The sequence below is a fragment of the Gracilinanus agilis genome, chromosome 5 (genome assembly GCF_016433145.1).
Source record: "Gracilinanus agilis isolate LMUSP501 chromosome 5, AgileGrace, whole genome shotgun sequence".
Taxonomy (NCBI): Eukaryota; Metazoa; Chordata; class Mammalia; order Didelphimorphia; family Didelphidae; genus Gracilinanus; species Gracilinanus agilis.
The window spans coordinates 228,900,682-228,959,155 of NC_058134.1; the positions used below are offsets into that span (position 1 = coordinate 228,900,682).

The 58,474-nt window shown below is 38.5% G+C and overlaps 2 protein-coding genes across 2 annotated transcripts in view; both read left to right on the forward strand.

The window, feature by feature from the left end:
- Positions 1-19,253, forward strand: part of LOC123249137 (sodium-coupled monocarboxylate transporter 1-like) — a 54,680-nt gene extending 35,427 nt beyond the window's left edge. The window contains 8 exon segments of the mRNA XM_044678124.1: positions 1,773-1,797; positions 2,747-2,913; positions 5,473-5,540; positions 8,123-8,209; positions 12,968-13,182; positions 14,194-14,297; positions 16,692-16,771; positions 18,769-19,253. Of these exon segments, the coding sequence (XP_044534059.1) occupies positions 1,773-1,797; positions 2,747-2,913; positions 5,473-5,540; positions 8,123-8,209; positions 12,968-13,182; positions 14,194-14,297; positions 16,692-16,771; positions 18,769-18,894 (872 nt within the window). The 3' untranslated portion in view covers positions 18,895-19,253.
- Positions 19,254-27,675: 8,422 nt separating this feature from the next.
- LOC123248654 (sodium-coupled monocarboxylate transporter 1-like) lies at positions 27,676-57,918 on the forward strand. The gene is made up of 15 exons (XM_044677497.1): positions 27,676-28,026; positions 29,584-29,649; positions 31,176-31,227; positions 34,365-34,432; positions 35,872-36,026; positions 37,565-37,705; positions 42,588-42,717; positions 45,382-45,470; positions 48,482-48,588; positions 51,074-51,141; positions 52,153-52,239; positions 53,200-53,411; positions 54,561-54,664; positions 55,848-55,927; positions 57,814-57,918. Exons 1-15 carry the CDS (start codon positions 27,676-27,678, stop codon positions 57,916-57,918), a joined length of 1,815 nt encoding a protein of 604 aa, XP_044533432.1.
- Positions 57,919-58,474: the final 556 nt, after the last annotated feature.

The window sequence follows — 58,474 nt, forward strand, 5'->3', positions numbered from 1 at the left end:
AGGAAGAACTGGGTTCAAATTCTATCTTCAAATTCTACCTATATAAATATGGGCTAGTCATAACTTCTTTAATCCCAAGGCAACTCTGAGAGTGTAAGATATAGAAACATTGCAATCTGGATTCTGAAAGGGAGCTCTTTTTCCCACAAAATCTCTAACTATTGAAATATAATTAGACCAGTATCTCTATAAGTCTGATAAGATTAATTGCCTATTTCCCAATTTAATTGTGATGCAACAAAGGATTTTGTGTCCTAACCTGTGGTGCTGATTCCTCTATTTTGGGAACTTGATTTTTAAGAACCAATCTCTTTAGTGAATGATATTTAATCCTTCTGTTTATAGCCTGTTTGAATGGGGAGAGAGAGAAAACAAATCAGTGGGACATAGATTCAAGTTCCAAGTGTGACACAAACTGGTTAGCTAAACCCAGGGCAAATGACTTCACCTATCAGTGTACCTAAGCAAATCTCTAAGGCTATAAGATTCAGAATGATTGCTGCTTTGTATTAATAAGAGGATAGCTAGTTGGTGCCATAGTGGATAGAGCACTGGGCTTAGAATCAGGAAGACTCATCTTTCTGAGTTCAAATCCAGCCTCAGACACTTATTGACTGTGTGATCCTAGGCAAGTCATTTAATCCTGTTTGCCTCAGTTTCCTCATCTGTAAAATGATTTGGAGAAGGAAATTGGGGAACCACTCTAGTATCTTTGCTAAGAAAACTCCAAATGGGGTCAGGAATGGTCTGATTTGATTAAAATAGCTGAACAAGAATTGATAGAGGGAATATTCATACCGAGTTCCCTATACCTAAGCAACAGATACACTTTCCCTTTCCTTTCCTTTCCCCCAGACACTGTAGTATATTTTAATAGCCTGTAATAGACCTTTCATTGGATATTAGAGATAGAAAGACATACACACACACACACACACACATATATATATACATACATACATGTATGGATATATGTATATATCTAAGTATATACTTATCTCTTGCCCAGGGTCACACAGCTGGGAAGTATCTGAGGCCAAATTTGAACCTAGGACCTCCCGTCTCTAGGCCTGGCTCTCAATCCACTGAGCTACCCAGCTGCCCCTCAGGTCTATAACTTGATAGATGGATAGATAGGTAGATGGATGGATAGATAGGTAGAAAGGAAGAAAGAGAGAGAGAGAGAGAAAGTGAGAAAGAAAAAGAGAGAAACAAAGTGTTGACTGGAAAAAAACACAGAACTATTAAAATAGTCAGTAAAACCACTCTTTAATTAAGGAAAGAGGTACAGGGCTGAGTTAGGCCTCTACACAGAGCTATGTGTCACAAACCTATTTCAGAGTCCAGGATTGAACTCTGGATGCTCTGGGCCCTGACCCCTGGGAGTGCTACCATGCTAGATGACAACTCGGAAGAGCCATTGAAGTTGGGAAGCTAAACTACCTTTCTTGGAAACATGGGGACTAAGGATAAGAGGGATAGTTCATTGGCTTTATAATGGTAATATTATAAATATTATAATATATAAATAAATATATAATAAATATATCTTATATATTTACATATATAATATATAAATACATAATAAATAACTATAATAAATACATATATAATAAAATATAAATAAATAAAGGAAAATGAGGAGTTCCAGAAAGGAATAATAGTGAGGGGTTGATGCCTTGCTATGGATATAAAAGGGAAAGATCCAGCCAAGGGCTGGGCCAACTTGATAAAGGACCCTGGCCTAAGGAGAGAAACCATTGGGGCAAAAGAGATACTTAACATTTTATGGGATTAGCCATCCCCACTTAAACTCCTTGAAGACCGTTGTTAGTTTGAGACTGGTGAAGTTGGACTTTCCCTCAGGGAAGAACCATCACTCACAAGATCAAACCAGGGACTTTCACCTTCTAGCTTCTAGCTTACTAAACAGGGGTTCATCAAATCTTTCTAGGCTACACGTTTGGGAACTTCTAGATTCCATGTTGACAAAAGAGAGAAACAAAGAAAGAAAGAAAAGAAAGAAAAATTTGACTTCAGCCTTGGCAAATCATCCTTCTGAATTTTGAAGGCAGCATAGTGCAGTAGAAGTCCTAGATTTGAATTCAAAGATTTAAGGAATCTTAGGCCAATCACTTATTAACTATCTCATCTGGAGCAGGTCATCTCTTTTACCTGGGTCTCAGTTTCCTCCTTTATTAAGTGAGGGATTTGTACTAAGGATACCTCCAGTTTAAAATTGGATCCTATGACCTTCCAAGAAGAGCACGTGGGTAACATTAGCAGGGATACAGGAGAACGAAAGCCCCTTAAGGGCAGGCACTGACCTTCATTTTTATTTTTGCATCCCCAGCACCTAAAACAGGTTTTGATATATAATAACCACCTAATGAATGTTGATTGGATTGTCAGTTGAATTGAACTAAGTTCAACTGGACAGTGTAGATAGCTACGGAATTAGAAAGAGTGGAAACTTACTGACTCTGGAGTGAGAGGGCTTAGGTTCAAATCCTTCTGAAATTCACTCTCTGTATGACTTTGGATAAGTCATTTAGCTTCCTTGAATTTCAGTGGCTTCATCTGTAAAATGAGATGGTTGCATTAGATAGATGGTTTCTGGAGTTCCTTCCAGCTCTAGATCAAGGATCCTGTGAATTCACTGGAATATTGATGGTAATTACCAATTCCCCCCCCCCAATATCTTCTTTCCAATTATTAAGTATTCATTATGTTTCTTAAAACATAGTAAACAATGTTTAAATTTATTTAAAAAATAAAAGATTTTCCTTTCTTTCTCCAGCACAGTGTCATCCAGCATCAATGCCTTAGCTGCAGTAACAGTGGAAGATCTTGTCAAACCTCACTTCCGGTCACTTTCAGAAAAGACTCTGTCTTGGTTTTCAAAAGGAACAAGTGAGTGTCTATTGAATATTTTTCATTTTCCAAAATAACATCCCAGGGACAAATGTTTGCAAAATCAAGAACTCTTTATTGTCAGAGACTTGACTCAGTTTAGTATGAATGAACATTTTTATGCTCACATGAGATTCTAGATTCATTCATTCATTTGTTTGTTTTTAAACCCTTCCCTTTCCTCTTGGAATCAATACTGTGTATTGGTTCCAAGGCAGAAGAGTGGTAAGGACTAGGCAATGGGGGTCAAGTGACTTGCCCAGGGTCACACAGCTGGGAAGCGTCTGAGGCCAGATTTGAACCTAGGACCTCCCGTCTCTAGGCCTGGTTCTCAGTCCCCTGAGCCACCCAGCTGCCCCCAAGAGTCTAGATTTAGATTGGGATTTAAATCCTAAATTAGATTAGATTTAGATTCATAATAGATCTTAGACCATCAGAGAATCATGGAATCTCAGAGTTGGAAGCAGCCTTATTTGCTACCTAGTCCAACCTGTGTCTTAACTAGCATCCCCTCTATATCATACCCATCAAGTAGTCATCTTGTCGTTGCTTGAAGACATTCAATGTTGGCAGTGGGAGAAGCAGGAAAGAAGATGGTAACCACTGCCTTCTTAGGCAGACATTTGACCTTTTGGGAAGCTCTCTTAGTCAGGAAGAACTGAGGTCAAATCTACACTTACCAGCAGGATGATCCTGGATAAGTCACTTAACCCTATGTGGTTCATTTTCCTTATCTATAAAATGAGCTGGGGAAGGGAATAACAAACCACTCTAATACATTTGCCAAGAAAACCCCATATGACATCATGAAGAGTCAGACAGGACTGAAATAAATGAACAACAAAAACATCATTAGGGAGTTTTTCCTTAGGTCAAGCTTGTATTAGCCTCCTAGCAACTTCCACTCATTGGTCTTACTTCTATCCTTTGGGAACTAGAGAACAATTTAATCTCTTTTACAGATATAAGATAACAGCAGAGTTATCTCATCCACCCTTCATCCCCACCCAAGTCCTCTTTTCTCCAGGCTAAATATTTCTAGTATCCCTCATTTACAGATGAAAAACTGGAGACTCAGTGAGGTTAAGGGTCAAACAGTTGTCAGAAAATGGTTTGAATCCAGATCTCTGGACACAAAATCCAGTGCTGTTGTCATGACCTCATGACATCTGGACACAAATGAGTCTAACTGAAGATAAGAAAGGAGAGCTCTAGGAAAATTTGAGGAAGAGCTTTGAATCCTGCTTCACACACTTAGAGTAGTAGTTGAGTGACCCTGAGCTAGTCACCTGATCGCTTTTGGTTTCTTTCTTTGTAAAATGGGCATTATAACATCTCTAGAACCTACCTCACTGAGTTATGGTGAAGAAGCTAGTGTATGCAAAGCATGTCGCAAATCTTAAAGTATTATCTACATCACCAACTATCAGCGAAACAGAAAAATTTGACAAATATCACTTTGTTTGACATCTTGATAATTATCACCAAGTCACCCCACTACCATGGTTCCATGATTTTTTTTTTAAAAGAAAGTAGATTTGAAGAAAGCACTATTCATTACCACCGTACACTATTTCCTCATTAATTTCTTTGTTTTTTTCACCTTTGAAATTGTTGTTTTTGAGGGTGAGTGATATTCTGGAGATATAAATTTAGAATTGGAAGAGGTCTTAATGATGTCCTAGCCCAACTCACTTACTTGATAGATAGGGAAATGGAGATGGAGGGAAGGAGAGTGATTTCTATGCACAAGGTAGAGATGGAATATTCAGGAAAGTTGGAGTTTGAACCTAGATCTTCTAATCTCAGACCATCAGTCTTTCAAGGATACCCTGTTACCTCCAGTGAGCTTTTCTAAACTAAACCTTTTGACTCAGAAAATTCAGACTTCTAGTATTTGGGAATTTGATTATATTGAACGTCCGTTTGGCACAGAGACTAGCCAGAAAAGCCCGAGTTCAAAGTCCCACTCTGACACACTGTCTGCATGCCTCTGGACAAATCACTTAATCAGATCCCTCAGTATTCTGGGCAATTCTCTTAGACTGTCAGCTGCAGAGACAGTATTGATCTGCATTGGTAGAGGGAGTTTCTTCATCTGGGAGTTCCCTATACCAATAAGATCACAAGCCCTGTTCTACTTCCTCTCTCTATTCAATTACACAGAGTAGTTCAGAATAGAAATACTCTATTGTTGGTAAACTGGAATAGAGATGTGTTTTCCTCTAAATACAAATGTTTGTGGAGGATTAGATTTATAATACAATGGATGTTCGGTTTATGATCCCATAGTTAATTCCAAGTATTCTTTTCTCCATATAATCTAGTGTTTCAACTAATCCTTAAGCACAACACTCGGGTATTATTTATCAACTTTGCATCTTGCTTTTTTTGGTAGAAAAACATATCCCATTTTCCCTCTTTCTTTGTTTTTGATAAGTCTGGCTATTTTTCAGCCCAATCTAATCTGCTTGTCTAAAAAGCCATGATGAGTATATTGCATTGAGAATGTTAACCATCATTATCAGTCTGAAGTTGACTTTCTATCTGCTCCTTTAGGCGTGCTGTATGGAGCCCTGTGCATTGGAATGGCAGCCCTGGCATCGCTCATGGGAGCCTTGTTACAGGTAAGCTTGCGAAACTAATCAGTGGCCAGAAGTCACCAATGGGTTCACTTTTCATCTAAATGATACTTCAGGTACACTCTCTGCTTCTGTGTCCACCTTTTACTCAACTCTCATTGGTGGCTCCAAGAAGCTGTAGCATGTAGAATGGCCATACCTGGTAAAACCGTATTGGCACATTATGGGCTAAACGACATTGAAGGTAACCAACAAGCCTCAAATCTGTTGGTGAGTTAGGAGGGATGTCTACCCCAAGCAAGTGAAGATTTTCCAGCAGAATAGGTGGATAAGAAAAATCTGTTTCCAATGGCCATGAAGGAGGCAATGGAGCGCTTAGAGCTCCGGCAGACATTGAAGATGGCAAGGTCATCCGCAGCATCTCGGGCCATCACCAGTCATCCTGACTTTTGCCTTGTCACTGGACTTCCATGACTCTAGAAGAGAGAGTGAGGCTGATGTCTTTGGGCAGCATTACCTCACTTAAGTCTAATTCCGTGAAAGTCAAGACATCGTGTCAATGGTCCTCTTTGAAAATGAAGAATGAACAACTTCAGATATTCTAGCTTTTGCCCACTTGCCACTGGAAAACATTTCCATGACTGGGAAGCCTCCTTCTGATCATTCATTGAAAAGAGGGTGGTGAGGATAAACTGAATCTTGGAATGACTTTATGAGTTATAGTTCCTGTTGGTCATTACATCATCCAGCATCTGTGATGAACAGAAAGTTCCTAGCTAGCACCATGTCTTTCTGCATGTGTATGTATATGGTATACTCATACACACATATGTACCGAGATGTACATTTGTCTGCATATACACATGGATCTATGTTTCCATATGGCTACAGACATACAGATGAGTATATTTGGCATCTAGCCTTCTAGTTCTCGCTCTCTCTTTTTCTCTCTCTCTCCCCCTCCCTTCTTTCCTCCCTCCATCTATCTGTCTTTTCTTTCTGTTTCTGTCTCTTTCTGTTTCTTTGTTAAATGTGAGTTTTACTGTTTTCTTTTCTCCATTTCTGACACTTAGTATGCTTTGCCTCTTTTCTTAGCAGCATATTCCATATGCCATAACCCCCTCCTAAGACAATCATCACTCTTAGGTCCTACCCATATATTTTGGATATGCTAATTCCCTTTCAAATTTAAGTCTGCTAGTCTGTATCATTGAATCTAAGAGTTGCAAGAATCTTGGAAGTCATTGCAGTTCAACCCATACAAGGACGCTCTCTATAATCTAACTGAGAAATAGTTATTTGTCATCTTGAAGACTTCAATGGCTATAATTTCACTACTATTTCATTTTTGGAAAACTCCAATTAATAAGAAATCTTAGGGGCAGCTGGGTAGCTCAGTGGATTGGAAGCCAGGCCTAGCGATGGGAGGTCCTGGGTTCAAATATCGCCTCAAACCTTTCCTAGCTATGTGACAAGTCACACCCCCCTTGCCTAGTCCTTACCACTCTTCTGCCTTGGAAGCAATATGGATTCTAAGGTGGAAGGTAAGGGTTTTAGGGGGGAAAAAAAGAAATCTTTCCTTATGTTGATTCTAAGTCTACCTTGTATTCCATGGCTTCCATTCTTCATCAAATTATACCTTCTTATGCCCCCTGAAACCTTATGCTAAGTATTTTAGATCACAGACTTAGAAATGGAAAGGACCCTAGAGATCACCTAGGCCAGGGGTCGGCAACATATGGCTCTCGAGCCATATCTGGCTCTTTCGAGGACCAGATATGGCTCTTTCTGCAGGAGCCATAAAGTCCATTTTTTTTCAGGCGCTGTTACAGGAGCGGCACTGTGAGCACTGTACGGCTCTCACGAAATTTCATTTTAAAAAATGTGGCATTTATGGCTCTCATGGCCAAAAAGGTTGCTGACCCCTGACCTAGGGACTATGCTTTCATTCCAGGAATGAGAATATTGAGATTCAGAGTGTTTATAAGACTTGCCCCAGGTCACATAGGCAAGAAGTGGCAAAGTAAAGAGTTGAACCCATATTGTGATGGCCCAAATAGAATCAAAGAATTTTGGAGCTAGAAAGTATTTTTATGGTTCATCCTAGTCTGCTCTCCTCATTTTATTAAACTGAGGAGCAGAAAGGCTAAGTTCCTAGCCTAGAATCACAAAACTAAAGCAGTGGCTTCTAGCCTTATTTCCTTCCACTAGATCCCATTAAGAAATCCACACCTATGCGTTTTTTTTTTCTGGTGAGGGCAGGGGTAGAGTAGGATAGGGGTGTGTAGCTCATTCATTACCCAGGTACAATCTGGCTCTGGTAGTAGTATTACTGAACTGATTACTTCCTATCTACCTTTTTCCTCTACTGTAATCCACATAAACAGCCTCTCTTGTCCTGTTACATTAGATGTCCTTCTGGTGACTCCACTACAAAAGATTTGGATTTTTCTATCAGACTCATTCATAATACTCCACCAAACCTCTTTTGCATTTCAGGAAAGCCAACTTGTGTTTTTGATTACTGTTGTTGGTCTTTATTCCATTTTTTCCTCTCCAAAGTGAGAAACTAACTTTTTTGTGTGTGTCCCTCACAGCTAAAACGTGACATTTTCTTCTCTTCTTAGGCAGCACTAAGTATCTTTGGCATGATTGGTGGGCCACTTTTGGGCTTGTTTTCTCTGGGCATCTTGGTCCCCTTTGCCAACTCAATTGTAAGTATGATTATGAAGACAACATACTTCCCCAAAGTGAATGAATGAATGAATGAATGAATGAAAAAAGATTTATTTAGCACTTATGATATGCTGGGTATGATGCTAAGCACTGATGAAAGAAATATAAAGAGCAAGAGAGACATTCTTCCCTCAAGATTACTCTTTATTAGGAGAAAGTATATTTCAGTTAGTGGTGCCAGGAAGGGAGGTTTGGTGTGGTGAGTCAATGGGATGGTGGGTTGATGTAGGGGACGGTCCACTGACTTTTCCAGAAGTAATAGTGCTATGGATTCTGTGCCCAGAATGCAAGTAGAAATGGGTGAGGAAGGCAGTAGATGAGGCACTAGGAGGTAGGCAGATGGCAAGACAGTCTAGGAGGATACTGTGATGGAATGTGGAGAGTATAGAATCATATCAATCTGGAGCTAGAAGGGACTTCATGGACCATCTAGTCTAATCCCCTTATTTTTCATGTGAGGAAACTGAGGTCCAAAGAGTGTAAGTGATTTGCACAAGGTTAAACACAATAAATAACAGAGTCAGAAGTTTAGAGCAGCTAAGTAGTATACTGAATAGAGTACTGGTCTTGGAATCAGGAAGATTCCTCTTCAATTCATATCGTGCCTAAGACAATTCTCACCTCCGAGATCCTGTGCAAGTCACTTCACCCTGATTGCCTCAGTTTCCTCATATGTAAAATGAGCTGGAGAAGGAAATGGCAAACTACTCTAGTATCTCTGCCAAGAAACCCCAAATAAGATCACATAAAGTTAGACAGGATTGAAATAACTGAACAACAACCTCTGACTGTAGAGTCATTTCTCTTTCCACTATCCCAAGCTGCCTTCTTAAGACAAAGCACTGACAGGGGGCAACTAGGTGACTCAGTGGATTGAAAGCCATGTCTAGAGACAGGAGGTCCTGCTTTCAAATCTGATCTCAGATATTTCCTAGCTATGGGACTCTGGGCAAGTCACTTAACCCCAATTGCTTAGCCCAGTGATGGGCAAACTATGGCCTGTGGGCCAGATACAGCACCCTGAAATGTTCTATGCTGCTACTCGACATTATTCCTAATCTGATGAATACAATGGGTAGGATACAATACAATGAAACTTTGAAAGAGTTGCCTTAGAAACAGACTGACAGATGAGCATTTCCTTTCTTTTGGCCCCCTCTGTAAAAAGTTTGCCCATCACTGGCTTAGCCCTTGTCACTCTTCTGCCTTAGATCCAATATACAGTACTGATTCTAAGAAAGAAGGTAAAAGTTTAAAAAAATAGTACAACTCCATGAGAGTTCATGTTAGTGGCTTTTCTTTATTTACTTTTTTAGTAGTTTACAGTGCTCTGCTTGGTCTGGCTAGGATCACAGGACCACAGAGTTAGATCTAGAAGAGCCCTAAGAGATCATCTAGTGCAACTTCTTCATTTTATGGATGAGGAAACTGAGGCTCAGCTCCAAGAATCTTAAAGTCATAGATTTAGAGTTGGAAAGGATATCAGAGTTCCTCTAGCTCAACCTCCTTGTCTTATAGATGAGGAAGTTGAGACCAAGAGAAGCTAAGTGATTTGTCCAATTTCACAACTTTACACAGGTAGTTTGTGGAAGAGGCAAAATTCGAACCCAGGTCCTCTGACTATAAACCCAGTCTCCTTACTATATATAATACTACTCTGCTATATACTATGTTACAGCTAGGTCTCAGAGTCACTGCCTCATCTACTCAATTTTCCCCTCTTTTTTTATCTTTCATCTACTGATCAGTGGTTCCCAAACTTTTTTGGCCTACTGCCCCCTTTCTAGAAAAAATATTACTTAGCCCCCTGGAAATTAATTTTTTAAAAATTTTAATAGCAATTAATAGGAAAGAGAAATGCACCTGTGGCCATCACAACTCCCCTGGATTGCTGCAGCACCCACCAGGGGGCAGTAGTGCCCACTTTGGGAATCACTGTACTAGATGAACTTAGAAATGCTTGCTTAAAGCATTGAACCATTAGATTTGACAAATTAAGCTCTCAGTTTGGATAACAAACAAACTTTGTTTACTCATTCTCAGCCTTCTTCATTTTCAGTTCATGGATCATGGCCAATGACTTTATAACTTGAAAAAATGTTTTTAAGTAGAAACATTGACTTTGGAGTTGAGGAAGATAGTTCGGAGATATGAGGTGACTTTGTTGTTCAGTCACTTCAGTTGTATCTGATTCTTTATGATCCCATTTGGGGTTTTCTTGGTAAAAATGTTGGAGTGGTTGGCCATTTTCTTCTCCAGTTCATTTTACAAATAAGTAAACAGAAGCAAAGAGGGCTAAGTGACTTATCCAGGGTGTAATCTATAGAAATAGTCAGCCATTTTCTGTAGTTGCAAAAAGCAGTTTGCCTCTTTAGAACTCAGAACCTGGCAAAGAAGCCCTGGGCATGTGCCAATCTGGCATTTGGGAAAGGAATATAAATTGGGGTGCAAAGACCCATCAAGCCCACTTCTACTTCTTCTTTGGGTTGGGAGGCAGGAGGTTATCTGTAGTCCGAGCCCCAGAAGGAGGGAGATTGATATAGGCAGGCAGGCAGAGTTTAAACTACATTAAATTACATTGCTAACTATAACAATAATCTTAGTATCAATAAAGCTGAGCTCAATTATTAAATAAGATCATCACATAAACCAACAAGAATCAAATCAACAACAGACTCTGAGCCAGCGGAGACTCTCAAAGTCCCCCTGAGCTTTGCACCAACAGAATCCATACCAGCTTCTGAGCCAGGGGAGACTCTCAAAGTCCCCTGGCCTCAGCTCCTTAGGACAACTTTATATTTAGATAATAGCATAACTTATAATGCTTATTGATAGGCAAGATTAAATAAGGTTCACCTACTACTCTCTCTCCCATCTCCCAGTTTACCTTCCAAGTTAACCTTTCTAGCCTCTAGTAGTATTATTCAAGAGTTGATAAACTTACCTCATTGAAGTCAACATCCTTTAAAGATAATCAGAACATGGTAACTAGCCTCGCTGATCCAATTACATCTAGATCAAGCTGGTGCTAGTCCAATTATTATTGTTAGGGTCCCAGGAAGTCCAGATCTACTTCCTAGTTACCTCTAAACCAAGGGACATCTTGGAGCTGTTACTAAGGCACTCAAGTCTGTCTTAGAATTCTGACACTTTCAGTAAAGCTTTGCCAGGCTGCTGTGGGAAACAAACCTCTGCTCCCCATATCTTAGCCAAATAACAGTGCTTCTCTGAATTTCTAAATAATAGGACCTCAGCTCCTCGTGTGTCCCCATAACAGGGGTCACACAGCTAGTAAGTGCTTGAAGTCAGATTTGATAGGTCTTTTTGACTCTAGACCCATGCTTCATCCACTGCAGCACCTAGCTGCTTCTATGAACTGACTAGGGTATGTGGCAATGAGAAGGGAGAAGAGGTAGAGATGGGAGACCTTCCAAAGGAGAAATGGACAAGATTTGGTGACAGATTGTGTTGTGGGGTTATAAACAGATGTTATGGGATACAATGGTGAACCCCTGGGTTTGGGAAGGATACCTTTGCAAGAATGCAAGACTCTGAAATTTAGCTTAAAAGTAAAAAGAGAGATTTATTAGTAAAATAGGATTATTGGCCAGCAAGAAGGCATGAGTGGAACAACCCTGGGGGTTGCTCCCAGAATGCTTCAGTTCAGGGTTTTTTATACCCTTTACAACCAGTACAACAGTGAGTATGTGAGGTTATGTCACAGTGTGGATATGGCTCTAGAGTAGTAAGCACTTAGGTATTCGGTGGGGTGTGGGGTCTGCCTGGAGACCCTATGGTTTAGGAAAGATGGATGCCTGAGATGCAGTCCGATGGTATCAAGATGTAGCCTGGAGGTGCATCTCTTTGTCCATCTCAACCTCCAAGGATGATAATAATCTCAGGGTCTTATAGACTCTATCAGATGTTCTTGGCTTAGAGTCACAAGGACAGAAGGGAGCAAGGGAATTTCCCTGCGTACAGTTTGCCTGAGTTAAGGGGTATAGTGTCCATGCCATCCCTGTACAATGTCCATGCCATCTCCCTACCATGCCCATGCCAATTGAATGTAATGATATACAGGGAAGATCATAGGATCATAAATCTAGATGCAAAAAGGACTAAAGAGAGGATCTAATGCACTGTCTTCATTTAACAGATGAAGATATTGAGGCTGATCTAGTTTAAGTGACTTTCTCAATCTCAAGGTGCAGAATAAGACATACATTTGTTAGCCATAGCTAAAGTGGGAATTTGTTTTCCTGATTATGTATATTTGTTACAAAAGCTTTACTTTTCCTTTTAGTTGGGAGTTGGGGGAAGGGGAGAAAAACTAGATTTCTGATTTTAAAAAATTTTGAAACTTTTTTAAACTGTAAAAAGTTGACTTTCTCCAGATGATACAGATAGTAATGGGATTTAAGTAATTCATTAAAAGTTATTGATTTTATTAATTAAACATTTATTAATTTGATTAATTGTTAATTTATTTAAGATAAATTAAACAGTCAGAATCCAAATCCTGGACTCTTTCCACTTATACCACTATAAAATAAATAAGGATTTGCTAACTATTTACTACGTATGACTTAGCATGTTGTAAGAGCTCAATAGATGTTTGAATGCTTTATATGTGTTAGGAATTCAGGGGAAAAGTTTGCATTATTATTCTACCCATTCCTTTTTCCTTCCAAAAAAAAAATGACTGTTTTCTTCACAAAAGCACTTCTGCTTTTCAGGGGGCATTTGTAGGACTCACTGCTGGATTTGTCATTTCCCTTTGGGTTGGAATTGGAGCTCAACTTTATCCTCCCCTTCCAGAGAGGACTTTACCTTTGAGCCTTGTTACTGATGGTTGTAACACTACCAGCTTAGATCAGCAGGGGAACTGGACAATGGCTACCACGGAAATGCCATTTTCTACGAGTGCTTTTCAAATTCACAATGTTGAAAGGTATTGAAATAAGTTTTTTGTTTTTTAAAACTCTTGCCTTTTATCTTAAAATCAATTCTAAGTATTGGTTCCAAGGCCAAAGAGCAGTAAGGGCTAGGCAATTGGGGTTAAGTAATTTGCCTAGGGTCAAACAGCTTGGAAATCTCTGAGATTAGATTTGAATCCAGATCTCCCATCTCTGGCATGGCTCTCTATACAGGGAGCCACCTAGCTGCCCCTGAAATAAGTTTTACAATCATATTTTTTAAAATTAAGTAAGAGGAGGGGCAGCTGGGTAGCTCAGTGGATTGAGAGCCAGGCCTAGAGACGGAAGGTCCTAGGTTTAAATGTGGCCTCAGATACTTCCCAGCTGTGTGACCCTGGGCAAGTCACTTGACCCCCATTGCCTACCCTTACCACTCTTCCACCTATAAGTCAATACACAGAAGTTAAGGGTTTTAAATTAAAAAAAAAAAATTAAGTAAGAGGCGAAGACTCCAAAGACTGTTACTTACCTCTTTGCCTTGGGGATCACTTCAGGTTGGTGATACCACATACTTCCATAGATCTGTGAAATCACAAATGTATGAACCTCTCTCAAAAATGCATAACCCACTTCTACAGCATGACTAATATGGGAAAATATTTTGCATGATTGTACATGCATAACCTGTATCAAATTGCTTAACATTTCAGGGAAGGGGAGGAGAGGGAGGATGGGAAAGAATCTGGAACCCCAAATTTTAGAAAGAATATTAAAAAATGAATATAAAATTTCTTACTAAAAAAAAAAACAACAAACAATGCAGATCTCAATTCATTTATGTCTACTCATTCTATTTGACTTTCCTTTATGTCTTCCCACAAAATGTATATAGAAGGTGCCATTGTAGCATGGTGATCCTTCTAGTTCTCTGCACAATTGATGAGTTCTTTGTGCATTTGAATGGAACATATTGACTACCTATTGTTTTTTATATGAATAATCTTACAAATTAATCTTATAATGAAGCTTTTCCCTCCTCTTTCTAGAACTCCCCTAATGGATAACTGGTATTCCTTATCATATCTGTACTTCAGCACCGTTGGAACACTGGTCACTCTATTTGTGGGAATAATTGTTAGCCTCCTAACAGGTACTTGTTTCTTCATTGCTATTCTTTTATTTATTTATTTGTTTAAAAACTCTTACCTTATGTCTTAAAATCAATACTAGGTATGGGTTCCCAGATAGAAGAGCAGTAATGGGTGGGCAATGGGGGTAAATGACTTGTCCCAAGATCACATAGCTCAGAAGTGTCTGAAGCCACAATTGAACCCAGGACTTCCCATCTCTAAGCCTGGCTCTCAATCCACTGAGCCATCTACCTGTCCCCAACATTGCTAATTATCTTTAGATAAACTTTACATAGTAATTTATGGTCATTTGTATCTGTTATTCTATATTATGTCAACACACTATCTTCCCAAGTGTCTGACACCACCAAATTGAGTGAAAGACACTAGAAACTGAGGCAGAAGCAAAGGGAATTTAAATGTATTCTTCTCTGCAGAACTAGGCTGCATGCAGGCATGCATGCATGATTGCTGGAACACTTCTCCTTAGGAGAGAAGCCCATTAGATACACAAATTAGCCAGCTTTTGTTGTTTAAAAGGTGAGGAAGAGAAAAAGAAAAAAAACAAAGGTTATTGTTTGAGGAACAGGTGTAACAGCAAATTATTGACTAGGGTCAAACAGCTAGGAAATCTCTGAGGCCAAATTTGAACCCAGATCTCCCATCTCTGGCATGGCTCTCTATACACTGAGCCACCTAGCTGCTCCTGAAATAAGTAACTCCTTGGAGTGACTTTTGGGGTCTCCTGGAGACAGGCTGATACCATCTTACTGGGAACTCTCTGGAGCTCTTCCTAGTGAGATCCAGAAAGATTATTGTATCAGGAAAGGTTTCTAGGATTGTTCTCTATCCTATTGGTGCAATTAGGGCAGGATTCAGTTGGTAGGTCTCTGTTTCTCAAGCTTAGCTTATACTCCCAAAGGATTATTGTTATGTATCAGAAACCCTTGGAAAAATGGATGCTTGAGCAAATCCAACCAATTATCATAGTATTCCTTTCACTTTCTCAATTTCTCAAAGTACAGTTCTGGTACTGGAACCTGAGAATTATTTACTCCAATTTGAAAGTAGGAACCTTGAGTGATTTATTATTTTTTTTATTATTTATTTTGTAACCCTCACCTTCCATCCTAGAATTGATACTTTGTTTTGGTTCCAGGGCAGAAGAGTGGTAAGGGCTAGGCAATGGAGGTTGAGTTGTTGTGGGGGTGGGGGTGGGGGTTGAGGTGAGCTCCTGGGATTCAAGAAAGGTACCTTTTGCAAGAATGTAAAACTCAGGGGCAGCTGGGTAGCTCAGTGGATTGAGAGTCAGGCCTAGAGGTGGGAGGTCCTAGGTTCAAATTCAGCCTCAGACACTTCCCAGCTGTGTGACCCTGGGCAAGCCACTTGACCCCCATTGCCTACCCTTACCACTCTCCACCTAGGAGCCAATACAGAAAAGTTAAGAGGTTAAAAAAAAAAAAGAATGCAAGACTCTGAAATTTAGCTTAATAAAAGAGAGATTTATTAATTTAGAAAGTAATGTTGAATCTGGCCAGGAGGATAGCATAGGTGGAAGCCTGCCTCCTGGGTGGAACAGCATGGATGAAAGGGTGCTCCCAGAATCCATCAATTCTGGGGATTATAAACTTTTTACAACAGTGAGAACATGATGTTGTGTCATGGTGTGGATGTAATTCTGGAGTAACATTCCGTGGGGTTGGGTGGGGTTCAGTCATCTGACCCGGGTCTGCCTGAAGACCCTCCTAGTTTAGGGGACTGATGGATGTGTGAGATACAGGCTGATGGTATCTAGGTGTAGCCTGGAGGTGCATCTCTATGTGCATCTCAAATCTAAAGGAGGATCCAAGGATGATAATTCTCTCAGGATCTTATAGAAGTTATCTTGGGTTCTTGGGTTAGGAGTCACAAGGACAGAAGGGAACAAAGGAATTTCCCTGCTTACAGTTTGCCTGGGTTTTGAGAGTACGATGCCCATGCCAGAGTGACTTGCCCAGGGTCACATAGCTAGGAAGTATCTTAGGTCAAATCCATTGAGCCACCCAGCTACCCCTGAGTGATTTTTTTAAACAATAAGCATTTATTAAGTTCTCACTATATAGGGGACATAAAGCTGAGGTGCTGGGGATAGAGAGACAGAAATGATTTCTTATTATGTTTTCCATCTATCTACTTTCCAAGGACTCAGTTTCCCTTTCTTGGACACTTTTCCTAAGAAAGCAAGTTGGAAACTAAGAGAAAGGAAGAAGAGGATTTTAGTAGAGATCATGGTTTCCTAGGGGGTTAGATTAAGGATGGATAACATTTATTTTCTCCTGATAAATCTGAAAAGGATTTTAGATTGGAGAAATTTTTATTTCTGAATGTCCTCAGTTCACCTAAAAAAGGTTTGAATATGCTTCTATGTTTTTCAGGAGGAAGAAAACAGTGTGTAGATGACAGATTCCTACTGACAAAAGAAGACTTTTTATCCAACTTTGACTTTTTAAAGAGGGTAGGTTTTTTTCCTTAAATAAGTAAGATCATTCCTATACTTTTATAGTAGGAAAATATTTCCTTATTTTCCTCTTTCCCTCCAAGCCCAAACATAGTAGAAAAAAGAGACAATTAATGATATTACTAATGATGGAGATGACCCTGGGAAGTCAAAGCATCTGTGAATAGAATGGGAGTTCTGGCAGGTTCTATCAAATGGGTCACCTCTATCTAATTTTATCAAGGTTTAGCACTAGATGTTTGACTACCAGATTCCCCTGCCCCATTTATGAAATCACATATTAAGAGTTGAGGAGAAGTATTTTATCATGGTTGGGAGAGAGTCGATCTTGAGCCAGGAAAACCTGAGTTCAAATTCTACCTCTAACACCACTGACTGTGATTTGGGGCAAGACATAGCCTCTCAGTACCCCAGGCAATTCCCTGACTCTGCATTGCAGAGTGGTTATAGGTCTACACTGGCTGAAAGAATCTCTCCATTAGAAGTTCTCCATACCAAAGAAATAATAAAATCACAGATCCACATTCTCTCTGTCTCTGTCTGTCTGTCTCTCTGTTTCTGGCTCTCTCTCTGTCTCTCTGACTCTCCCCCTATATATAGCATGTCTCAAAAGTCTAAGTGCAGTTTTAAGAAACTGCACTTAGACTTTTGGGTCTCCCGATATATTTGCATGCAGGCGTGTGTGTGTGTGTGTGTGTGTGTGTGTATACATATATATATAATATGTAGATAATATGACATAGATATATGTATACCTATATGAATTGGGGTATATATACATACATATACACATACTTATAGATCTTTTAAAATGATTGATTTTTGTATTGTATAAATTGCTTTCCTGGTTCTGCTCACTTTACTCAGCGTCGGTCTGTATGAGGTTTCCTAGGTTTCTCTGAAACATCTCTTTCTTCATTTCTTAGAGTATAATAACATTCTGTTACCTTCATGTACCACAATATGTTCAGCCATTTCCCAGTTGATGGGTTCCCCACTTCATTTCTAGCTTTTGTCATCACAAAAAGAGATGCTATATTTTTCTACAAATAGGACCTTTTCTTCCCCAAATAATTTTTATCAGTTGGTATTCCCCCCACCAAAAACCCTTTTCCAATAGATGTAGACACATGCAAATATTAATGAATATATAAACACATATGCATGTGTGTGGACATACATGTGTTTGAGGAAGGATTATAAGTGGAGGAAGTTATAGGCAATATTTGTTGACAAAGATTCTTTTTGAACTTATGAAAGTTAATAATACATGTTTGTTCTGAATTATTCCTTCATTAGAATAGGAAACCAATAATAATAACTAGAATTTATATAGTACTTTAAAGTCTGACAAATGCTTCACAAATATTATCTCATTCTATTTGCTTTTATATTTTATTTATTGATCTCATTTAAAAAATTTTAAAAACAACTACCCTGAAAGGTTTATATGTTATTATTCCCATTTTGTAGATGAAGAAACTGAGGTAGATAAGAGTTATGAGTCTTGCTTAGGGTTACACAGCCAGGAAGTGTCTGAGGCTAGATTTGAACTCAGATCTTCCTAAGTCTAGGTCCAACATCTTAATCCACTGTGTAACCTAAAGAATTAAAAAAAATTTTTTTAATTAATTATTTGCAATTATATGTATATGGTCCATCCTCCTTCATTCCTTCATTAAAATCTAATTATCTTGGTTTATGATGGCAGGGAGTTGATGCCGGGACCATGAAAGCTATATTAGTGGAGGCCAAGCTCTGGCAAACCCTTCCCTGGGTGGAAAGGCTTTGAGCAGGGCCACTGATGCATCACGGAAAGGTTGACCATTAGGTGGAAGTGTTTGTCAGCTACAGCTCTTGGGGAATGCCTATTAAGACAAAGAGGGGAGTGATTCCCACTAATAGAGGGAGAACCTTGACTGAAGAAGCTTCTACCCATTTTTGAAGTATTGATGTATTGACATAATTATTGATGTATTAACTTTTCTGTTTAGGAGAAGCTAATTTTAAACCACGAACCTTATGCAATGGAAGATGGTGGCACTTTTAACCCTGCCTACAACCACATTGAAATGACCTTCACAGAAGGGAATGGAAAGACCTATCGGCCACATTTCTGAGGCAGCTCTCAGCCTGGATGAACTTGAATGCCTTGATGTTTTTTACATTTTTTTCTAAGATGATTGCATTGTCTTTAGACTTTGTTTTAGAATACCTCTGACATTTTTGTACCTTCTGTTGACTGGATAAACCTAACCAAGTCACTGTACCCAGTGCTCTAAATAACTCTCTATAAGACTGTAAGGTACAAAGAAGATGCTGACCTGCATTGGGAGAGAGTTTCCTCACTTGGGAGTTCCCTATGCCAATGAAATCACAGGCCAGTCTTTATCCCTATCCCTATATCTATACACTTTCGGATCCACTTTGACTAATGTGGCAGCACTTCTGGGCTTTTGATCATGTCTCATCCTAGTATTGGTCCTCCTGGTCCTGGTTCTTGCTAGAAGTAAGACTTTGCTTTATTTGGCCTTGGTGCTAACAACTCCATCTCTTTCCCTCCCATCCATCCAATCCTCCATGAAAAACAAACCAACAAAATCATATATTGTATACCCTCTATTCTGGATTTGACATCCCAGGAAAACATCTGTAATCCAAAATGGACCACATCCTAGATATTGGATCATTCCATTTCATCGACAGTGAAAACCCAATTGAGAACCATGAAAGTTAAGACCAAGGTATATTATTGTTTTGATAACTGGAAAATGTTTTTCTTTTCTTGAATAATTATTCCTTTAGTTTAATAATTTAATCATGGTGTAAAAACATCAAAATTGTTCTTACATGATACCCTTCTACTTCTTCTATACAAAAAGCTCAAAGGTAATTCATTACTTATTTTGCCTTTTTTTCCAGTCTAATAATCTGGTATCAAGATTTCATTGTAAACTTTATTCTTGTAATACTTACGACATATGCTATTTGAGAAACGTGGTTTTAAAAAAATTACTGTGTTTAAATATCTGAAAGCTGGGCTTGGCTTTGTCACAGTGGGGTCAACTGCAAATATTGACTTGGAAAACCACAAATGAACATTATCTGTGTTGTATTGTATTTTTATTTATTTTGTTAAACATTTCCCAATTGTATTTTAATCTAATTGACAAGACTGAGCCATTTTGTCCTTGGCTTCCAGCTACCTGATAATTTTGTTATCAGTAGATAAAGAGCTAAACTAGGAATAAGATAGTCTTTGGTTCTAGCCTTGCCTTTCTGACTCACCTTGACTTTTTGAGCCCTGGGCAAGTCCCCGATGCTCTCATTGCCTCTGGAAGCTCTCTAAGCCTGTGAATGGCTTACCAACTTGCATTGGTAAAGGGAATTATATCACTGGGAGTTCTCTATACTAATGAAATTATAGGAATAATAAAAAACAAAAATAATAACTATTTAGGTGGCTTTTAAAAATTTAAAAATAAGAAAATGATTTCCCATTTGCTTCTTGTCGCTGATATTTAATAATATATTAAATAAAGAGTAATAATATATTGCAATAGTATGTTGAAATGTTCCTAGCTTAAAATTAAAAAAAAAAGGGAGAGAAAGAGGATCATTTTCAGCAAACAGTGTGAATATTTATACATTCATTCAGTGAGCATTTATCAAGTGCTTACTATGATCCAGGCACTATTCTAGGTACAGAGAAAAGAAAGGAAGCAGCCTCTACCCTGAAGGAATTACATTCTGTTGTGTAGCATTTATCTAAACTAGTTTATATTCATATGCCTCAGGTACTTATGGAATTCTAGTATTCATGCTTTAAAAAGGCATCTTGGTGTGTTGGGAAAAATACTAGTTTCCAAATCAGAAGTCATGGGTTCCAATTCTAGTTCTGCTCGTTTCTAAGGATGTGACCCTGGGATGGTCGCATACTCTGAGCTCCCAGTCTTCTCATCTGTAAAATGAGGAAAACAATATCACCCTACCTACCTCACAGGGTTCTTGTGAGGAGAAATGGAATTACCCATCTTACTGTTGGCCCCCTTATCTGAACTATCTGAATGGAGGGTTAAAATGACTGAAATATGGAAAGCTAAAGGCTCTAATTCCACCCCACCCCCCATTTCTAGTAAAGGTAGCTTTGATCACATCAGGAAGATCAAAGGCTCCTGTTGGGCTCTTGGAAGGAGCCTTGAGATAAAGGCAGGCTCTAAGAAGCAGAGGGCTATAATCCTGGCCAATTCTCCTTCCCCTCTAAGTCTGGTGCAAGTGGGGAAAAGCTGAAGTCATGGCTATATTCTGTGCCATCAGTTGTAATCAATAGGCTAATATCATCTATCTAAATGTGAGACTCTTTGACAGACCCTGAGAACACAAAAGCCTTTAATTATTTGAGGTCAACCTAAGCTTCATTCAAACATTTATAGAGTGATAGCCAGCATTTAGATAGTAATTCAAGGTTTGCAAAGTCTTTACAATGCTTTAATTCATTTGCTTCTCACAACCCTGGGAAGTGGGTGCTAGAATGATCCTCCTTTGATAGATGAGGAAACTGAGACACCAAGTGATCAGTCCAGGGTCACACAGCTAATAAGTATCTGAGACAGGATTTGAACTCGAGTCCTCCTGACTTCCAGGTCCCACATAAATATTTATGCCAGTAGATGCTGTGGAGAAACCATGGAAAAAACCCAAGTAGGCTGTGGATAGTGAATAGAGTGCTTGGTCTGGAGTCAGGAAGATTTATGTTTCAATCCTATTTCTAATGCTTGCTTAGCTTCTAGGAACCTCAGTTTCCTCATCTGAAAACCAGGGAGAATAACACATGTAGTCAAAGATGGGCTCAGAATGGCTTGGGGAACAGGAAGAGAAGACACTGATAATATATAATACAGCAGACTAGGCATAACTATGCCTGCACACATCCCATGCAGGGACACAAGATGATGTATGTAAACCTCTTTGTAAGCCATTAAGGGCTTCATGCAAATGTCATTCTGTATGACTTTGGGGACATCACTTTGGTGCTAATGCAAGTCAGGCTTTAAACTTGTCTACCTCTCAAGATTAATGTGACCGCAAAGGAAAGAACCCAGCCTGTATCCTGTCTCTTTGGCAGAAGGGGGGCATTCAGTAAAATCCACCCAAGATTGCTTTAAATTCCCACTATAAATGAGAAGCTGTGCTTGTGGCGTAATCACTAGAGACCTGGCTTGGCTATGTTACATTTTGGAGTAGTTAAGTTTGACATTATTCTGTGCTATTATCTTCATCTTCAAGTGGGAATTGGAGTAATATTTCAATGACTTCATGGCCTCATTTATATCAATGTTCCCTCCACCAAAAGATTCCATCCATGCTTGCTCTTTCCGGGCAACTCTTTCTCCGTGCTCTCCCATCCGTTCTTGACGGAGGGACCACCCAATGATCTAAGGGACTTTCTTTCGTTTTGTTGACATGGGGAGGACATCAGTGGGTCATTTGGGCAGTCAATTGACCTTTGTTATTGATCGGTCAGGGACAACTCTTCACAACTCCAAGGGCCATGCTGTTCCATGAGGTTTTCTTGGAAAGGATACTGGAGTGGTTTGTCATTTCCTTCTTTAGGGGATTAAGGCAAAACAGAGGTGAAGTGACTTGTCCAGGATCACATAGCTTGTAAGTGTCTGAGACTGAATTTGAAATCCTGACTGCAGACCCAGTGCTCTATTCATTCAGCCATCTAGCTGACTCCATCCATTGACTAATAAAAATCTTTGAGGCTGCTATACAGAATAACCACTGCAAGTAACTTTAAACTATTGGAAATAAAAACTATGACACTGGGTGACTTGGTGAAACTGAGGTCTTAGAACAAAGTATCTTCTCAAGAGCTGCAATATGGATACAGACTAGGATGAAGGAGAACATCTGACAAGTTAATCAGAAAACAACTGTCAGAATTTGCTTTTATGTCAGGAAATATAATAAGCAGCATTACTGGAAATGCCCAATTTTATATTCTGAAATCTATAGTACAGATATACAGTGCTGGAAATCCTTAGAGCCCCATTTGTTACATGATGACCTGGGACATTTCTATTGCCCAAGTACTGTTAGGATCATGATATTCTTTTACAGACATCAGCATTTACTTCTTAAATTATTAATTGGGTGCCTTTAGATGTGTTGGGTTCTGTTCTACCATCTGTAATGAAAAAATGTGTGGACCCTTTGTACTATTATAAAAATTATTATATTGCTTCTGCTTACTTAACTTCCTTGATTAAACTTTTTGGAGATCCTCTATAGCTGCATATATATTTTTTTTTGGTGGAGGGGGAAATAAATATCAACAGAATTTCATTTATTTTATTTCATACTCTTTACAGAAGGATGCCTTACCTCCTGTATCAAGAAACATTTCCAGATAGTATAAGTATTTTGTTCAGGCATATAAAGAAAGGAGTCTCTTTCATTTTTGGCTACTAATTGACATTTGATAATGTCAGTTTACCAAATGGCATACAGATTATTAAAAGTGGGTCACAAACACTGCTATCCTCCAGCTATTGCTAGCTGTGATTTCTAAAGTGATTTAGTAATGTTCTTTGTTGTTTTTTTAAATATTACTATTATTTCCCAATAACTTCCCCTTTCAAATACGAGAAACTTTACTCGCAAAGAAAAATGCTTATGCAAAAATAAATTAATATTGTGACTGTGTATACAACATTCTGTATCCACAGTTCCTCCCTTCTGCCCAACTTTCTTCTGATAAGAGGGAAGCATATTTCTGCACTGGTCTTCTAGACCCATTCTGACAAACTCTTAGAACTTGCACTCACCCTTATTAGACCGAGCCTCCAGAAGGTGGCTACTATGCCCAGTTTCAAATGTATTCTATACATGAATACTGCTCCTAAAACTATAGCCCATTAGCCCCTACTAGTAAGCTTCCCCTTAACAGTCAGCCCGCAAAAATAATTAGCTCAAAGCACTGGAATTTACTAAGATGTCACAATAAAAATATTAGTTATGAACTATTCCTGTCATAAACTAGGGGCACCCTCTCCCAACGAATACACAGACTGTTCGTGGAAAGAATGATCATAAACTTAAAAAGGACAAACGAAGTGAGGTATATGTCAATTTTTATAGTTTTTTTCATTTAGCATTTGTACAAGGTAGAACCAGTGTGCTAAAGGTAGAAGGACTTTCTTCTGGGATGGGCGTTGGCTACCCCATTGTTTTACGCCAGGAAAATATAATAAGCAGTATTACTGGAAATGCCCGAATTATATTCTGAAATCGGTAGTATAGGAAATCCTAGAGCCCCATTTGTGACATGATGAAATGGGGCATTTCTATTGCCTAAGAACCATTAGGATCCTGATATTCTTTTATGGACATCAGCATTTGCTTCTTAAGTTATTAATTGGGTGCCTTTAGATGTGTTGGGTTCTGTTCTACCATCTGTTATTGTAGGATTCCAGGCACGGATGAATCATGAAAGTATTAAAGATGTATTCAAAAACTGCCTTTTATGAGCAATCTGCTATATACCAGACTTATGGATATGTTTCTAATATTTCACATGATTGATTTACACATTCTTGAGTTGAATTGGGGCTCAAATCTTGTGGTATTCTGACCCCTCCCCACGTCCACAGTCTGGAAGGCTGGTTAACAATTTTTATAGCTTCTTTGTTCACTCAGCATTTGTATGAGATAGGGCCAGTGTGCTAAAGGTAGAAGTGGCATGGGCCTTGGGCCCCCCAAAACTAAAGAAGTGTTTCAGGCAAACTATAAGCAGGGAAATTCCTTTGTTCCCTTCTATCCTGGTGACTCCTAACCCAAAACATCTGATAAAGCCATTAAAACCGGGAGAGGATTATTCTCCTTGGATTGTCTTAGATTTGAGATGGACCTAGAGATGACACCTCCTTGATATCCTCAAGTTGTATCTCAGACATTCATCTCTTTTCTAAATTATGAGGATCACTCCCTATGTCTTCAGGCAGACCTCCCCCCTGCCCATGCTTCAGTACTTACCACTCTAGAATCACATCTTCACTCTTGTAAAGAGTATAAAGACCCCAGAATTGATGTCACCTGGGAACAGGTTTCCACCTCTCTTGTCCTCCTGGCCAGATTCAACATTATCTTCTGAATTAATAAATTTTTCTTTTTTCTTTTTGTTTTGTTTTGTTTTGTTTTTTTTATATTTTTAAACCCTTAACTTCTGTGTATTAGTTCCTTGGTGGAAGAGTGGTAAGGGTAGGCAATGGGGGTCAAGTGACTTGCCCAGGGTCACACAGCTGGGAAGTGTCTGAGGCCAGATTTGAACCTAGGACCTCCCGTCTCTAGGCCTGGCTCTCAATCCACTGAGCTACCCAGCTGCCCCCTTTCTTTTTTATTTTTAAACTAAGTTTCATAGTCTTACATCCTTGCAAAAGGTATCCTTTCCAAACCCTGGGGGGTCCACCTCAAGACCCCCACAACAGAAGGACTTTCTTCTGGGCTGGGCGTTGGCTACACCATTGTTTTATGCCAGGAAAATATAATAAGCAGTATTACTGGACATACCTAAATTATATTCTGAAATCTATAGTACAGATATAGTGTTGGAAATCCATAGAGCCCCAACTGTGACATGATGAACTTGGACATTTCTATTGCCTAAGAACCATTAGGATCACGATATTCTTTTATGGACATCAGCATTTGCTTCTTAAGTTATTAACTGGGTGCCTTAAATGTGTTGGGTTCTGTTCTACCATCTATTATTGTAGGGTTCCAGGCATGGATCAATCATGAAAGTATTAAAGATGTATTCAAAAGCTGACTCTTATGAGCAATCTGCTCATGTATCATCAGACTTATGGATACGTTTCTAATATTTCATATGATTGATTTATACGTTCTTGAATTGAATTGGGGCTCAAATATTGTGGTATTCTGACCACTCCCCACATCTACAGATGAGGAAGCTGAGGCCTGGGGAGGTCAAGCAATAAGCCAAAGGACACACAGGCGGTAGACATAGGTTGCAGATATCAGTCTAGATAGGTATCAGACAAAGGATAGGAACCCAGGTTCTCTTCCTCTATAACCAGTGCTTCTCTCCACTGTTACTGTTCCATCTTCCTGTTAGTAATCTGATCCATTTAAAACACTAAATTATGCCCTCTAATTAACTTTATCCATCATTTCTAATGCACTAAACTGAAGGCATTTTCATACACATCCTAAAGAACGTATTTAGGGATTAGGTATCAGGGGAAGGGAATCCGAGATGCAGTATTCTTCTCAGAAGGCAGCTGGCCAAGAGTACTGAGTGATTTTCATCTAATTCATGATGTACCAGAGAGAAAAATTCATATTCTTATTTCATTTCGTTCTACTAAACTACTTTGGCATACACACATTTGTACCTGTAACTACATGCAGGAGTGATGAATCTATTTGCCAAAGGAATTCGACAGTTTCCTTCAGGCATTGATGCTAAAACAGGAATTATTCAGAGTTTTCCAGGAGAAAAATATTTCTAAGGAAAGGTTGATAAGACCTGACAGCTCCAAGTGAATGAAATACACATGTCCTCAGGCACTCCTCTGCTGAGGTCTTTACTCTGCAAGTGGTAAGGCCACATTTCAGCACCCAGAGACACCCAGTTCTGTTTGGAGAGGGTGTGACCTTTAGTATGGGGCTTGATCTTGATTCCCAGGCCAGATTATCTTCCAGAAAGAAAGGTTCTGCCTCCTTGGTTGGGAGGCATGAATGACGAATTGTTTTTCCACAATCCTGTCCGTGTTGAGTTTTATCATTTATTATCTCAGTCCCGTGTTTCCTCACTCCCAAGCAGAACACGAGGTTAATATGTATGAAGTGGTGGCTCATAATTGTTCTAAATTACATTCTGGTGATTGTTAGCAGTTGAACACCAGTCTGGAGAAACCGGATTTCCAGGAGAGAAGTTTTCTGGTACTCAACTCCTATGAAATTCTCTTCACTCTTCTTCCCTTCCCTAAGTTTATGTGACAGGGATATTTGCTGAAGTTTTCCTAACTTGCTAGTTCGGAGACCCAGTAGATCTTCAGTAATAATGCCCTGACTTCATTCAAGAATGGAGGAGTTTCCACAAGGTTTTGTGTAAATTGATTTCTTGGTAAATTAAATTATATTTGACCTGCACATTATTTAAGCTTCATAGGCTTTCCTCATTGGTCTACTCTGTAAATCGAGTCCTAGTCCAAGTTTCTAAACCATGCGATCAGAGCTGCAATTGTGGAGAACCCAGTGGGGTTTACATTCTCACAAAGCAGGAAATTGCAGAGAAAGGCTTGGACCCATGTTTCATGGATTCTCTCTTTTTACCTTTGCATTCTCTTCTCTCATTGGGGAGGTGGCCAACACTTTTTAATGGGTGGGATTCAAGGACAAAAGACTTCTACACCTAATCACCTGTCTAGCTTTGGATATTTAAGTCCTCCATCCACATTGACGTCCAAAGGAGCCGGCAAATCAGAGAAGCCCAGCCTCTGGAGCCTAGAGCGCCCTACTGCAAAAGTGCAGACAGTTCTCTCCAACGCCCCTCGGCTCTCGCTTCCGCGCTCACCAGCTTCTCTCTCCCAGGGTCCCCTCCGCCACTCAGCAAGCCTCGTCCCACTCTTGCATCAGAGCTGGAAGCGTCTAACGAACGCCCGTCTTCGGGGGTTTGTTAGAGGCAAAAGCACAGCTCTTTTGCAGCCTAGTTCATCTCGGAGACATCTGCAAGCGGCCAGACTGACAGAGACAGGCAGGCGCGAGGTCAGGGCCTGGCCCGGAAAGCCGCAATTCCCCGAGCAGAGCAGCGCCCGAAGCCGGCTACTCTCCTCGACGTGTGCTCTGCTTATTGATTGTGCAGCGCAGCCATGAGCGCACAGGAGGAAAACAGGACTTTCGTGGTGTGGGACTACTTGGTATTCGCGGGGATGCTGTTCATGTCCGTAGCTATAGGGGTTTACTATGCCTTCCGCAGAGGCGGCCAGCAGACCAAGGAAGACTTTCTGATAGGCGGCCGGAAGATGACCGCCGTGCCCGTGGCTCTGTCCCTCACCTCCAGTTTCATGTCTGCCATCACGATCCTGGGTGTCCCCTCGGAGATCTATCGCTTCGGGGCCATATTTTCTCTTTATGCACTCTCCTATATCGTTGTGATGGTCGTCTCTGCCGAGATCTTCCTCCCAGTCTTTTACAAGCTGGGTATTACTAGCACCTACGAGGTAAGGGGACCGCTGCTACCCTCTCCCCATCCCCCTCCTTTCTGAGTTTGAGGAAAGTGTGGAGGGAATCTTAGCAAGCTGAGGTTTAAGATTTAGAGCTGAACTCGGACACTTTCTAGCTGTGTGACTGGACAAGTCACTTAACCCCCACTGCCTAGCCCTTACCGCTCTTCTGCCTTGGAACCGATAACCCAGTATTGATTCTAAGACGGAAGGCAAGGGTTAAAAAAAAGATTTAGCGCTTGAAGGCGTATTAGAGGTCATCTCTCTCCAACTGTCTTCAACTCACACTAGTTAAGCGTGGTTAAGTTACCCGGATAACTAGTGGCATATCCCAGATTCAAACGTGTTCTCATTAGAAGCCCCTGCTCCCTCCTTTTCTTCTTCTTTTTTAAACCCTAACCTTCCGTCTTGGAGTCAATACTGGGTATTGGCTCCAAGGCAGAAGAGTGGTAAGGGTAGGCAATGGGGGTCAAGTGACTTGCCCAGGGTCACACAGCTGGGAAGTGTCTGAGGCCAGATTTGAACCTAGGACCTCCTGTCTCTAGGCCTGGCTCTCAATCCACTGAGCTACCCAGCTGCCCCCTGCTCCCTCCTTTTCATCGGTGCTGGCTCCTCTCTAGATTGGCAAAATAAGTTCCTTAAGAGCAAAGACTTTTTGTCTTTTTTCAGGCTTGTCCTACTCTTTGTGTTTTTGTTAAATTTCACTATCTTTTTAAAAATTATTTTAAAGTATTTTCCCATGGTTACATGATTCCTGTTCTTATTTGGGGTTTTCTTGGCAAAGATATGGCAAAGAGTGGTGTGCCATATCCTTCTCCAGTTTATTTTACAGATGAGAAAACTGAAGCAAACAGTTAAGGGACTTGGCAGGATCATCCAGCTGGTTAATGTCTTAAGGCAGGGTTGGAATTTAGGAAGATGAGTTCCTGAATTTCAGGCCAAGGGCTCTGCACTATGGCATTACCTAGTGGCCCTTAAGGGCAAGGACTACTTTCATTTTTTTATCTTTTCACCACCAACCGCTAATATCAAGCCTCAAACAGAGAAGCTTAATTCATAAGTACTTGTTGGAATGAATTGAGTTAGGGTAGCATTTTAAAGAAGTGAATTAAAGAATTTTGATCATTCTGGAGAGGTTGCTTTATAGCCTTTTCTCCAAAGTAAGATAGGCCTGGCTTCTGAGAATGGGATTACTGCTGGGAAAGGATGAAATCACTTTGTAGGTGACATTGAGCCCAGGGGGATATGGTGTAGCTATTTACAGAGCTGGAGGAAAGACAGATAATTCAAGAAAAGACAAATGAATCAAGTTCTAGTTCTGCCACTCTGTGTGGCCTTGGGCAAGTCCCTTAATTTTTCTGAGCCTCAGTTTCCTCATTTCTAAAATGACACTCATTTAAAATGAACTCATAAAATGAGGTTGGACTCAGTGACCTCTGGGGTATGGAAATGGTCCCATGGGGTCAATGAAAATAGAAGCATTTTCAAATATGTAATTGTGTGGGCTGGATGGGTCATATATATTAATCATTCTCTCATTTTGATTTTTGAAAGTATCTAGAGCTTCGTTTTAACAAACGTATTCGCCTCTGTGGAACGGTTCTGTTCATCCTTCAAACAGTAAGTGGTTCTCCAGTGTGTTCCCCATTCTTCTCCCCCCCCCCCCACTTATTGTCTAAAACTTTTTGGAAAAATGTTTATAGTAATTTTATTTATTCATTTTATTTATTATGATGCTACAAGATGGATTTATAGCATGTCTAAGTGAAATGGAAAAATTAAAAGGAAATGGGAAGAGGATGAACAAAGATCCTGAGAGCTTGAAAAACACCTGTAGCTTCCTGAAATGACTTCTATTAAGTTGAATTTCTCAGCAGCACATGCTGCAGAGATCACTTACTTTGGGCAGTAGCTGTTTATCCTTAAATTTTTAAATTAAAAGACCTCCCAAACATAATTGAAATGACAAAAGTAATTAAGTAATTCATTGAAAATGCTCAGGAATGCTAGATCCCCATTACACTTTAAGTATAGTCAAGGATTTTTCTTCTATCTCATGGGCACAGCTAAGGTGTGAATATTTGAAGGATATGATGTCTTGTGAATGGGGGACTCCCATCATGGTCACAGCCTCCATCAGATGAAGATGGCAACTATGGCTTAATAAATAAATCAGTAAATAAGACTTAAGCATTGTATTAGAACAGCTAGATGGAATGATAGGTAGAGTGAGTGACCTGGATTCCTGGAGACTCCTGGACTCAGGGAGACTTGTCTTAAATTCAAATCTGGTCTCAGACACTCAGCTGGGTGTCCCCGGCAAGTCACTTATTCCTGTTTACCTCAGTTTCCACCTCCCTCACCTCCTAATTGAGAGCTGATGCTTCTGTGCTATGTAGCTGGCCCTGTGTTTCCCTTTAAAGAATCTTTATCACCACCATTATGCTCTTTAGCTTCTTTATTCTCACTCCCATTTTACCAAGGAAGAAGCAGATGCTCAGAGAATTAGTGACCAGAATTAGGTTTTGAACCCCAGATCTCCAGAGTAGTGCTTTCTCTATTGGAATGATCTCCAAAGTTTGCCAGGGATTAAGGGTGAAGAGGAGACCTCCCTGCAGTTGGGGTAGCAGAAGGAGGGCTAGACTTGGAGACAGGATAACTTGAGTTGGAATCCTGCCTCCTGAGGCAAATCAATTAACTCCTCTCAGCCTCAGTTTCCTCATCTGTAAAATGGGGATAATAGCCCCTGAGGGCTATTATATGATCATATTATATATTATATGCATTATACAATTATATATAACTAATGTTATATATTATTATATTATAAGAAGAGCCCCATAATTGTTGTGGTGAGGATTAAAAGGGATAATTCTTTATGGCATTTTGCAAACCTTAAAACACTAATTGGTACCTGTTATTGTTAACTCTAAACTCTGTCTGACACAGATTAGCTTTTGGGTTTCTGCAGAGAACCCATTTGTGCTGGAGATAGAGCCAGATATGTTGGAGAAGAGATGGAATTCTTTCCACTCCAAATAGAGTACTATAGCAGGAAGAGAGGAACTGTGGGATTTGAAAGCTAAGCAGGTTGTGATTCTTTTTTTTTTTTATGTTTATATTATGTTCTGTTTTTTCTTTTCTAGATTCTGTATACTGGAGTTGTTATTTATGCTCCTGCTCTTGCTATGAATCAAGGTAAATCTTTGCGGGATACGCAGTGTTATTTTGGGATGAGCCCAATGATCTCTTGGCAATGGGGGAATAGGCTGATATAGCAATATGATAGAGGTGAGCTTTGGGTGACTTTTATCAGGACATCAAAGTCTCATAGATGTAGTACTAGAAAGGACCTTTGTCAACTCTTAGTGATCTTATCTGGCATTTTTTTTGGCAAAAATACTAGAATGATTTGCTATTTCCTTCTCTAGCTTATTTAATAGAAACTGAGGCCAACAGGGTCATACAGCTGGTTTTTGAGACTGGATTGGAACTAACTGGCCCAGAAAAGACCTTAGAACTGATTAAACCAACCCTTCATTTTGCAGATAAGGAAGATGAGGCCAAGAGAATGTAAATGACTTGTTCAAGGTCTCAGAGACAGTCAGAATTTGAACTCAGTGTCTTTAACTCACAATCCAACGTTATCAGTTTTCTTGCTTACCAAGTTGCCTTCTCTCAGTTTAAAAAAATTTTTAAAGCCTTTACCTTCCATCTTAGAACTGATACTAAGTATTGGTTCCAAGGCAGAAGAGTGGCAAGAGTTAGACAATTGAGGTTAAGTGACTTGCTCAGGGTCACATAGCTAGGAAGTGTCTGAGATCAGATTTGAACCCAAGTCCTCCTGACAATCAGGCTTGGCATTGTGCTAGCCAGCTGCCTCTGCCTTTTCTCAGAGAGAGGTAGGGGAAACATTTCTTCCTCATACAAAGGAATAAAGTAATTCTCTTTAAATAGGAACAAACCTTCACAGGAACTGAGAATCTTTGAGCTAGAAGCTATTGCTAGATGTTATTATTATCTCTTATAGCTGAAAATCCTATTATGGTCATGTATGGTTTCGAGTAAGACATTTTTAATGTGGAGATGTTTCACAAAGGTCACCTAATCCATCCTGTGCCCGATCAGGAGTCTTCCCCTTGACAACACATAAGTAGGCTGCATGGAGGCTTCTGCTAGTAACAGGTCATGGGATCATAGGAACTAGAGCTAGAAGAAACATTAGTGATCATCTGACCTCCCCCTTTCATTTTAAGAGAGGAAACTGAGGATCTTTGAGGCTAATGACTGCCTTGCCCTAGATCACATAGGTGAGTTTTGAGAATCTAGTTTCTCTGAAGACATCCATGGACTTCACAAAAGTTCCTAGTGGGGAGAAAGGGGAACCAGGGAGTGAGAGGAAAATGGGTTACAAGTTAGTTTAAGAGAAAGGGAGAGCATAAGGCGAGAATAAAGACACAAAGTTCTGACATGAAGTAGTCAGACAGTGAAGTAGCTTCACTGGAAAGAAGCTCTGATGGTGAAGAGCTTTCATGGTCCAGAGCTCTGATGGTCAAGAGCTTAACCCTTTGTGGACATACTGGTATTTTTGTTGGGGTTACAACAGTATGGGGGAAGGGAAAATGATCATTAGACTAGTGGTCTGATACATTAACAATGTGGTAATCAGGAGATACAAACTGCCTCATTCTATGACAATAGGTACAGCTAATGCCCAGATCTGGAGTTCCCGTGGCCCAAGGCATCTAAGATTGTTAATTGATTGTTATTGGTAAAACTTGGAGACTGAGATAACTGACCAGTCTTCCAGAGTGTAGCCTCAGGGAAGGGCTAGGAATTTGACCAGGTTAAAGTTCAATTGAACTCAAGATTACAGAAATCCTAGAGTCAGCTTTTTGAGTATCCCCAGAATATCAAGATTAATATATACCCAGACTCCTACATTCTCTGCCTCAGAACATAGTATAGAGAATACGGGCAGAATTCTGCTGCAGGTGTATCTGGACAACTCCTGTCCTTGGACAGATCAAGGACCCTTTGAGCCCTCCTCTGTTAAATGGTCATAACAATGAAGTATTTAACTCAAAGAGGATCAGATGAGACATGAAGTAAAGTGTTTTTCAAGGCTGAAAATGTTGTTCAAATATCAGCTATTAAAGAAAATTCTTTCCGTCTTTTGTTTGGAGTTGTTTGGAGTTTGGATAGAAATCCTTCCAGGACAAGTCACTATAATGCCTTAATTTTTTCTTTAATGTTCTACGGATAATTGCACAAATGGATGAATTATTGTGCTTTTTTGGGTAGTTGAATAAAAGAATTCAGATGTAAATTTCCCCTCCAGAGATTCCATAGATTCAACAGGACCTGTAATTCAAGTCCATTAATAGACAAGATGATCTCATCCTGTTCCCATATGGTGTTCATTACCTTAGTCAGGTCTCTATGCTTTAAAACCTTGCCATTCCTAATAACTTGGAGACTGGGAAAAGCAAGGTGGCATCTTTAAAATGTCATCTGGGAGATTGTGAGGAAGTCTGGTCCATTTAGTTCCAGTACAGTTTATTGGCTGAGTTCTCCAGGATATTTTGGGTTCGTTATTTATGGTATGGGTATCTATCATCCTAAAGTCCATGAAAGATAGTGAGTTTCAGATACATAATTCTAACTACAAAATCATATTTTACTAAACATTTTGTAGACCACTGCGTGATGAATTGAAATTTTCTATCCTTCTTGTTTCTTTTTCCTCACATTTTTTCCATTCTTTTTTCCCCATCATTCACTCAGTGGCACATTTTTCTTAGGTCCATTTATTATCTTATCTCAGCATTTTTCTTTGGCCTTTGAACCTTTTCCAGGTTGCTTTAATTAATGTCTTTCCCTTTCTAGTTTGCTAACTGCATATATTCCTATTCTAACAATGTCTGCTACCTATGCCATCAGTGATTTCTTCATATACTAATGAAAGGAGACAGAAGACCCTTCTCGTATCTTTTCTAAACATCTAGCTGTCAGATCTTTCCACAAAATATACAGTCTGACCACTTTGATTATATGTAACACATACCCACAAGCACAAGTTATAGAATCTATAAGATTAAAGAAAAAAGGAAAAGAAGTCCCAAAGAGGTATAGTGACTTATCCACACTTCCAAGAGTACTGTGTACTGAAATCATGATTTGAACCCAATCCCTCTTTGAGTCCAAATTTAAAGCTCTTTTAACTGAAGTTGCATTTCTTTTGTGAAGCCTTCCTGATGTTAGGAATGTCATTTTTGTGAAGCAGCTGGAATGTACAGATTTCATGGAGATGAATTAATTTTTTTTCCCTACAGTCACAAAAATCAACTTGTGGGGCACAATTATTGCTACAGGAGCGGTCTGTATTTTCTGCAGCTCAATGGTATGTTCATCACCTATTTCCATAAGGCTTTCTGACTTGATGACATTTCTCTCTGACTTGATGATCTCCTGGGCAAGCATTGTATCTTTTGTGGTTCACTTTGCGCAGCCACTTAAAGAAAGAATTCTGGTCTTGGAATCAGGAAGACTTCAAATCTGTCCTTAGAAATTTACTAGCTCTCTGACCTTGGGCAAGTAAGTCATTTAACTCTATTTGCTTTGGTTAACTCATCTATAAAATGAGTAGGAGAAGAAAATGGCAGACCCTTCCAGTGTTTCTTCTGGGAAAACTCAATGGGATCATGAATCAGATAAAAAAAACAAAACAACCAACACTACAACTTAACCTGGAATGTATCCATAGAGCAATATTGTAGTGAAAACGACTTTATATTCCCTCCAGGTTTATCATTTATTTTTCATGTTAGTGGGAAGAGAACATTTTTTGTTCTTTTTGTTAGTGGAAAGAATTTTGAATACAAGTACTTGCAAAGAACATTGGATTTTTTTTTTTTTCCAGTAAGAATTATCTAGGATTCCTTCTCAACCTGAACTCAGAGGACCTTGAATAAAAAAATCCTACCAGTTTCTACCTGGGTGATCTTATTGTTTAATCATGTCAGCTCTCTCCAACTTTTCCTGACCTCATTTGGAGTTTTCTTGGGTGAAGATACTGGAGAGGTTTGCCATTTCCTTCTCCAGCTCATTTTCCAGATGAGGCAGTGAATGCAAAAGGGTTAAATAATTTACTTAGGGTCATAAAGGTAGTATGGGTCTGGATTTGAACTCAGGTCTTCCTGACTCTGAGCCCAGGGCTCTATAAACTGCCTCCTAGCAGCCCATCTGATCTTAGGAAGGGCTTCAGTTTCATCATTTATAGAATGAGAGAGTTGGAATAGGGGCCTTAAATTTTCCTTTCATCTCTAAATCAATGATCTTGTGATGACAATGGTAATATAGAATATAAATCAGCAATGATTAATATAACATACTGTTGTTGTAGAAATAGAGTAGTAATATAGAACATAAACCAATAATGTGACTAATATAAATAATATTGTTATATAAATTAGATAACATGTCATTATACATTATACAATTATAATACAATATGCTACAAATTATAAACAATCTTATAACACAGTACACACACAGTATATTATAGTGTACAATGCAATATATTATACAATATTACAGCATGCTATATCACATGTAATACATTACATACACATCATAACAATATTATATGAATAATATTGGACATAACAAAGAATCTTATGTATTTCTGAGATGTGATATCACATGTGTATGTAGAATATCACATGCCTAAACACAGATATTTATTTGCTGCATAGATGCAATATTAGAATATGTTCTGCATATAATGTGCTATGTACATTGTGCTATTACATATGTTTAATATTATTCTTCCCCACAAAGGGTGGATTCAAAGCTGTTGTCTGGATACATGTTTTCCAAGCTGGCATCAAGCTGGCAGGATTTTTGGCTGTGATCATACAGGGTACTGTGGTCCAAGGTGGAATCAGTAATGTCCTAAATGATTCCTATCATGGAGGAAGATTAAACTTCTGGGAGTAAGTTTCCATTTGTTCACTGGGTATGCATGTATGTTTCTATGTATTTTCAAGATAAAACTTTGATAAAAATACAGTAGAATTAAAAAAAATTTCTTACCTTCTGTTTTAAAAAAACCCAAACCCTTACCTTCTGTTTTAAAATTGATACTGAGTATTAGTTCCAGGGCAAGAGTGGTAAGGGCTAGTAAATTGGGGTTAAATGACTTGCCCAGGGTCACACGACTAGGAAGTGTCTGAAAATACAGTAGAATTTAAAAATATAGTATGCAACCCATCAGTAAGCACTTATAAAGCATTTTCCATGCTAGGTCTTGTACCTTGTGCAGGGGAAACAAAAATACAAAAAGAATGGAGCAATTTGCCCTCAAGGAGCTTACATTCTTATATTTTTTAAAATCCTTACCTTCTGTCTTAGCATCCATTCAAGACAGAAGAGTGGCAAGGGCTAGGCAATCAGGGCTTAAGCAACTTGCCCAGAGTCACACAGCTAGGAAATGTGCTCCTGACTCCAGGGTTGGTGCTTTATCCAGTGTGCCACCTACCTGCCCCAAGACCTTACATTATGAGAGTAATAGATGATTCTTTGAGAATGGAATTATGTAGGGGAAAGAAAGTCCCACTTGGAACCAGGATTTGTTAGCTATGTCCCCAGAGACTAGTGAGTTGACTTCTTTCATCCTTCATTTGTTTTCCCCAATATAAGGATCCAGCCATTAGTGTCTCACATGAGATAGCCTCCTGTCGCCATTATAAGGTTGGCCTCAGAGGTGTGAACATCTGAATTTCAAACTCTGCCTCTGCCTCTGTCTAGCTATATGACTCTGGACAAATTATTTATATTCTTTATGATCCAGACAATTCCCTAAGGTTCTAATTTACAGATGAGTTGCCAAACTGCATCAGTGGAGACTACTAGTGTTTGGAATTCCTTGCACTAAAAACACAAATCTCCACTTAAAAAAAAAAAAACCACCAAAAAACATATATATAAAATCAGAATAATTATGAGAATCAAGTGAGATTATATATTGGGAACATTTGTAGACCTTCAATTCCCTCTGGGAATGTCCTACCATCAGGTTTCAAGAGCTTTTTACATTGTAACCCATTTTCTAGACCAACCCCCCCCGCCCCCCTTTTTAATAGAGAGGTTAAAGGGGCAGCTGGGTGGCTCAGTGGATTGAGAGTCAAGACCTAAAGATGGGAGATCCTGGGTTCAAAAATAGCCTCAGACAGTTCCTAGCTGTGTGACCCTCAGCAAGTCACTTAACCCCCATTGTCTACCCCTGACCACTCTTCTGCCTTAGAACCACTACTGTGTATTGGTTCTAAGGCAGAAGGTAAGGGTTAAAAAAAAAAAGGGGTAACTGGGCGTTGTTGATAGTTTGTATTATCCAGATCTAAAGACTAGCCTCTCCATCTTTTATCACAGATTACAGAAGGATGGTATTTTATCTCACTGACTTTAATGTGAAATCTTTTGGCAGTGTTCATTTCCCCCAGATAGTCTAACTTCCTCCTTTATTGTTCTTTAGCTTCAATCCCAATCCTTTCCAGAGATACACATTCTGGACGATCATCGTTGGTGGGTCTTTCACATATATCACCATTTTTGGTATCAACCCAACCCAAGTCCAGAGGTACAATTCCTGCAAAAGCCGCTTCCATGCCAAAATGTAAGTCATTTTTGTTATTGTATGTGTATTGACATTCTTAAATATCTTTCGGTTTCTATGAAAGACTTTTTTATATCATCCTTTTTTATACAATATATATTATGACATTTGGTAATGTAGATATGTATGTAATTTAGACAAATAGTATTGATGAGGGTTAATATGAACTTGTGGAGAGAGGCAAGTGTTGGAGGCAAGAGAGAACTGTTTTGCTTTTGATCCATACTAACGATATGAGACAGATTCTGATATATGCTGGGCAAATCATTTAACCACTCAGCGCAATTCTGTGTATCTAAAGCAGTGATTCCCAAAGTGGGCGCCACCACCCCCTGGTGGGTACTGCAGCGATCTAGGGGAGGCAGTGATGGCCACAGGTGCATTTATCTTTCCTATTAAATTAAAAAAAATAATTCCAGGGGGCTAAGTAATATTTTTTCTGGAAAGGGGACAGTAGACCAAAAGTTTGGGAACCACTGAAAAGCATAGACTAGTTGCTGGTATCCATGTTTTCTCAATGAAGGACAGTTTGAGTTGGCTTAGGGTTACACAGAAAGATCAGAGATGAGATATAAGCATGGACCTTCCTATAAGTCAATCATGAGCTGAGGACCATACCATGGGATGCGACAATAAACACAAGAAAAAAAAAGTCCTCATTCTAAAGAGTTTATATTCAATCAGGGGAAGTAATGTTTATTTGATATAAAAATATAAGTATACAAGTATATGTATAAATACTTATATATAAATACATAAGTAAATATAAATATATAAATGATGCACATAAATAAACAATAATAGATATAAATTTATGTATATACATATTTATATTCACTTGTATTTATATATATTTAGATGGTTTTACAAATTTATATGTTTGTATTGTATGTATGAATTGATAAATTTATTTATCAGGAGGGAGGTCACTAGCTTTCTGAAGGCTTCAGGAAAGCCTTCATTTGAAAGGTAGCGTTTGACTGAATTTTCCTCAGATTCTGAGAGGCGGCAATGAGGAGCGAGGGCATTCTAGGGCTGAAAGCCAATCAGTCCAAAGATGGGAGATAGTGATGTTATGTTCAAGGAAGAGCAATAAGGCCAGTTTATCCTGATGGTACTCGGAGAGAAGGAACTGTTAGTCTAGGGGAAGCAGAGGCGTGTAGGAAATTAGGGAAGATCTGAGTTAATTGTTTCCTCGGGTCAGATCTGCCTTTAAGGAAAATTGCTTTGGCAGCTGTATGGAAGGGGAGAGCCTAGAAGCAGGGAGATCAAGTAAGAAGCTGTTGCAATAATTTAGGGGAGAGGTGATGAAGGCCTGTGTGAGTGGAGAGCAGGAGTCAGATGGGAGAGGTGTTGAGGAGAGAGAAATAGCAAGATTTGGGAACAGATTGAATATGTGGTGGAGGGAGAATGAGGCAGTGAGGGTAATGCAATGGTTAGGAAACTGGGAAGCTGAAAAGAGGGGTAGGTTTCTTTTCTGTACAACACAAAGGAGGCATTAGAAATTGTAATTAGAGTACCTGGAGTCAAATCCCAGCTCTGTCACTTGCTCCCTCTGATTTTGGGCAAGTTGGCCAAATCTCTGGGCCTCAGTTTACTCATATGAAAAATGAGGAAACTGGACAAGATGCTATCTCAGGTCCTTTCCAACTCTAGGGCTCTAAAGCCATAATCAACTACACTCCCAAAAGATAATGGTCATTTTTTTTTAACCTTTACCTTCAGTCTTAGAATCAATTAGAAGAATGGTAAAGGCTAGGCAATTGGGATCACACAGCTAGAAAGTGAGACTAGATTTGAACCCACGGACGTTCCATCCCTGGGCCTGGCTCTCAATTTACTGAGCCACCTAGCTGTACCTTTTAAAATGGTTTTGTATTTTGAAGCTATATTCTAAGAGGAAAAATACAAAGATTGATGTGTGTCATTAAACAAGGGTAGCTAGATGGCGCTGTGTATAGAATATGGGACATGGAGTCAGAAAGAGTGAACATTTACTAGCTAGGTGACTTTGGGCAAGTCATTTAACCCTGTTTACCTCAGTTTTCTCATCTATAAAATGAGCTGGAAAAGGAAATGGCAAGCCATTATAGTATCTTTGCTAAGAAAACCCCAAATGGGGAAAGAAGAATTGGACACAACTAAAATGACTCACAAAATTGACTGACAAATGACTCACAAAAAAACCTAAAATGACAACAGTATCATTAAACAAAATCAAACCCACTTGTTAAGCATCAATCAGGCTAGGAATTGGGGATACAGAGTATGTACGATGTCCTCTTATTTCCAAGGAGTCAGGAGTCATATCAAGAAGGCTGTATGAAGCCGCTGTGTTAAACGCTGGGGACACAAATATGAACCAAAAAAGATGGCCCCTGCGGTCATTTTTCATAGAATGCATTACCTTCTGATGAGGGAGAATAACATCCACTCTACTCCTCCCCATTCCACAATCCAGTTAATTGGATTATATTTCTTTATATAAAAGGTAGCTGAAAAGAAAATGGGTGGCAGGTTTCCTTAGAGCAGTGGTTCCCAAACTTTTTTGGCCTACCTCCCCCTTTACAGAAAAAAATATTGCATAGCCCCTGGGAATTAATTTTTAAAATTTAATAATTAAAATTATTTTTCAAATTTTAATAGCAATTAATAGGAAAGAGAAATGTACCTGTGGCCATCACAGCCCTCCTGGATCACTGCAGCATCTACCAGGAGGCGGTGGTGCCCACTTTGGGAATCACTGCCTTAGGGGAATGATAATAAAGGAGAAATGAAAATTAGAATGAAACTTAAAAAGCAAAGTTACCTTAAAAAGGAAAAATACTAATCCATCAGAACAACATAAGGGATATTGTGAGTCAACATCAGTTTCAAGTGAGCAAAAACAGCAGTTGCCTTGATAGTTTAGCAGGATGCTGGGAAGTGCTTTAAGAAAGCTTCCTGGAGGGGGCAGCTAGATGGCTCAGTGGATTGAAGAGTCAGGCCTATAGTTGGGAGGTCCTGGGTTCAAATCTGGCCTCAGACACTTCCTAACTCTGTGACCCTGGGCAAGTCACTTAAGCCCCATTGCCTAGTCCTGTAACAAATAAAAAATTAATATAGGATATATATAAAAAGGGTTTATAAAAAGCAAAGAAAGCTTCCTGGAGGTGGGAGGGATTCAGGTTGTCTTCAGGCATGCTTAGAGTTTGCCTTAGGGGAAGATCTGATTCTCCAGGGAAAGAATGTGAACAAAAAGAACAGACCAAAGAAAATCTTACAGGCAGAGATTTTAAGACTTAGGGAATGAGGACGTCAAAGCAGTGTTTGAGGAAGCTTACTGAGTATGGTGAATTGAGGTTCTTATAGGCTTTAAGTGCCCTAAAGTAGGGAGCCAGTGGTGTTTGTTGACCAGGAGCAATTCTCAGTTGTTTGGATATTGATTAGATGCAAAGAGTCCAAAGTTTAAAAACTGAGCAACTAGAAGAATCATGAAAGCATCAGCAGAACTAGGATAGTCATCCTGATACTTGTCAAGTATGTTGTGGGAGGAATTTCTTTTGGTATATGGAATGGACTCAATGACCACTTAGATCCTTTCTGAATCTGAGAAGAGGTGTCAACCTGCAAAAGTAGTTACAAAAGAACAAGTCTTTAAACAGGGCAAGGGACACAGTGAATGCCCTTATGGCTGCCACACAGTCACAGGTACAACACCAATACTACATTGAGCTAAGCTCTGACAAATGGGAATTTCCACTGAACTGGAGAACTTGTGGTCCTATACACGTTAGGAAATATAGGAAAGAGAAAGGACAATTGATTGGTTTGCATGGCCACTGAGATAGCTGTTGTCGAAACATACTTAGTCCACCATGCAGCTTGCTACATGGTTTTTGGGAAACCCACAATTTTATTTCATTAAGGAAATCCTAGTGATCTGCAGCCATAGTATGTCATCAGAACATTACTATTGTTTAAAAGATTTTTTTGGTGTGTGTGGCAAGAAATAATTAGTTCAGGATCATTGGAAGAACTTACCCCATTTCCTAGGAGCAATCCAGCTTGCTCTCTTGGGAAGAAGAGGAGTTTACAGTTCTCTGGAATCAGAGAACCTGGGATTCAAGTACTAGCAACTCACTAGCAGCACGACCTCGGACAAATCACTTAACAGCCTCTTTTTGGTTTTGTGCTTTAGTTACTTTAAAAGAAATTAGCAAGCATTTATTTTCTGGCCCTCTTTGTCTCCATCCCCATTAAAAAATATCCTTTGCAACAAGTATAATTTCCACATTGGTCATATCCAAAACATATATCTTTTTGCGTGATAAATTCATCACCTTTCAGAAGGTGAGTTATATTCTTTATCATGAGTCATCTGGAAATATGGCTGGTCATGATATTGAATAGAATTCTCCTGGTTCTGCTCATTTCACTCAGTTCACAGAAGTCTCAGATTTCTCAGAAATTATCCCTGTATCTTTAGGTCTAGAGAGCAAAGGACATTCAAGGTTACCACATGGTTCAAACTTCTTCTTTAGTTATGGTGGGGAAGCTGGATGGCTCAATGGATAGAAAGCCAGGCCTGGAGATGGGAGATCTTACCTCAGACACTTCCTAGCTATGTCACCCTGGGCAAGTCACTTAACTCTAATTGCCTAGCCCTTACCTCTCTTCTGTGGAGCCAATGCTTAGTATTGATGGAAGGTAAAGGTTTAAAAAAAGAGTAATGGTTATACCAGAGTAACCAAACAATTTTCATTTTGCCAACTAAAAGATAATATTTATCTAATGAAGTATTGAAGTAAAATGGTAATGCCTGTTCCCCCCACCCCCTGCCAAAGGTGATGTTTCCTAAAAGCACAATAATGATGGAATTTTATTTATTGTTATTTTGTAGGTCCCTTTATATAAATCTTATAGGATGCTGGGCTATTCTTGCCTCTACAACATTGTGTGGTCTTGTCCTTTATTCAAGATACCATGACTGCGATCCTTGGACAGCAAAGAAAGTGGCAGCACCAGATCAGGTTCAATACGGCAACTATTTTATTTTTATTTTTTTTTAGACTTAAATATTTTTTTAGAAAAATTTTCCATGGTTACATGATTCATGTTTTTACTTTCCCCTTCATCCCCCCTTCACTCCTCACCATGCATTTCCACTGGTTTTAACATCTGTCATCAATCAAGACTCATTTCCATATTATTGATAGTTGTATTGGTGTGGTCATTTCCAAGTCGACATCCCCAATCATGTCCGCATCTACCCATGTGTTCAAGCAAATACTGCAACTATTTTATGAATACATTAGCCATAGCCTATGAAATCTTGTTGGTTCAGAGTACTCCTTTTTTGTATATTAGGAATTATAGCTGAATTGAGGAATCTTAGATCTAAAGCTAAAATGTGGAAAGCCCTAGTAAGAGAAATTGATTTCCTTAATAGAAATATTTTTGACTGAAGAACTATAATGGCTTGTTCTCAATCATATGTTGAGTTTTTAAATATGCTGTAAATGTAAAAAGTCAGTGAAAAAAAACAAAAACAGGAAATCATGTAGCACCAGAAAATATTGTGTTCTTTTCTTGGGCACAGTCTAGTGCCTAAGGAGTTTTCTAATCAATGATGAAAGTAGCAGTGTTTTCCAAATTCTACCTCTGAATCAAATACCCCAGGTTTAGGATTGTGCTTATAAAATAAACTCATGGAAATTCAGTGCATATCACTTAGGAAAATTTTAGAGCATATTTTCCATTAGAAATGAGTATTTTTTAAATTTGTTTTTGTTTATGCCTAATTTTTATTTCTGAAAATATTGCTCCTTCTTACCCATCCAACTCATAACAGAATATTTTAAGAAGCAAAAACTTCAAAACAAAACAAACAGTTCCCCCAATCCAAAAAACACAACCACATCCGAACACTGCCAGATGTGGTATGTTCCAGACCAGTTGCCCCCCATTTCTGATCCTGAAGGGAGGTGTGTATTTTAATTCCTTTTTTGTGACCAAGTCTGGTAATTCTTCATAATTAAGAGAACATTTATTCTAATTAGCTCTTTGATCACTTAGTACCTTCAGTGAAAGAACCTTGGTTTTGAAACTGAAAATTTACCCAACAATACCAAATTTCTTATCATATTTTGGTATAGCTTATCTTGAGGAAAAGAGATTGATATTTGGCATATTATCCCCATCTATTGACTTGAGAGTGATGCCTCATTTCCCTTGTGGACTAAGCTGTTATTAACACTAAAATGAAAACAATAGCTCTTATTTATAAAGGACTTTAATGTTTACAAAGAACTTTTATAGTCTGTGAGGTAGGTGGTTTAAGTAATATTGTCATCATTTTATAGTTGGCTAAACTTGTGCTCAGAGTTTTTCATGATTTCATGATTTGTTACGGCCCCAAAGCAAGTGTCAGAACCCTGATTTGAATTCATATCTCCTGAATCCAAGTTCTATAGTCTTTCTTTTATAACTCTGCTATAATAACCACTTATTATAGAGCCATTATTAGAGAAATAATTTTATGAAAATAAAAATAAATTTATGAAAGATATATCCATTATGTATAATTAAAATGTATTGGTAGTAAAGTTGACTTAATGTTTAATGGCTCTTATATTTAAAATTCCATTCAAAGTAAAATATTAAAAAGGGCTTGGAGGAAATTGTTTAGCTGTCCTATCTGTAGAAGCTTCGTCTTCTAATAACATTTATTAAATTATCTCCAATCTAATAATGTTTTAAATGAATATTGTTGATGCTGTTGAAATGGTCAAAATGTACAGATAATGTTCTCATAGTTTATTAATAATTCCATTGAGATAAGTAGGTTGACCCTGACGAGAGGTACCCCTGGTCAGTTGGGTTACTGTTATAGAAATGCCCTTAAGAATATTGCTTGCAAGTCAGAGAACTGGGAAATAACCAAGACTTTTTTTCTGGAAGATGAGAAAATCACTTGGAGGAAGGCTGTTTTATGTTCTTATTCAATAATCTATGTTACCAAAGGGCAAACTCATCACATTGCTCTGGAGATAAATAAATTGTGGTACATGAATATACTGGAATAATATATTGTCCAATAAAGAATGATGTATTTAATGAATAGAGAGAAAATGAGGAGAAAGTCTTAAGTGAAGTAAACAGGGCTGGAAAAATCAATATTCACAATAATGAGCAATAACCACAAAACATTCAAAGCTGAATATTGTAAAATTACAAAGAATAAGTTTGACCCTAATGAAGAGATTTGAGAAGGCACTGTCTGTCCTGCTCCTGCCTCAATTTCTTTCTAGAGGTTGGAGGTGTAATGGTATGGAACTTTACAAATAAAATAATGTTGTTTTCATGTGCTGAAATCTTTTACTATTTTTTTCTCCTTTCTTTTTATGAGAAATCATTCATCCTTTTGAATAAGGGAATAAGAGAGAGATACTCAGAGTAAAATCTAGGTTATATAAAAACAAAAGAAATCAATATAGTCTATTTTAAAAGTAAAAAAAATAATTCCTTCTAAAAAGTTTTGTCATTGAGATAGAGTATCTTAAACATCTATTTGAGATAGCTCGTTATCTGACTGCTGGATAAACGAGAAACTGATTTCTGTCTTTTTAATTTTTGTCAGTGATTTTAAATTTCTGTGATAAAGACCAACATTAAAAAATTTTGGACTTTTTCAGCTTATACCCTATTTAGCAATGGACATCCTGCGAGATTACCCAGGACTCCCAGGACTCTTTTTGGCATGTATATATAGTGCAACATTGAGGTATGAACTTTATGTAATTAAGATTTTGGAGTGCTTTTATAAGACCATTATATTTTATGAGCTAAGGTTGAATTCCAGCAATATGGATGATAAGCTTACATGGGTATTTTACTTAATACATTTAGGAACTATAATTTCATCATTGGGTATATTGTTATGAATAAAAGAACTCAACAAAAATACGAACGCCTTAATAGGCATAAATATAGCCTCTCTATCTTTTATAGATAGTCTTTATCAGTTCCTCTAGCCAAGAAACATCCTCAAGGTCAAATATGGCTAATCAGTCTCTTTGCCCTTATCCTGGCTATTTATCAGACAATAGTTCTTTATTGGGACCACATTGGAAAGCTTTTCCAGCTTGGTCACTCTTATCAGGACTAACATTTTAATCTATTTAGTTCTAGAGAATCAAGAACCATCTTAATGTTAAGTGAATCTTATTCTCTATAAGAGACGTTTTCATTTCACATATTGACCATATCAGAGAGGTTACTTTATAACCGTCTAGGATGTTAGCTATTCAAGGGGAGGTTTCATTTTTAATGAAACTACTTATCATGTCACGTACTTTCATATTCCCAATGAAGCTTCAATATTAATTTAATGTCAATAGTTTTCACTTCTCCCTATAGATTTCACTATTTGTCAAAAATAGATGCCCAAGTTATTTGTCTTGTGCATGTATAGAGCAGTAGTATGGAATAATAGAATGTAGGACTTATTTCAGTTGAAATTCTGCCTCTGATGCTTCTCAGCTTTGTGATCCAAGGCAAAACTCCCGGGTTTTAGTCAGTGTTCTAAGATAATTGCTCTTCCCCTTTCATGCGGGTCATGGATTCATTAGCAATCTGGTAAAGAATATGGATCCCTTCTCAGAGAAATGTTTTTAAATGTATAAAATAAAACATGTAGGATTATAAGAATCAATTAATTATTGAAATATGCTTACTTTTTAAAATATCAGATTGTGCTAGGTTAAGAAATATATATATTGACATGTCATCCTATACTGTAACTGTAACCTAGGTAAATTCTTTTAGCTACCTCAATGATAACAATTTTATGTCATCTTTTCATATGGGAATATAAATCATTTCAACTTATTGAGTCCCTTAAAATTTTTCCTTTCTTAATTACCTTTTGGCGATTCTCTTGTTTTGTATTTGGGCATCAAATTTTCTATTTATGTCTGGTTTTTTTTCTTCAGGAATGCTTGGAAATCTTCTGTTTTATTAAATGACCATACAATATGCAAGAATATAGTCAATTTTGCTGGGTAGTTAGTTGGTTCTTGGTTGTAGACCCAGTTCCCTTGTTTTCCAGAATATCATTCCATGCCTGTCTTTATCTTGGTGATCCCAGGATTGGGACTGAAGGGTAGGGTAGCACGAAGGGAGGAGACACTATCACACTCTGCAGGTTTATACCAATCTAGCTTTAATCCCACCATGTTACTTTATAAACAGGTTATAAACTGCTTCCCCTAAGCTAGAAGCAGTTCCTAATTTATTTATTACTATGGGAACTAAATTTAACACATAATTGGAATCAAATAGTCAATACACATAGCTTTGGGTAGAGCCTGGCCTCTGGAGCCAGGGAGGAGTTTTCTCTCCATATCTTTCTCAAGATTACTTTGCTCTCGTGGTCTGAAAGTTCTTGGCTATAACATTCCTGGGCATTGTCAATTGGGGATTTAACGCAAAAAAAGTAAAAGATAAAATACAAAAAAAAAAAAAAAAAAAAAAAGAAAAATAGATCAAAAGGAAAAAGGAAGATCAAAAAGTCAGGAATGAAATTCAGTCTTTAGAAATTAGAATTGAACAATTAGAAACAAATGACTTCACAAGGCAGCAAGATCTAAAAAACAAAATCAAAAGAATGAAAAAATTGAGGAAAATAGCAAACCTCATTGATAAAACAGACCTGAAAAATAGATCCAGGAGAGACAATTTAAGAATTATTAGACTACCTGAAAATCATGATCAAAGAAAAATCCTGGACATCAATCTACAGGAAATTATCCAAGAAAACTGCCCTGATATTCTTGAACAAGAGGGTAGAGATTGAAGGAATCCACAGATCACTTCCTGCATCAAAGCCCCAATCGACAATGCCCAGGAATGTTATAGCCAAGTTGAAGAACTTCCAGACCAAGGAAAAGAAACTACTAATTACTAGAAACAATTCAGATATCATGGAGACACAGTCAAAATTACACAGAACCTGACTGCATCCACACTGAAGGACCAGAAGGCATGTGTGGGGGACCAAGGTGTTAAATCCCCCTGAACTCTATATTCCCTATGCTGTAAGTTCACAAAGAGGACACAGGTGCAGAGAAGAGACCAAAGTAAAGTAATCTTGAGAAAGATTTGGAAAGAGGAGAGAACCCCTCCCTGGCTCCAGAGGCCAAGCTCTAGCCAAAAGTGTAGCCACTTTGTAGGGTAGCGTGAAGGGAGCAGAGACTCTCACACTCTGCAGGCTTTAATCCACTCACTTCCTATATATAATATATATTAAATATATTAGGGGATTGGGTTTGAGTCTATTCATTTTTTGTCTTGTTTCCTCAGGGCCTAGCCTGGCTCATAGTGGGAATTTATAGACTATTTGTCAGATTCAATTGAATTCAGTTTGACAATGTACTACACTGGAGAGAGCACTGGTTTTGGAACCTGGAAATTAGAGGAAATGGGTTTCTCTTCTCTGAGGCTTACTATACCTCTATGACCTTAAGTGAGACATCTAACTTCCCTGGCCTTCAGTTCTTCTGTAAAATGGGGGTGATTGCATTATGTGACTTTGGAGGGCTTCTCTAGCTCTGAGTCTCAGAAATAGAATCAAATCTTGAGTCAATACCAATTTAAAATTCTTGGGCAGCTAGATAGTAGACAGAAAAGACAAAAAGTAGTGTTTCCCTTTTTTTTAAATTAAGGAAACTATTTCCAGTTTCTGTCTTCACAATGTTTATCAAATGGAATAAAGCAAAATTTTTTTCCTCCTAGCACTGTGTCTGCCAGTGTTAATGCTTTAGCTGCAGTAACAGTCTCAGACCTCATCCAACCTCACTTTCCATCACTCTCAGAAAAGGCGTGGCTTTGCAAAATGACAAGTAAGTGACCACTGAATAGCTTTAATTTTCCACATTGCATAAAAGAGATGGATGTTTGCAGTCCCAAAACCTTCTTGGAGATCTGACCCAGTTTAGGAGAGAAAAACATTTTTCACTAAAATACAATTTTAATTTTAGAGCTAGAGGAAAGCTTATAGATTCCAGAATTTTAGATCTAGAAGGAATCTCATTTGCATTTGCTTCATTGTGTGTCTGAATTAGAATCCCTTCTTTATCATACTCATCAAGTGATTGCTTTGAATATTTCTGAAGGGAAGTAGAAAGGGAGGGAGAGAGAAGGAAGGGGAAGGAAGAAAGGAAGGGAAGGAGGGGAAAGAGAAAGAATAAAGGAGGGGAAGAATGGAGGAAGAAGGAAAAAAGTGAAGGGAGGGACAGAAGGAAGAAAGGAAAGAGTGAAGGGAGAAAGGAAGGAGGAAAAGAGGGAGGGAAGGAGGAATAGAAATTTTTTTAGTGAAAGGAAGAAGGGAAGGAAGGAAGGAAGGAGGAGAGGGAAGATTTGGATTCAGATTTTCTTGACCCCAAGTCCAATGTCATTCATTATACTATCTACCTAAACATCCCTAGTCATCTGGTCCAACTGCCTATTTTTACTGCTGAAGAAACAGTTGAGGGAATTACACAAAATCACACAGTAGAAACAGATAAAAATCAAATTGATGTCTTCTGAATTATATACAGTGGGGCAGATATTGGGAGCAGAGGAACTAGTTCAGAAGCATTAGTTCAGACAAGAGGTAAAATTAGACCTGAACTAGAGTGGTTGGGACCATGTGAGTGGAGAGAGGCAAATGAATGTGAGGGATATTGTAGAGGTTTAATCAGTAGACTTTAGGTGTTGATTGAATGTGAGACTGTAATGAGTTGTGAGAGGCAAAACTAGCTTTGAGGTGAGTGTAATGATGATGTAAGAGGGATGGTAGCTTCCTCAACAGAATAAGGAACTTTGCAGGGGTAATTCCTTGGAATACCACAGTGATATAATTTCATCATCTTATCAAATGAGGAAGAATCAAACTAAGAATTTTAAGAATGTTGCTTCTATTATTGCCAAGAGCCAAGGTAGAAAATGACTTACCTTAGAAATGTTATGTAGTGATGGAAATCCTGGTTCCTGAAATATACCATGCACTTAATGCTTCTTGGCTTCATTCTACAGTAGCAATCACAGTACTTGCAGTCCCATCTTCAACTAATCAATCAATAACCATTTATTAAGTGCCTACTATGTGATAAGCACTATGCTTGGCAATGGTAATGCACACATAGAAGGTGAGATATTTCCGGTTCCTATTGAAGCTTACATTTCATGAGGACAACACCAAATATCTCCTTTTCCCACAAGTTAGCCTCTTAATTTTTCTCTAAAGCTCAAGTATTGGGTCCAAAAAACTATTTACATTTGGGGCCTCCTCTTTCTCTTGCTCTTGAAATAAAACTCTGGGTGATCTACCAGCTTTAAGGCTTTCCCCATACCCATCCATTATCCATGTATCATGCCAAAGTGATTTTCTTAAAGTATAGTATATCTGATCACATCAGTCCCCTACTCAAACATCTTTGAGGACTCCCTATCACTTTTAGGATCAAATACAAAATCTTGGGCTTAGTATTTCAATCCCTTTACAACTGAATCCATTTTTACCATTACAATGATCTTATCTGTTATTCCCCTTAGTGCACCCGGTGTCTATCCATTCTGATCTCTATTCCTCACCTGGAGAGAATGGAATGCTCTCTCTTCTGTCTCTTGGAATACCTAGATTCCTTAAGGCTTTGTTAGCTTAAACACTTTATTTAGAATATTTTCCCATAGTTACATATTTCATGTTCTTTCCCTCTCCCCCAAACCTCCCTAACTCCCCTTAGCTGACACACAATTCCACTGGGTTTTACATGTACTATTGAGTAAGACCTAATTCCATATTATTGATAGTTGGACTAGAGTTTAGTGTCTACATCCCCAATAATATCCCCGTCAGGCCATGTGTTCAAGCTTAAACACTTTCAATAGGAGGCCTTTTCAGTCCATTTAACTATTAGTGTTCTTTCCTCTAAAGTTACCTCTGTATCTTGTGTTATACCTTTATAAATAGGCTGTCTTCTCTATTAGAATATAAGCTTCTTAAGAGAATGTTTTGCTTTGCCTTTGTCTCTCCAGCACCTAACATAGTGCCCAGCACATACTAAGCACTTAATATATTAATATTAATATAATATATTAATAACATTAATATAATTTATTGATTTTTGGCTAGACCTCAAGTACAACTCGGGAGTCTTATGCATCAATTTTGTTAGGGAAAACACATATTTTTTTTTCACATTTTTTTCTTTGATCTATATATGGTTGTCTGTCAGGCCAGTTCAATTATCTACAGATCTGAAGTCCTTGATGAAATTATTCCATTGAGAATATTAATTATCTGCATCAGAATGATCTTGTCCTTTATGTCTGATCCTCCAGGTTTGCTATATGGATCCCTGGCTATTGGAATGGCAGCCATGGCATCACTCATGGGAGGTTTGTTACAGGTAAGTTAACCAGTGGCAGTTTTTTTGAATATTTGGAAGTCATCTGGATTATACACAATATACTCTAGCTTTTGCACTTTGGGGTCTTGTTGGAATGATTTTCACTGAATCCTGCCATGCTATCGCTCAAGATAATGTCCTTAAAATTTTTTTTATAAAAATACTTATTTTAAAATATTTATAAAAATAAAAAAGGTTATAAATTATAATTTATAAAATTATAAAATTTATAAAATTATAAAATCTGCTGTTTTAGAACCAATAGTATTGCCTAGCTTTTATCACTTTTCTGCTAGGCAATACTATGTATTGGTTTTAAGGCAGAAGAGTGGTAAGGGCTAGGCAATAGGGGTTAAGTGACTTGGCCAGGGTCACATAGCTAGGAAGTGTCAGAGGCCAGCTTTGAACCTAGGACCTCCCATCTCTAGTCCTGGCTCTCAACCCACTGAGCCACCCAGCTGCCTCCTCAAGATATTGTCTTAAAGAAACTCTCCCCTTTCTAAGTCAAACTCCTAGAAACAGCTGTTTACACTAGCTACCTCCACCTCCTTTCCTTCATTTCTGAACCCTTTGTAGTCTGGTTTATCTCATTACTTGAATGAAGTTGTTTTCCAAAGTTGACAGTGATCTGTTAGTTGCTAAATCTGATGATCTTTTCACAGTCCTCATCTTTCTTCATTTGACACTGCTAATTGTATTCTTGCTCCTACCTGTCTGACTACATATCAGTTTCCTCTGCTGGTTCAACATCCAGATCGTGCAATCCTAGATGTGAATATTTCCTAAGGTTCTGTCCCTTAATTGTACTACATCCCTTTAACATGTTTTCAAACTTAGATTTTCTTTCTCGCCCAGTACTCCAACAACCCCCCTTTTCATTTTGGAAAACCAGCATATATTGTCATTCTGTTACTGATCTTTTTCATTCTTTCTTGTTCAAATGCGAAAACTGGCTACTTCTTGGAAATGTGCCTTACACAGCTAATCCATGACATCTTATTCTCATCATAGGTGGTGCTCAGTATCTTTGGTGTGATTGGTGGACCCCTTTTGGGCTTGTTTTCTTTGGGCATTTTGGTTCCCTTTGCTAACTCAGTGGTAAGTATAAAATATGAATATAAGTACTGTATCTTCCCCTAAAGTTTGGTGAAAATTAGCAGTTTTCCCCCAAAGTAAAAGTATAAACTCTAACTCTTATCCCAGGAGCCTTCTCTTTTTCTTAAGTTCACTTCAGAGATAGTAGTTTGAATGATACATTTACATAGCTCCCCCTGAGGAAATCTGCTCTTCTGGGACCCTGAGAATTTAAGTGACTTATCAGTAGTTAGATGTTAAGCAACAGTGAAGATTTTAACACCTCTGACTTTTGTGCTCTTTCCACTACATACAGTAGGTGTATACTACTATAATTAGGTTGCATATTCCTATTTGTACACACCATTTCTCTCTGGTAGAAGGTGAGATCTTTGAAAGCAGGGGCTAATGCCTCTTTATATTTGTATTCCCATTGCCTTGCATAGCACCAGGCACATTGTAGGCATTGAATATGGGTTAATATATATCAGGTATTATGCTAGGATCTAGGCATACAAAGCCAAAAATAAAAACCATCTCAGACATCTCAATTTTATTCAATTAAGCCTCAATATGACTCCAAAGATCTAAGCCTTGGATGATTGTCCATCCAAGATATGAGGAACTTGTAAAGTGCAGCTGATTTGGAAAAGAAGGTGATGTGTCTATTTTGGAGTATGATAGGTAGAGCCTCCAGTCAAATTTCATAGGATCATAGTCGTAGAATTTCAGAGTTGGAAGCAGCCTCATAGGTCACCTACTAGTCTACATGCCTGAACAGAAATCCCCTTGACAGCATTCTCAACAAATGAATAATCCTTTGAAACTTGTAGACCTCTAGTGAGGGCAAAATTACTACCTCTTTAGGCTAACCATACCACTTTTGGATAGCTTGTTTGGAAAGAAATTGGTCTCAATATCCCACCCATTCCTTTTTCCATTCCTTTTTGAAGTTTGCCTTTCAAAAACACTTTTATTTTGCAGGGGGCATTTGTAGGACTCATAACAGGATTTGCCATTTCCCTTTGGATTGGAATTGGAGCTCAGCTTTATCCTCCCCTTCCAGAGAGAAGTGTACCACTGAGCCTCATTACAGATGGTTGTAACTTAACTAGCTTTCACCAACAGAGGAACTGGACTGTAACCACAGGGGCACCATTTTCTCCAAATGCTTTTCAAGTTCACAATGAGGAAAGGTATTGAAATACATTTTGCATTTGTCACTTGCAAAGTGTGAGATGGGTAGAGTACAGATCATTTTGCTTTGGGGTTCACTGATGTACATTTTTGATTTTTGACTGAATATTATGAGGATTTTGCTTTTTAGAATTTATTTTTATATATTCATAGTAACATAAATCATGTTCTCTCCTTCCCCCTTTCCCTCCTCCCTCCCAGAGCTGACACACAATTCCACTAGGTTATTATACATGTGTTATCATTAAAAAATGATTTCTATATTCATTTTTAAAATCTTTTAAAACCAAAACCCCAAATCATATACCCATATAAACAAGTGATTTTCTTCTGCATTTCTACTCTACAGTTCTTTCTCTTAACGTGGATAGCATTCTTTCTCAAAGTCACTCAGAATTGTCCTGGATCATTGCATTGCTACTAGTAGCAAAGGCGGTTACATTTGATCATTCTACAATATTCTTCTCTTAGTTCTGCTCAGTTCATGGAGGTCTTTCCAGTTCATATAGAAATCAAGCAGTTCATCATTCCTTTATAGCACAACAGTATTCCATTAATATACTATACCACAATTTGTTTGGCCATTCCCCCATTGAGGGACACCCTCTTGTTTTTTTGCCACCATAAAGAGTGGCTAGGAATATTTTTATTTTCTTTGGGGTACAAACCTAGTAATGGTATTGCTGGATAAAAGGGCATGCATTCTTTTATTTTTTTAATGTTTATTTTTTAGAAAAGTTAACGTGGTTACATAATTCATGCTCATTGATTCATGTGTCATCGATCAAGACCTATTTCCATTGATTAGTTGCATTGGTGTTTCCTCTCCTGTAGTTCCTTCTGTGTTTCCTCTCCTGTAGGTGTTTTCCATAAATCCCTCAGAATTGTCTTGCGTCATTGCATTGCTGCTAGTATAGACGTCCATTACATTGAACATTGTACACAGAGACTGATATAATGTGGTAAAATCGAATGTAATGGATGTCTGATTTAATTGTTTTAATGAACAAAAATGTAATTTTCTATCTCCCTTCACCAATGGAAAAAGAACCAATGGAATAGGATGACTGTCTATTGTTTTATTTGAGAGCTGTAGATTAATATTTTGCATGTATATTAATAATGAAACTTTGCCCATCTCTTTCTAGAACTCCTCTAATGGATAACTGGTATTCCTTATCATTCTTGTACTTCAGCACCATTGGAACATTGGTCACTATACTTGTGGGAATAATTGCTAGCCTTCTAACAGGTACCTATTTCTGTATTGCTATGCTTTTGAGATAATTTTACATGACAATTTATGGCCAATCAAGTAGTCTTTATTATAGTTCTGGCTGTAGGATACATGAAATTTTCCTTATAAAATAGGGAATCTGAGAAATCAATTTCAATAATTAACATTAAATATTCACTGTGTGTGGGGCACTGTACTGGGGACACAGAAGTGAAAATGAAAATAGTCTGTGCCCTCTAGAAGATTACATATTAAGCAATATGTACTTAGATATACAAAATATATGCAAAATGAACATACAATTTCCCTTTCTGCATCACTACTCTCTTGATGTCATTTACTTAGTAAGTTACTTAATAGTTTATTCTTTACAACAGTTCTGTTAATAGAATATAAGAATTATTGCCTCCAGTTTTATAAGTGGAGAACCTGAGAAATTTGATTCAGCAGCCTAGACAAACATGAAAACAGTTCTTGCCCTCAAGAAGCTTGCATTCTACTTGAGGGGAGCACCATTTACCCAGATGAGTAAAGCAGAAGATACATGTTGTCCTTCCTACTTGAAGAGGACCAAAATGACATTCCTGAGGCAGAGTTGCCCAGAGTCGTCAACCTCAGTCTACCAGAATCCAAGTCCAGTGACAAAAGTCAAGACGACTGGCAATGGTCTGAGATGCAGTGGATGAACTTGGGTTTTTTGATGTCTAACCAAGATCTGGCATTGCACAGCACCTGCTTCTGCCACTGTCATGGCAATTGGAACAAATTATGCTTATTTTCCCCTTCTGCTGAGGGAAGTCTTCACCTGCCTGGGGTAGACACTTCCTTAACTCGCCCAGGTATTTGAGACCAGTCGGTTAACCTCAACCTGATTTAGCCTGTCTGCCATGATGTTTTACTGGGGTATGGCCACTGAGCATGCTACAGCTTCTTGGAGCCATGGGTGAGAGATGGGCAGCAAGTAGACACCAAAGGAAGAGGAGCAGCCCTGAAAAGGGCTAGGCAAGCCCTCATATAAGAGGCACTCCATATACAACATCATTTTAAGGGAATGCCAGCAATTGGGAGGATCAGGAAAATCCTCAGTTTAAATAAGCAAGCATTTACTAGGCTCCTATTTGTGCCACAACCATGTGAGGCGTTGGGGAAATTACAGAGTAATTGCCTTTGCAATTTTTTTTTTTTGGACTTTTTTCAGGAGGAAGGAGACAGAGCATAGATGATAGATTCCTACTAACCAAAGAGGACTTTTTATCCAACTTTAATTTTTTCAAGAAGGTATGTCCTTTCTCTTTCTTACAACAGGAGTGGGTTGTGCTTTCCTTTGGAAATGTGGTAGAAAAAGAGACAATGATTCTCTAATTTATGGGCTCTTCACCTGCTTTGTGTCTAGACCCCTTTGGCAGTCAGTCTGGTAAAGCTTGTATGTTCCTTTTCAGAATCCTGTTTATTAATCATTATTATGATTACATATGATTACAAGAGAAACTTATATTGATATACATGTACCAAAATGTCGAAAAATCTAAAAACATGTTCATGTACCCCAGGTTAAAAATTCCTGCCCTGGGAAAATATCCAAAATAAAAACTTAAAAAAAAATTCCTATCCTAATGAGATCTTCAAGTTTTGCTCCAATCAGGGGTTATAAGTTATCCTCACAAATATTAGTTGGTCAACAGCTGTTTATTAATCATTTACCATATGCCAGACACTGTTCTTAGCTCTCAGGATACAAAGAAAGAGAAAATATGGTCTGGGCCCTCAGGGAGCCCTCATGCCACATGCAAATATACACAATATATATTGCATGTGATATATATTTACATGTGTATGTGCATACATAGCACGGTGTAGGGCTTGAGTCGGTTGGGAAGAACTGAGACCAAATATGACCTCAAAAACTTACTGCATGAACCCTGGCAAGTCACTTAACTGGTTTGCCTGTAGGGCTGAGCAGGAATCTATCCTCTGAGGAGCCAGGAACAAGTAGGATACTCATTGAACAAATTGTAAAACAATTTGTTAGAATAAGAATTGTAAAGATACTGAATCTTAAAAATTCAGTTGTTATACAGAGTGTTACGATTAAAAATAATAAAAACTGATATAATAATATAGATTAGTATTTTAATTAAAGCCATGTTGATAGGGATAAAGTCATTAGACCACACACCTTTATGGAGGGAGCATGTTCAAGTGGCAAAAATCATGACCCCAATAAGGCAATGGTTCCCAAACTTTTTGGCCTACCATCCCCTTTCCAGAAAAAAATATTGCTTAGCCCCCTGAAAATTAAATTTTAAAAAATTTTAATAGCAATTAATAGGAAAGATAAATGTACCTGTGGCTATCACAGCCACCCTGGATAGCTGAAGCACCCACCAGGCGGCAGCAGTGCCTACTTTGGGAATCACTTCCTTAGAGTGAAAGGATTTGGGTTCAAATCCCACCTCTGATACTACTATGATACTACTATGATAGACTCTATCCCTTCCTATTTGTGTGACTCTTGGCAAGTTGTTTAACCTCCTGAGCCTCCAGTTTCTTTTTCTTAAACAAAACAAAAATCTCTTAGCTTTTGTTTTAGAATTAATACTTAGTGTCAGTTCCAAGCAGAATAATGGTAATGGCTAGGCAATTGGGGTTAAAATGACTTGCCTGGGCTCACATAGTAGGAATTATCTGAAGCTAGATTTGAACCTATGACCTCCAGGGTGGCTTTCTATTCACTGAGCCACCTATTTGCCCCAGCTCTCAGTTTCTTTATCTGTAAAATGAGGTTGAACTAGGACTTCTAAAGTCCCTTCCAGCTTTCAAACTAGATTCTATGAATATTTACTTATTATTTTTATATTATTATGATTATTAACTTATTAACATGGACCTCAATTTCCTCATCTGCAAAATGAAGAGCTTGGACTACATAACCTCTGAGGTCTCTTCTAGAACTAAATTCTATAAAAATCCTTCAAATAGCCAAGAATAGTCATTGATAAACATCATTTCCAAAGCAATGAGGTTCTGTATTACCCCTTCTTTATACTAGGAAGCCAATTTAAAGATTTTTTTAAACAAAAGAAGATTTAAAAATGTTAAATCTAGAGAGAACCTAGACTGATGCCATCCAACTTGGAAGTAATTACTATTAATTTTTCTTTTAGGAAAAACGAGTTTTAAACCAACAGCTTTATGTGATTAGAAATGGTGGAACTAATGCGCCTGACTTCAGCCAACCAACCAACCAACCAACTAATCAATCAACATGAACTCTTTAAAGGATAAGAAAAGTTAACTCCCTGTTATTGTGAATAATGGATCTATGCAGTGGTCATTTTTGAATCTTCATTGTAGATTTCCACTGGAATGGAACCAATAACCATGTTATTAAATGTACTTATTACTTCAAATAGTACAAGTTCAGAAAATGTGTATTCTCAATAATTGAGACTGAGGTGGGATTTTCAAGGTACTGATATGCAAAGACAAATGTGAACCAGTCCCTGCTCTCAAGGGAGCTCTAGCTCTCAACCATATCAAAATAAAGTTAATAGTGAAAAAGACCTTAGGGTATGCCTAAACTCTTATACCGGGTAGATAAGCATTTATTAAATTCCTATCATAGGGGGCAGCTGGGTAGCTCAGTGGATTGAGAGCCAGGCCTAGAGACGGGAGGTCCTAGGTTCAAACCCGGCCTCAGCCGCTTCCCAGATGTGTGACCCTGGGCAAGTCACTTGACCCCCATTTCCTAGCCCTTACCACTCTTCTGCCTTGGAACCAATACACAGTATTGACTCCAAGACGGAAGGTGAGGGTTTTAAAAAT

Bases quoted from the DNA above. Each gene is read 5' to 3' on its own strand.
- LOC123248654 (XM_044677497.1), top strand. From the start codon at position 27,676: ATGAGCGCACAGGAGGAAAACAGGACTTTCGTGGTGTGGGACTACTTG. The intron at 28,027-29,583 runs GTAAGGGGACCG...GATTTTTGAAAG, and splicing joins GTATTACTAGCACCTACGAG to TATCTAGAGCTTCGTTTTAA. The intron at 51,142-52,152 runs GTAAGTTAACCA...TTCTCATCATAG, and splicing joins TCATGGGAGGTTTGTTACAG to GTGGTGCTCAGTATCTTTGG.